The sequence below is a fragment of the Lucilia sericata genome, unplaced genomic scaffold (assembly GCF_015586225.1).
Source record: "Lucilia sericata isolate MDLA Ls3-8-SP2 unplaced genomic scaffold, ASM1558622v1 Contig000023F_arrow, whole genome shotgun sequence".
NCBI lineage: Eukaryota > Metazoa > Arthropoda > Insecta > Diptera > Calliphoridae > Lucilia > Lucilia sericata.
In genome coordinates, this window is record NW_023994061.1 from 110,581 (window position 1) to 182,669 (window position 72,089).

Consider the following 72,089-nt stretch of genomic DNA (forward strand, 5'->3'; position numbering starts at 1 on the left):
ACTAACTAACTACTAACTAACTAACTACTAACTAACTAACTAACTACTAACTAACTAACTAACTAACTAACTAACTAACTAACTAACTAACTAACTAACTAACTACTAACTAACTAACTAACTAACTAACTAACTAACTAACTAACTAACTAACTAACTAACTAACTAACTAACTAACTAACTAACTAACTAACTAACTAACTACTAACTAACTAACTAACTAACTAACTAACTAACTACTAACTAACTAACTAACTAACTACTAACTAACTACTAACTAACTAACTAACTAACTAACTATAACTAATAAGCTTTATGCCTTTCGGCAGTTTATCGCCACTTTTGGCTTCATCTAACTTACAGCTTTCTCAATTCGTCCGAATTAGACATGTAATTCACTGCCTATATGGACGATCATTCATACAACTGAATGTAAGATTCTGAATGTACAGACATTCCACTATTTTATTATAGTTGGCCTAAACTGTATAAGTATTTGAGTTGAATTTTTTTATCAACCAACCCACTCTTTTCAAAATTCCTTCTCTTAAGATTAACTAAATTTCATTAAAATATTTTACTATAAAGCTATAAAAAATCAATTATATTCGTAATGTTTTAATACAATTTTTTTTTTTACATTCCTATACACTCGAGTGACTACGACTAAGTGAATAGTTTTTCAATTTAAGTTTTAGTTGTTATTCAACTGCCATTTAAGAAAAAAAAAACTAAAATTGTATAATTTTATTTGAATGCATTTTTGAAATTGCTAAACCTATTAGTATCTTTATCAGCTTAGAGTATTTTGGAAACAGAAAAATGTCTAAAATCTTCCATTACAGCAACATAATAAAAAACTAAGAAATGAATGGAAATCTCTTAGCAAACAGCTTAACTTTCAAATCCCCTTTAAAGTCATAAAATCGTAAAAAGGAAAAAAAAATCATAGAAAAATACTTTAAACATGGTCAATGGGATAAAAAAAAAACAGCAGCATAGTACTATAAGTAGAGTTACTTACCTATGTACGTACTAACTTTTTGGAATGCACTTGAGAAAACGCAGTAAAAAAAAAAAAAACTTTATAAAAATGCAAAAATTGCTGATAACAATAGTTACACCTGAGTGTTTTACCTAAAAACTTACACAACCTTTTGTGTTGTAGAATAGTGTGGGTTCTTAGTTCTTTTGGTTATTTTGCTGCTCCATAAAACTGGCATAAAACAAAAAATGAAACTGATAAGAAATATTTTTTTAAAGTTTTGAAAAAGAAACATGACATAGTTCTGTAAAAATTATAAAATTAAAATTGAAGAAATAAAGTAAGATTTTATAAAATAATATACATGTAGATAAGATCGCATAGAAATGTGCTTCTCTAAATTAGGCGTATACTTAATATTTGCAATATAAATAAATCATTAACACGTATACGTACAGGTATCGTTAATAAAGGCAGTGCATTTTCGCAATGTAAAACTTTCCACTTGAAATGAAGTTTTTATACCTACCATCAAAAAAGATGGAGGGTATATTGATTTTGTTATTCCATTTGTAACACATCGAAATATTGGTCATAGACCCACAAAAGTCGTTATTAAATTCTAAGACGATCTAGCCATGTCCGTCCGTCTGTCTGTCTGTTGAAAGCATGATCGAGTCCGAACGGAATGAGCTAGAGATTTGAAATTTTTCACAAATATTCACTATAGATAAGGATTGTTTGATATTGAAAATGGGTAATATCGGTCTTCATTTTCGGATAGCCCCCATACAAGTAGACCCCAAAAAAACAGCTTCAACGGGCATATCTCTTTCATACAATTTGGCACATATGTATTATAATACGAGAATATCGATGAAATTCGATATAAATAAGTCTCTTATGAGCCAAAATCATTGCTGACACATAAGTTTAATGCGACCTATGTCTTTATCAAATTTTATGTGGTGGTTCCATAACTGACCCTACGTCCCCTTCGAAAAATGACTTTAACGGTCATTACTGGCTTAAAAATACAAGTAAAACAATGAAATTTGACATAAGTAAGTCTACTACGATCAAAATCCTCCCTGGCAAATTTTTGATGGTGGCTATATTAGATTCGGCATAGCCGAATATAGCAATCTTACTTGTTTCGATTTTATATACATATTTACCACTTTGCCTCAGAGTGCAAATCTAAATTACTAACGGTTTGCAAGATATGAGCCTGAGAAAATAATGACACCGGCGGACCACACCTTTGGGGTTCCATGAAAATGTGCATGACTTTGGGCAAAACTATTAAGAACTGATCCGGAAAAATTTCGTAGAGTAATTCAAATATACAGGAAACATAGTTATATAGAATTTTATCCCGATGTATTTATTTGTCAATGAAATATGGGAGCTATGACCAATAGTGGACCAATACAGATCTAAGTCGGTAGTACAATTCATATTCATATTATGTGACAAAACTCATCGAATTAGCTTTGGTAGTTTCTGAGAAAACTATTCAAGAATAAGGAAAAACCTCAATTTTTTTGTAGGTAGTCCGAAATTTTTACTCATAACTTTTTAAGTTGTAAAGCGATTTTGCTGATTTTCAATACTAAACTACTTAGGACATCAATGTAAAAAAAAAAGTTCTTTTTGTCGTTGGCCTGTAATTAATACAATTTTGTTGAAACAAAATTGGCTTTAAAACTCATTCATGCACAGAGGAAAAAATAAATATACACGCCTGGTACCAAATTGACATCAAAGTGTTTATAATTTTTCAATAACATCCGTTGTCAAAGTATATACATACCAGGCATGGGGGTAATGATTACACAAAGTAATTTATTACATGGTCAATTACAATTACTTGTAATGTGTAATTGACCAATAACCAATTACAATTACTTGTAATTGTAATTGAAGTTTTGCCAATAATAATTACTTGTAATTGTTATTGAAATTTTCCAATTAAAATTACTTGTAATTGTAATTAAGGTATTACTAATTACAAATTACATGTAACTATAAGGTACAAAATTCACAATTACAAGTAATTTTAATTGGAAAATTTTAATAACAATTACAAGTAATTATTATTGGCAAAACTTCAATTACAACTACAAGTAATTGTAATTGTCAAAACTTCAATTACAATTACAAATAATTGTAATTGGCAAAACTTCAATTACAATTATACTTTGTTATTGAAAAATTATAAACAGTTTGGTGTCAATTTGGTACCAGGCGTGTATATGTCTTTTTTCCTTTGTGTGTTAAACAATGGTGTCATAAACTATTTTCTGTTTTCTATTAGTCGTAATTCAGGTCTGAATTGGGGAACAACTCTCGCGTAATCGCGATTATTTCTTAAACACGTTCAGACATGTGTTTGTTGCCGCGCATTCGACAGTTTTGCATCTCGCTCGCATTGGTGTAGTGTATTACTTCGTGTAACTGTTCAATGTTATGCGTTGTCTACATTAACCTCGTGCTTTTGTATCACCTTTAAGTAAGGTTATGCTTTCTAGAATAGAATATTCGAACGTTTATACCCTGGTGGAGACCATTAAAAGTCTTCAACTTTACTGGTGGAGTACCATTAAGAATCCTCTTAATTTATTTAAGTGTTTAAAGGTTTCCAGCATCCTATATAAAGATATACTTAGGTCGACTTGGAGGAATTCCTTTAAATCAGCGTGGGATACCTTGGCATTTTGCTTATGAGCTCAGATATTAAATTAAATAATCAAAAAAGAAAAACATTTTTTGTTCCTATTATCTTTAAAAAACATATCCCTCAAAATTTTATAATTATGCACCAAAACCGATAGAAACATATTTTCTGTAGTAAGCCTTAATGCGGGTCTATTACCAATTATGGAATGATAACCAAAAAAGTGTCGTAAATTAAAAAAAAAATTAAAAGTGTAACCCTAATACATTTGTGGTTTATTTTATTAAGTGTACATATATGAAGAAAGTGTCATTTACAGCTTACTTTAAGTAACAATATACATTTAATCTTTGCCTTTTGTTTAGTACTACTCCTGCCATCATGTTCAACTAATTACCTTTATATCATTTACTTTTTTTCTCGTTTTTCTCTTCCCCTTACATGCTATTCCTGTTGATATTTCACTGCTGCTGGTTTATAGGTTTTGTCTATGGCAATCATCACAAAACTGATACCGATGCTGGGGGCGATGTCGATGGCCTAACGTTGATACCCTCTGAACCAACAATGGTACGTTATACAAACGAATCGTTGATAATGTTGTGTCGCAGTCCAACACCGGAAGTTAAACTACACTGGAAGTCGCCAAAAGGTCAAATAATCGAAGAGCATAAAGGACGTATACACATTGAACCGAGTTCAAAACCAGGTGGGTACATTGAACTTACATTGTTTTTTTTTTTTTTTCTCCCCTGACATTATACAAATGAATAGTGTGAATGTATTTATGTGTGTAGGTTTGTCTTTAATATAAGTAGTTTTTCGGCGTGTGGGTGAGATTCTGATAATAAAATGTTAGTATTTGTGTACTTACAGTGTAATAAAATGCCACAGGCGGATATTTTTAATGCGTATTTAATGGCATTGTTAACACGTTGTAAAACAAGCTGTTTTTCTCCACTAAATAATGGTTATTTTTTTGTTTATTCGTTAAAACATTTGTTATAGTGTGGTCAGTGTAGTGAACAATAAAGAAGCTTATTACGTTTAAGCCTTTAGTCCCGTAGAGGATTTTGACATACATACATAGTTGAATTTTAGTATTTTCATACATTAGTTGAATTTTAGTATTTTCAAGGCAATAAGTTTGTAATTTTCCAAAATTGAGATTAAGCTGTCAAAACTAATCATGCTATTAATTCAGAAAGCATATTGCAAGTTCATCTTAATGGTAGATTTATTATATTTTTATACCCTCCACCACCATCAGTGGTGATAGAGGGTATATATAACTTTGTCATTCCGTGTGTAACACCAAGAAATATTCATCTGACACCCAACAAAGTATGTATATTCTGGGTCATTATCAAATTCTCAGTCGATTTAGCTATGTCCGTCTATCCGTCTGTCTGTTTAAAATACGCTCACGATAAAATGAAGCAATCGAATTTAACCAAATTCACCCAAAATTTTCTTCATTTTCCTAAATTGTTTGGTATTGAAAATGAGAAAAATCGGTTCACATCGGGAAAAGTTATGAATCAAAATTTAAAACAACTCGGAAAAAAATAAGCATTTCTTAGACATTCTGATGTAAATTTCCAGCATTTCAGCATATATTCGTTTCTACACAAGAGCTTGATTCCTGCTGAAAATTGCCAGAATCGGTGGTACAAGTATTGCCCATATGCACAGAAATATTACTGTGAAAGTTTTTTTCCAATCGGTTCATAATTGGTCATAGCTCCCATACAAGGTCCCCTCCCGAAAATCACTTAAAACCACAAAACTCATTAGTAAATTAAGATATCTATATAAACTTTGGTACAAGTATTGCCCTTATATACAGAAATATTACTGTTAAAGGTTTTTAGGATAGGTTCATAATTAGTCATAGCTCCCATACAAGGTCCCCTCCCGAAAATCACTTAAACGCGCATAATGAATTACTAAATTAAGATATCCATATAAAATTTGGTATAAGTATTGCCCATATGCACAGGAATATTACTGTGAAAGTTTTTTTCCAATCGGTTCATAATTGGTCATAGCTCCCATACAAGGTCCCCTCCCGAAAATCACTTAAACGCGCATAACTCACTACTAAATTAAGATATCCTAAATTAAGATATCCATATAAAACTTATTTCTACAAATAATTGATTTGTTAAACAAGTATTAATGTAAAAGTAGCTGGTGGAGGGTACTTAAGTTTCGGCTCAGCCGAATATAGCACTCTAACTTGTTTTCTACTAGCATCGTAAACAATATTTTAACCATTTCTTTTCCTTTTATTACAGAAGAATTAAAATTGGTTTTCATGCACATTTCATTGGCCGATAAGGGCAATTGGATCTGTGAGGATACCACAGGTGGTAAAGCAGAAAAAATCTTTGAACTAATAGTTTTTCGTAAGTATTTGTTTCACAGACAACAATAGCAAGCTAATTGATGTATGGTTGAAAAAAAAAATCGAACTAGATGAAGCAAAAATTGTAATTTATTATTTCTATTGTTTTCTTTGCTTTCTTATAGAAAAAATTACCTTTACTGAAAATACCACCATTTTAACAGTGAAAGAGGGACAAAATGCCACAATACTATGCGAAGTTAAGGGCGAACCACAACCAAATATAACATGGCATTTCAATGGTCTACCAATTGCAGTTGATAGTGAGTATTATACCGACAATATTTTAAAGAGTTAAAACCCAGGGAATTTTCAAGAGGACAGAACCGTTATAAAACCGAATCCAAATACATCCATCTCATTAGGTTTTCGAGGTAACTTTTGGCCAAATTCGAGATGTTATAAAAGCGCAAAAACAGATTCGGATTCAGTGCTGTTAAGACTTTTAGAAAAAAATACTTTGCTCTGGATACAATAATTAATCTGTGTTATTTGCTTTCATTTAACTCTACAACACGTTCTAAAGCAAAAAATTCAAAAGTTCATTAATAGTTTTCCTATTTTATCTTCTTAAAGATATTTGAACTTTAATACTTTTACTTGTTTTCAAATATAAAAACATTTTTTAATCAACTTTATGAGATACAAAAGATATTCAATCAAAATTAAACCAATATCATCCGCTTAGAATATTAATCCAATTTAAATTTGTTTTAAACAAAAATATTATATATCACTTTCATGCACCTATGATAGAATACATATACCAGCAGTTCTTGATGACTGAAGCAAATGAGTGTTCTTAATACTACACAATAAGCTATGGAAATAGTTACTTTGACTTACCTATCCTAAGTAGAAATCAATTGAGAATACCCTGGATTATGTAGAAACATTAGGGGGAAAAAAGTCTCTCATTTATCCCCTTTAAAACTGCTGCCATAAATATGTTGGGTGGTTCCTACAACACATCCACAACAACTTGTTTTTATACATACATAGATTTATGCAAGAATACAACTAAATTACCTTTATTGTATTGACGATATTTTTTACCCATTCATTCTATGACAAGTTTTTTTCTAATATTTTTTACTATTTCTCTTTTTTTTCTATCTCTTCCCATTTTTTTCTCTATTTCCAGTCAATTCAACAAAATTTCAAATTTTAGGTGATGGATTACTCATCAACACAGTTACACAAAACGATACTGGCGAATATACGTGTCGTGCTTATCAAGTCAATCCCATTGCATCCGATATGCAAGAGCGTACAGTTCTGATGAAAATTGAACGTGAGTGTGATTTATAACAAATATTTTTGCATATATAAACATTTATACAGTATGACCTCGATATATGTACCTGTGTCGGTTTTCTTTTTTTATTAGTCGTTACAATTTGAATGGTTAAAATTTAAATTTTCGTTTGCTTCTCTAAAACTTCGGTTAGACAGGTACAATATTATTTAATACATAAAAATCTGTTCAGAAATTTTTTAGGGGATTATTTTTATGATTTCCGTACTTAATCATTAGATTAGATTAGAGAGAGCCCTAAGCACCTTGTTTTGGATCTTTTTGTGCAGCCCATGAATTCACCATAACAGGTTTAATTCACGTATGAAAATAACAGGTTTGATTGGTGAGAGGTTGAATATATCCTTCGGGATAGTGTTGCAGCACCTAATATTCTTTCTCGACGATTCCTTAGTGTTGGACATTTGTGTTTCCTCCTGACAGCCACAAAATCTTCATAGCTTCGATATGGCGTTTCCTACAATGAATTGATGATATCTGAGACAGTGTCCCATCAGTAGTCCCGTTAGTATTCTGAGATCACTTTCGTTAAGCGATAACTACTTTTGGGATTTTCCTCTTGATATTGTTATTAAGCGCTTTGTCTCTCTAAGCCCTGTTGTTGCTTCCCAGTGGCGAGCAAATTCCGATTCGACCCACGATACGCATCATTGTCTGACGTAACCTTGAGGGATACCAAAGAATGGTTCAGGGCCGATAAGTGTGCGAAGAGCACCTCTATTTGCTAAGCAGTCCGCCGGTTTGTTGTCAGAATGACCTTCATGGCCAGGTACCCAACACATTGTTAATTTGTTGTGTTTAACCAGTTCGTTCAATGATGACACACAGTACATCACAACGCCCGACCTAACTTCATACGAAAGTAAGGCCTTGAGTTCTGATTAGCTGTCCGACATTATGTAAATTCTCAGAACCCTTAACCAAAGAATAATAAGAAGTTGGACTATGACATTGTTTTACAACAATAACATTTCCTTCTCTTCACAGACGAGTTCTGTGTAAATTCAACACACTTGTGAGAACTCAATTCTCTCACAATACTTCAAAACTTTTTCGCGAAAATACCGGGATAATAGGACTTGAACGACGTTTTTTCACAAATACATAACTATTTTTTATTTTTTTACACAATTTTATCGCATTTAACAATCCGAAATATTTTTATTTTTCACAAACTAAAAAAATATTTTTTTAATTTTTTTGACAATTAATTTTTGTGTGTTGAAATTAAAATTGACAAAACAAAGTTGTATATTTTGGTATTGAAAATGAAAAAATTATTTAAAATAAACTTATTTTTTGCAAAAAAAAAAAGAGATTTTAAGTCCGAAAAATATATTTATTAAATATTTACTGATTAGATGTGGGCAAAATAAATTAAAAAATCTGCGAATGTAGAAATTTAAATGTTATTTATTTTTCCTAAAATTTGTATGTACGATTTTATGCAAGTATGTATGTTTGGAAAGTGTGGTGAAAGTGGTTGGAGCTCCAATACTAATACAAAAATTCTACCAATACATACTTAGAGTTAGGTACCGAATGACAACTCCTTTACGTACCAACTGACAAGCCCCAATTTCTTTATATTCTTTGCCCTTAACTTTCTCCTCACGCACTCTCTAGCATAGATGAAGATGGCATAGATTTCCGCCTAAAATATTGAGGAATATTTTCCTATGGAGATTGCCTTCTGGAAGTAAGGACCACAAATGTCTGCTCCAGTATGTTGACCCATTTGTTAGTTTCAGGTATCATAACCTCGAAGGAACGGTCAAAAACCAATGTTGGTGACCCACAATCATGGACGCAGATATATGGGTCGTTGATGAATAATTTGATGGCGATTTCCGGTAGGCGAATTGCCGATTTACAGGCCTCATCTTTAATAAGAATATGGTAGTATGTGAAGAATAGAACCAATGGCATATGTAGGACATATTCTTATGACCCCCGTAATAGAGACGCAGACGAGACGAGAATGTTCGTCCAGAGAGGCCCGAGTGGTGGCCTGCTCCACTTTTTTCCACCAAACTAAGGCAGCATAAGTCAGAAAAGTGAACTTAAACTTATTGGTCTATAGGATTTGCCGCCAACCTATTGCAAATTTGATATATGATTTGAGGCAGCTCCTTCACAAATTTTGCTTGGAAATGGTTAAAAAATAACCATGATTAGTCTGGTACTTTTAAGTAAATTTGCAATGCTGCGGGCTGATCCGGGTCTAAGTGTTACGTACTATACGTTTATGCATGGTGCACTCTTTAAATACATATTTATAGCTATGGTTGTATTCTAGAGAATACGAACACAACAATTTTATTTTTGTTTTGTTGGTTGTCTTTTAGTTCGATTATTTCTTTTGCTATGTAGTTTATACAATTTTTATAGCTGGTTGCTTATTCCTGTTTGATGCTAGATTTATTTTTGAACTGTATGTATAGACCTTTTCCCTCAATACTATAGGGTTTTCCAACAAGGGTGAATCGATGTGGCAATAACTCTGCTGCAGATATAAGGTAGATTTTGTGAAGTGATGCCATCAATTACATAGGTTAACGAAATGAAGGGTTGCGAAAACTCTTAAAAACCATCTGACTCGATTTCTTGTTGTCTTAGATGAGAAAAAATTTATTTAGTTATAGATATATGAACGTTTAAGGGTTAAAATCATTTTTTTCGATGTCATTATGAATATCTTTATTATATATTTTTCTTAAATTTCATTTAAATTGGTTGGAAATTAAATAATATTTCACTACGATTGCAATAAAGTTTCCCAAAAATTGCATAATTTGATTTTGACATTCTATGGGTTATAGGTTCATAGTTTATGGGTTAACATTAGTTAATTTTACAAATATTTTAGATATATTGTCATCATGTGAAAATTTTCAATATGTATATTTTATTAATTTAATGCCTTTATTGGTCATACATACACCCATCAAATTCAAATTTAGAAATATTTTGTTCCAAAAATGCTTGAAACAAAATCGGATATGGGCTTTTATTAAATATTTAATTATAGATCAGAAACGGCGAATCATTCTGGAATATGTTTACAACACTCGTGTGGCAAATGGGGTTACGTTCGAACGAAACATATAACTTCAAATATAGTTCGCGAAATTATAAAATAAAGCAGTTTTTTAGCTCTTCTGAAAACCTAACAAAAAACATATGTAAAACTGTTTTTGTCGGAACAACGACATTATGTTGAATAACGAAAAATCATTACCCAAACAACAATATCAAAGACACAATTATTGGAAAACCCTTTATATATAAAAATGTAGTTGTTGTAACACATAGATGATATTTGGTTTGAAAAAGTTATGGAATATTTTTTATGACTGTTTTCGCTTAGATTTCTACAAATCAATGGCAGAGTTTGGTATTTTAAGTCAGTCTCGACATCTGTAACTGTTGCCCACATTGTTACGCATGCTAAAACTCTAAATGTTACATATTCATTTAAAGTTTCAAAACATATATCGCTCCTGTACTACATATAAGACATGTATAATTCAAAAATCTGGATTCCTACACAGAGTACTGTAAAATCTGTCATACATATGTATATATGTAGTTTTTTAAATTTTCAAAAATGTCCATTATCGATGTTATAGTAATTTTTTTGGTGTAAGTGTCAAAAAATTAAAGTTCTTATTTTCACGTTTATTAGATAAGAGATGAGAAAAACATTCAACGGTTCTTTTTCTCGAAACCTTAGATTTTGAGTAATACCAATCATGTATTAAATGAGTGATACATTTTTAATTATGATAGATTTGAAAATAATGAATTTATACATTTCTAGCAACAAATCCTTAACTCTATAGACTACAATTACATGTTTTGAAATGTTGTCACAAAACGATATTCTGATGTTATATTTTAATTGAAAACTTTTCACCTGTTCGATATATTTTGATCTCGTATTCTAAACAATAATCGTTTAGATCTTATCCCAATATGCTTGTCTTTATTCAAAGAGGATCTAGTCCGTCCGTCTGTCTGTTGAAAGCAATATAGCGTCCAAACGGAAAAAGATAGAAAGTTGAAATAATTCACAAATATTCCTTATATGGTTCGTTCCACGTTTTCGAACAGTCTCCAAATTTTACCAAATTCTACAAAATTTTATGAAGATCGGTCCATAATTAACCCTACCCTACTGTATGCGGTTTTATGGTGGTTATATGTGATTCGGCAAGGCCGAATATAACACACTCATGAAATGTTTATATAAAATTTTATCAATATCTTAATATCAAGGTTTTCTAGTTAGAAGAGAACGTTTTGGGAAAATGTCTACATAAATTTAAATTTTATGGTTCACATTAACATTTTACATTTAGCAGGGTATTCTAAAAGCGCTACTGACTGATTTTATATTTATATTGGAATTGAAAGTGTTTTAGTACAAAAAATAAAATAACAAATAAAGCAAAAAATGTTTTCATTTATTTTATGTTATCACAGCATAATAGTTTTAAAATTGAAATTTCATGAGTTCAGTATTTATTTGTTTTATTCAAATATTTATAGTGCTTTTTTTTATAAAAATTTAACGAAAATATAAATTGTAGCAATAGGTAAATTTTATACTATACTATTCTATTAAAAAATATAATTGAATCATGTTAAACCACTTTTTTAGGTTTTAGAGATTGTTTACCAGTTTTTAATTTATTTAAATATTTGTGGTTCTTAAAAAGCTGCGTTTTCATTATTTTTATAGAATTTATATTATGGTATAAATGGTGTGTTCCTTTTATACGTCCTTCACTTTCAGGGTTGTTAGAGGGTATTTATAAGTTTTTGCATTAAAAGTAAGTGAAGGCGTATGACTGTTGTGAACTTATCACACGCATTATAATATTACTTATACGTACCGTAGTGATTATTTAATAAGACATGTCAAAATTATCGATGCTTAGTCTTCGGCTAAAATTATAAAATATTAAGAAATTATTTTTCTTGAAAACGATGTATCCGATTATTATTTTCTATTTAGAGTAAAACAAATCAACAGTCGATTATTTTTGGATATGTGGATCTTTTTGTTTTAATTTGTGTGTTTATTACAGAATTGATTTGAATGTTCTATAAAATTAAATTGTATGTATAAGCTCACTAATTATAAATTGAATTTCATGGGTAATACCTTCATTTATTCGTTTTGCGTAAATCATGATATTTGTTTTAACAGGGCGGTTCACCTGAAATTTTGCATGCACTTTACTTGGAAATTTAAAGCGAAACACTAATGTCTTCAGATACAGATTTCTATGTATGTCTATGTAAAAAACTTTATATTTCCAAACTTCAAATTAACTGCTCATTATGGGAAATTCTCCCACAGACGGCACATAAAACGCATTTTTTCTTCTCATGTCTATAGAAAGCCAAATTATTATTCTTCCTCTTTCATAACAATTTTTTCTTTCATTGTTCCACATAACCTTTTTTATCTTTTCCCAATTATACAGACAAACCCATGTGGACTCATCACGATGATAAAAAGGACTATTATACCTACTTGAATGGTACGACTGCATTAAGATGTGAAGCAGTAGCAGAGCCACCAGGCAATTTTACTTGGTATCGCAATAAAAAGCAAATACACAACGATAAACATTTTACAATTGAAAACGATAATTACATCTCCATACTGCTGATTAAGGCTGGCGACGAAAGTGTTTTCAGTATCTACAAATGTAAAGTCAAAAATCATTTGGGCAGCATTGAACGTCATTTCGTATTGAAGCGTGGCGTCAAACCACCCACACCACATCCCATCCAATTGAGGGGTTTAAACTCACACACTTTCGATATTGAATTGGCCGTAACACGTCCCAATAACATTAAGCCTCAGATGGAGGTGAACGGCTATCGTATTGAGTACATGAGTGAAATGGAATTCAAAAAGGATTCTGGCAAATGGTTGAATGCCAAACGTAAAGATTTCAATTATGAAAGTGGTAAGTAGTCACTAAGTAGCAATGTAAAATGTTGGCCAAAACATGAGTGATTGATTGTGATTTATTTGTTTTTCTCCCCTGTGTGTTTTTAGGAGCAACATTTCTGCTTAACAATTTGGAGGCAAACACAACCTATTTGGTGCGAGCAGCATCACGTAATGTGGCTGGTTTAAGTGATTGGACAAAAGTTGAAAAATTCCGCACTCAATTTATACCACAAACATCAGCATCTTCAAATGTGGCTGCCTTTACTCATATTTTATGTTTTGCTTTAGTAGCCTTAATTTTAAGTCAAGATCTAACATTTGGTCTTCCCAGTACTTTCATTAACTTACCACCGTTGTCAAGTACTTTGAATGTAGAACATTTGTGAGTTCATGAAAGTGTTGAGGCTTTTGGAAATTTTTTGTATCCCTCCTTTAAAAAGTAAAAGAAAAACAAAATACATATTTTAACTTTCGGTATTGTATAGTTTTGTTATAAGTTTTATTTCTCTTCTTGCTCCTTTCCTCATTACTACTTTAAATAGAGTTTTAGTTACAAATACTATTATTTTCAAATTATGCTTCTTGTTTTGTTTGTTTTGTGTCTACGAAAATGCTTATATATAGTCGAGAGTCCAATTAATATTTCTGCAAGTGCATACAATGTAAGTGGCCAGAAAGGAAACCAGCAACAACCCGACCAACTACAATTATTTTATTTTAGTTAATAAAAGTCAAATGAAAATGTAACGGGCAAATAATGAAAAAGAATAAATTAATGGTAAAAACATAATTTGCTAACATAAATTTTAGATTAAATTCATTCTGGTTTAGAAATCATTATTTGTTTCTTTTTGAAGTTTCAAGAGTTTAATTCGGATTACAGTAGTAATTGAATTTTGACTGTGGGGTCGACTTGGAGTTGAATAATATCGCTCTATTATTTCACCAGGTCTCAGACAAGTCCATAAAGTAGTCAATAGAATAGTTGTTAGGCAAGTCCAAAAACTATTTAATAACCTACTTAATATATTAGCCCAAATATTAGCCAATAATCTATTCAGTTGACTAGTCTGTAGATATTTGTCTAAATATTAGTAAATTACAGGCTAAATAATAGAATTACATAAAGTAATTCATTACATGATCAATTACAATTACTTACATTCAGCAATAACTAATTACAATTATTTATAATTGTAATTGAAGTGGCAATTACTTGAAGTTTTGCCAACCAACAACTATTTCCAATCAGGCTTGGGGGTAATGATTATATTTTCAATAATAATTACATTTGAAGCAATTATAACTAAAACTTTACCAATTACAATTACTTTTAATGGTAACTGAAGTTTGGATAATTACAATTATTTGTAATTGTAATTTAAGTTTTGCAAATTACAATTACTTGTAATTGTAATTGAAGTTTTCAAAATTTCAATTATTTATAATTATAATTAAAATTTACCAATTACCATTACGTGTAATTGTAATTTAGATATTACCAATTAATGTTACATGTAATTATAAAGGAAAAAATTCATGAATTACAATTATAAGTAATTGTAATTTGCAAAATTTCAGTTACAATCACAAGTAATAGTAATTGGTTAAGCTACAATTAAAATTATTTCCAAAGGAAGTTGTAATTGATAATCATTAATAGAAAATATAATCGTTAATAGTATAGTCCATAGAATAGTGAATAGACTAGTCTATTGAACAGTCAAACTAATAGTCCACGCAGTGGTCAATAGACTAGTAAATAGATTACTCAAGTGGCAAAACTTCAATTACAATTACAAGTAATAGTAATTGCTTAAGCTACCGTTACAATTATTTCCCAAGGAAATTGTAATTGTTACCCTCTAAGCCTGGTAAATAGACTAGTCTATTGAACAGTCAACTGCTAGCCCACACAGTAGTCAGTAAACTAGTCCGTAGACTACTCAACAGGCTATTCTGTAAACTAGCAACTAGACATGTCAATACAGTAGCCCATAGTCTAGTCAATAGACTAATCCGTTGATTAATCAATAGACTATTCCAGGAATTAGTCTATTGAGGACTAGTTAAAAGATACATACATATATAGGAAATTTCGTGTCAAGTGACTCAACTATTAAAATCGATGTCTTTCCATTCAAAACTGCCGGACTTAGAAGAGATCAAAGTTAGACATTTTGGTTATAAGGGGTTTTATTCAAATTAGTGTAACTTTTCACCTATTGGTCCTAGCAAAAATCGTCCAGCAGATGAGCTGAAAATTTGTGTCTAGCCTACTATCCAATAGTAATAACCTTGGTTCAAATTTCATTCAAATCAATTTTTCGAGTTAGGTTGACACGAAATTGCCCACATATAATCCTACAAATAATTTAGTTTTTTTCATCCTTAAAAGTACACTTTTGGTAAAAGTTAATACTAGGGTTCTATAAATCGACTTTCGAATAATCGAACAATCAACTTTTTGTCGAAAAAAGTCGAAAAGTCGATAACTCGACTATCGTCTATGAAAAAAGTCGAAAAGTCGACTTTGTAAATAAAAGTCGAAAAGTCGTAAAAAGTCGAAAAGTCGGATAAAGTCAAAAAGTCGGAAAATGTTGAAAAGTCGACTATTTATAAAATACTAAAAGTCGAAAAGGAGACTTTTAATTAAATGAAAAAAGTCGAAAAATCGTTTCAACTATAGAACCCTAGTTAATACTATTACGAATTATTGATTTTCCATGCCTGTGTTTATGTGAAAATCGAACGAAATGTGACAAAAGCCTTATATAATGTCTCTTTCTGAAATAACTGTGATGATACTTTTACATTTCTATGAAGGGACATTATGTGGAGATGTGTTCGAATATAACATTTCTAAGTTCGAATATAACATTTCGAAAAAGTCGTCGTTTCTAGTCTCGCCACTATGCATATGAAATATCAATTGTAGCGAATGTGTATTTCGAAAGTTTTAAATTTTTTAATATTTGTTTTTGATTTAATTTTTTTATGTTACTCTAATTTTAACTTACATATTTATTAGCAATTTCTTTAAAAAACATCGCTGCTTTTAGAAAAGGTTTCAAAATTCTTTAATTTTTCCATATTCTTAACCCAAGTGTACTTTTTTCTTTGAAATTAATTAAAATATGAATTTTTAATAAAAGTGCTTTAAAATTATTATAGAAATAAAAAAAATAAAATATTTATAGAAAATTAAATAAAGTGTTAAATGTATGTAAAATTAAAAATATTTAAAAAAATATTAATAGAAATATTCACACAGTCCAAAAAAAAAAATAAAACTTTTAAAAATGTATGTGTATGGAAAATTATAAAATATTTAGAAAGAAAATAAACCAAATAAAATTTAGAAATATTTAAAACTAAAAAGCCAAATTTACAATAAAAATGCCTATATATTTTTTTTTAACTTGTAAAACAAAAGATTAAGGATTGAACAAAAAACCACCTAAAAATATTTTTGCAAAAATTTATGAGTTTGGAATAAAAATTTTAAAATTGGTCCTTTATAGTCAGTGCTATCCAAATAACAAAAATTTAATGTGCCAATTTATTAAAAATTATTAAATTTAAACTATATTTTTCATCCTGATACATATAATTTAACATTCCAGAACTTAATAAAATTTTATTATTATTATGTTTAAACATTTAATAGTTACAAAATGTCAACAACTTTTTATACAACTTTTGAGGTTATACAAAATTATATAAAATATTTAGTCATCATTTTTATTAAAACTAAAATACATTTAATAAAATCAATTTTTCTAACAATTTCCACAAATAAAATCAAAATATGAATAAAAATTATATTGAAAATTTAAATGAACATAACTAGAAAATATAAAGTAAATAATTTAAAAATGATATAAGATAACAAAAAAAAAAAAAAACAAATGCCATTAAATAATTTTATTGTATGAATTTAACATGTCTGTGTCAAAAATTTATAAAATTAACTATATTAAATAAATGTTATAAATAAATAATAACACATACATGCATACGAATTTATTCGTAAATATGTAAAATTAAACCAAAAAGAAAAAAAAAATATTATTATGAAAAAAAGCTTTGAAATTTATAACAGTAAAACCAAAAAATTTATAATTGAAAAAATAAATACTTTGTATAAAGAAAATCATTAGTGAGAGTTTTATTTAAATTGTGAGCAAATTGTTTGTATATTAAAATAATAATATTAATTATACCCTACATCACTATAGTATAGGGTATTGGTCCTACACCCACCTTAAAGTATATCGATCGACTCAGAATCACTTTCTGAGTCGATTAAGCCATTGGCCATTTTTTTAAGCACAAAAATGGTAGAACTCGGTCCATTATTTAATCTAGCTCCCATACTAGCATGTCTTCCGATTTGGGGTTTTTAAGTCATAACTACGGCAAATATACTACTATCTCTCCACATGGCACAACTAAATTTTATATAGGCATAAATGACCGTACCGATTTTTATAATGATTTTTAGTCGTTTGACTCTAGCCCCCATAAATTTCTTAAACGTCCAAATATAGACTTATAACCATTAGTATCGCGCTGAAATTCAGCATAACTAACTTTTATATAAAAATACATCCCTCCTACCAATTTGTTGGGGATCGGCCTATTTTGACCCTAACCCCAATATAAATCCTCTTTTAGAAATTTTGTTTTTCATCAAAAAATTTCTTAAATACATCGGAATTAAGGTAAAATTCAACATAAAAGTTTCTTTATGAAAAACAATTTTCCAAATATTCTCATGGTGTAGGGTATCATATAGTCGGCCACGCCCGACAATATATATGTATATAGGAGACACAATGCAAAAACAAGAGAACATTTTTCCATTACCAATGAATTTTTATATGAAGAACTTAAAATCATTGTGTTGAATCTGGTGTCTACTTTCTTTCAAATGATTTCAGTGTTTTTAATGCAGAGATATCCGCATTCAAAAGCTGAAATTTACAAAAAATATGCTCAATGGATTTGCTTGGTTTTAAAAACGATATGAACATATAGCTCTGTAAGGTCTCTTTCAGAAAATTACTTCATAACTGGCTCAAAACTAATAATACATCACTGTCTAAAAAAAAAATATTCTTTCAGTTTCAAGAAAAACAAACTAACCACTCTGTATGATTTATCTGACTTCAAATCTCATTAGAGTTAAGTCTCGTTCAAACTTTGAGATTCTTTGATAATTGCGTCCCTATAACACTCTGTACATAAGTAATCAGACATGTTTACGGACATATTTTATTGAATTGATAATTAGCTGGGAAATAAACTTCCAACAATGATGTTTCATTGCCTTTAATGAATAGATATTTCTGTTCTTTTTTACACAAATCAATATAAATTTTATTTTGTGGATTAAAAACTTCCCAAGCAGACAAGTAAATTATTTCAGCAATTTTCAAAATTTAAATAAACCATGTATCTAACATACATACTATTTTATGCACATATTAGTTTTTATCAATACACTGAAATAAATACTAATTTCACTAACATACACGTAACATATTTTAATTACATGCACAAAAATATTCTTTCAGTTTCAAGAAAAACAAACTAACCACTCTGTATGATTTATCTGACTTCAAATCTCAAGAGTGGTCTTATTAAAAGGGATCATTTTGACACTACTTGACAGTAAATCAAGCTATTACCTTATCGCAAATATGGGAATGATTTGAAATGCTTCACAAGTAATTTTAAGATCGGTTAACTGAGACTCATGCCTCCTCCCGGGGCAGATTACCTCATCTTGTTGTGATTGCAATCCGGGGGGAAAGAGATGCTGCCAGTACCTATAGTCTGCCGGGATTATAAACTGATTGATTTGGCCTAGGGTTGAACCAGACAGTCATACCGCATACCCAGAAAAAAAGTGACTCAACTCAAAATTTTATTTTTGCATTTTTATATTATTTAAGCCTTAAACTAAGTACAAGATAAATGTTTATTGTTGTTAACTGTTGAAGAAAAAATTTGTTCCCTTTTCTGAAAAGAATTTTTTGAGTTTAGTCACTTTTGTATTGGGTGTACAATATAATGTGGTACCACGGGAACCGGTAGCCGAAAAAGTAAGAGAAGAGCCACTGCGGAGCTATGCTTTTGAAATGAGTTGGTGTCAAATGTACTATATATGTTACAGAGATGTGCGGGCCTCATCCTTGTCTTTCGTTCTACATATTACATCTCTAGGTGCTGATGTCGAATCAACAGAGACCATCCCATCTGCGTGGTTGTAAACGGATATGATGTTTCTGCATCTCGGAAGTAACGCAACGGCGCAGCAATGGTTAAGCATTAGATAGCTCGATTATTTAAGCAAATTGCTTGTACAAGGACCTGCTACCAACGTATTTGTAAGGCACTCAAACAGGCTGTGGTGAGTCGTCTAACAGCTCACTTTGTGGTTGTAAAAGAACCACCATGAAGTAAGGCCATCATGGAAGGTGTTCACGCATGAGAGTCTTGCCTTTATTCTTTCACGAATAAATTTTTTTCTCGATTTAGAGCGTAATTTTGAATTTACAGCTACAGTAAATGGTTATTTTAAGAAAATTAAGTTATTTTTTTTAGAATTTGAATGTCACTAAATGCTAAAAAGGATAATATCCTTCGATATCGTCGAAACACTTTATCCATTTTTCAACAAAAGTGATCAATATACGTCGAAATAAAGTGTGTGGTGATGTTATATCCATAAAAAGTCCTGCCGTTTAGTTTTGTGCGTGAAAGGGTTAAGTATGTCCGTGAATGTTCTTGGATATCATGGTTATTAGATGATTATCAGATGATTAAGCGAAATGCATAATAGGGAAGTAGATGCATTTGTTTGGCATTCTTGGCATGTTGAACAGAAACAAGTGAGAGTGTTATATTCGGCTGTGCCGAATCTCATATACCGACCATCAAACCGTATGCCGTAAAAGGAATGCTCCCCTATAAACATTATGGACCGAGCTCTTTTCAACTAACAAAATATTAATTTTTAAAAACAAAATATTTTTGTTCAATTTTTAAACCGTGAGCGTATGAGTAATTTTGTGAAGAGGACCTAAATATGCGTCAATTATGAACCGATACTCATAAAATTTTGTATATTGATTTCGTTTTCTATAGAACCTTTTTATGCAAAATTTCATCGTAATAACTCGTATTTTAATAACCAAAGCTTTTTGCTGAAGGGAACTTTTCATTAAATGAAGAATTATGTTCTTAAGTATAAACTTTTTATGTCGATTTTCATCGCTGTACCAGCAATTTTCTGAATTTTCTTCATTAATTTTTCTAAAGAGGATCTTATATGAGGGGTATGGTCAATTATTGATCTATCCTCATAACTTTTTGTACATCGATTTTGGTTCATATAAAACTTGTTTACATTGAATATCATCGCTGTAATTAGCGCTAATGTAATTCGGTAGCAAATTTCATAACTCATATTTTTAAGCCAGTATTTCGATGTGTTACAAACGGAATGACAAAATCAATATACCCCACATCTTATTTGATGGTGGGTAAAAAATGATGAATTGGTGACAAATTGAATCTGTATTTTCAGATTCTCAAACTTTGAGATTCTTTGATAAATGCTTCCCTATAACACTCTGTACGTAAGTACATATTTGTACATATTTTATTGAATTGATAATTAGCTGGGAAATAAACTTCCAACAATGATGTTTCATTGCCTTTAATGAATAGATATTTCTGTTCTTTTTTACACAAATCAATATAAATTTTATTTTGCGGATTAAAAACTTCCGAAGCAGACAAGTAAATTATTTCAGCAATTTTCAAAATTTAAATAAACCATGTATCTAACATACATACTATTTTATGCACATATTAGTTTTTATCAATACACTGAAATAAATAATAATATCACTAACATACACGTAACATATTTTAATTACATGCACTAACATGCATGCACTAGTCATGTACTTAAAATTTTAATTTTTGTTGTATATGGTCCTACTAGTATTTATATTAGAGCCCATAATTAGAATCAATTACATAATTTATTATTTAAATGCAATCGAAAATCAGTAGATTAATTAAATCAAAAATGTTTTTAATTTTTTTTATAAAGAACCAGCCTAATATTTCACTATGCTTTATTTTTAGGAGAAAGTACAGGAAACGAAAAATTATAAAACTTCAGAGTTGCCATTACATTTATAATGTAAATTGACATTTCCTTCATATTGAATATATTTTAAAAGTGCCTTAAAATATGCTATGAAATATAACACTGTTACACAACATAGTGAAATGTTACATTTAACATAATATAAAGATCGTTTTTTCGATCTTCATCTAGTTCATCTTTGTATGTCTGTGAAAAAATTATCGACATACAACATAAAAAGTCAAGAAAAACTTATTAGAGTTTTTGTTTTCCAAATTCTAGTTTATAACATTTTGCTCCTTGAACAGCTTTGGCTTTTCAATAGCAACAATTTCGTAACACACTTACCAATCTCGCTGGCATCACTGCTACTTTAGAAATTAAAACATGTGTTGATATTGTATGGAAACCACATATATTTGGCTAATGTTTAGTTTACTATAAAATGTTTATTTTATTGCATTTATAGACATTACACACTTTTCATTTTACCACAAAATCCGCATCATCAACAAAATGTATAATAGATACACATAAATAGTTCATATGACTTCTATTTTTTTCCGGAATATATTATTTTAGATAGTCGATGCATAAATAGAAATTACATAAATAACAAAAATATACAAACATTTGTATGGCTTAACTTAAAATGTGAAAAGGGACTAACAAATAGTTAATGATATTTAGAAAATTTTTAAGTCGAACATTTAATATGAACTTGATAGATTTGTCTCGAAATTGACTATTCGACAACTCAAGAAAATAATACGCTATTGGCAGAGCTTTTTATTTTAAAAAATAAATAATTAATTATACCCACCATCAAAAAAGATGGGGGTATATTGTTCTTATCCTTCCGTTTGTAACATATCGAAATATTGATCATAGACCCATAAAAGTATATATGTATATTCTGGGACCTTATAAAATTCTAAGTTGATCTAGCCATGCCCGTACGTCTGTCTGTTATAGGCCTAAACGAGAGAAGATGGAGAGCTGAAATTTTGCATAAATATTCTTCATTGATAGGCACTGTTTGGTATTGAAAATGGGCCATATCGGTCCATGTCTTTGCATAGCCCCCATACAAGTGGCCCTCCGAAAAACAATGTAAACAGTAATAGCTGATTTAAATTCATCAGTATGGCACTGAAATTCCACATAAACAATTTTAATATGAACCATAACTTCCCTACCAAATTTTATGAGGATGGGGGACCCTATCCCCCATATAAGGCCCCTCTCTGAAAACGACTATAACGCTCATAACTTGCTTCAAAATGATAGCAAAGCAACGAAATATGATAAAAGCAAGTTTTCTGGAAACTGAAATCTCTCTGCCGAGAGATTTATGGAGATCGACCCATAATTGACGCTAGCCTCATATATGGTTCCTCTCAGAAAATTATGTCAGTATATCAATGTACTTCAGAAAATGACTATAACGCTTATAACTTGCTTCAAAATTATAGTAATGCAACGAAATTCGACGAAAAGAAATTTTAGGTGAACATAAATCTCTCTGCCACACAAACAAACAAACAAACAAACACACAAACAAACAAACAAACAAACAAACAAACAAACAAACAAACAAACAAACAACAAACAAACAAACAAACAAACAAACAAACAAACAAACAAACAAACAAACAAACAAACAAACAAACAAACAAACAAACAAACAAACAAACAAACAAACAAACAAACAAACAAACAAACAAACAAACAAACAAACAACAAACAAACAAACAAACAACAAACAAACAAACAAACAAACAAACAAACAAACAAACAAACAAACAAACAAACAAACAGACAAACAAACAAACAAACAAACAAACAAACAAACAAACTAAATAACTAACTAACATAGTAGTTAGATAAGATCCCTTCATAAAATTAATATAACGCTCATAACTTGTTTCAAAATAGTAAATAAACAAGTTTTATAGGAACATAAATCTAACTGTAAAAGTATTTTTGGCTCGGTCCATAATTGACCCTATCTCTTATAAATGGTCCTTCTCATAGAATGACATTAGTCATTAACTAGTTTTATAGGATCTAAAATCTTTCTGTCAATTATTATGAGCATCGGTCCATATCTAAGATCGGTCTAAAATTTATCATAAATAAATTTACAGTAAATCAATATCAATCATTTAAAAATAATAAAATAAGAACTACCATCATCCTGACTATACTGCTATTTATATACGATAAATCTGTTAAATCTAATAAATGAATAAATTGTGGTAGCATGACACATGATTTGATGGTGGGTATATAAGATTCGGCACGGCCGAATATACATAGCACTCTTAAATATTTTTGATTTCTTCCAATATGAAATATGTATATTCAATTGATTATCTACTGCACCGATTGAGAAAATGTATCTTCATATTCTACGGATCGTGTAAAGTATTTAATGATAAGTCCATAACTTTTCGAATGTCACTCAGAGAGTGTCATGTACAATTCAACACAAATAACTGTCACATTATGAGAGTTTTTAGAGGATCGTAATAGAGTAGGCTCTAGTTTCCACAAAAAGCGAATTTAATTTTGGCGGTGGGTTATCATGAATTTAGTACTAACTAACTGTATATTCATGCGCTTAATTTCCCTTTAAATAAAAATTGTCTTTAGGGCTTTTTCATATGAAATAACGATATAGTACATACATGTAGTATATGCACATATGTATAAAATGCAATCACTAGAAATCCATATAGTATAAAACAGTATATATAATACTGTTACTTACATTTGAAGTAAAAACAATGAAAAATATTGCTGAGTTTCAAATCAACAAATATTTTAGATTTAAACATGTAAAGTGTTTTCAACAAAAATAACACAATAAACAGTTGGTGGACCATATGTCACTAAATAGGAATTGTAGATAAAAGGAAGTAACGAATTGATTTTATGGTTTTTAATACAAAATATGCAAACGATATAAATTTCTAAAAAAATATGTATTTTACAAACGAAATAACAAACAGTTATTAATTAACATCAAATTTAATAAACTCAAATGAATGTCCTAAAACACGATCCTTTTGCGAGTCGGAGTTTTCAGCATTTACTACAAAAAATGTCAATATCTCTCTAAATAAATGTTGTTCTTTAGCCTCTTGTATGGCTTCTTCAGTGGCAAAAAAGCAGGACAACGTATGGCCACTGGTAATTAAAGAAACATTATCGTTTTCTAGAACAATAGTTAAAGCTATGGAATTCCGTTCAATATCGTTTATGATCTCGTATACTACATCCGAAAGATTATTTCTTATTAATGGCAAATCAGAAGCTAAACCTGAATCAGTTTCACTAATTGGTCGGTTGTAGGAGATATCTATTCTACTTTTTATAACATCCTTTTGCTGTTCAGATGAGTCTTGCATGGTAGAGCTAGAATAATTAGTGTTGTTCTGTTCAATACCCTCTGTTGATGTTCCTTTATTCTCAAAAGATTCTCTCAATTTTTTTTGTTTCTCTAGTTGTTGCATTCTTTCTTGTTGTTTTTTCTCCCATCTTTTACGTCTCAATTCCGGATCAGTTCGAAAATCTTGCAATTTCATTAAATAGTTTCCCAAAATGCTGCCTGGTGGTTTTATTTCATCCATAAGTTGTTTGCAAGTTTTAAAGGGTTCATTCAATTCATTGTTTTCTTCATGTATGGAATCTTCTTCATTTATTTGGTTTTGCTTAGAATTATTTTCTTGTTCGATAGTTGTTTTCGAAGAATGTCTTTGATCGTATCCAGCATTTTCCCTTGGGTAATATTTTATATATTTAGTACCACTGGCAGTTTCCATTTGACTCGTACCTAATAGATTTTCACTTTGCTGAATATGTTGTGTATGGTTAAGGACCGAAGGACTAACTCTATACGTCATACTTTCTTCTTTTTTATTCAAAGTAGTTTGCTGCATGTTATTATAGTGATTTTTAAGATCTGTTAAAACCAAATTAAGTTCCTTTAGTCTATCCAAAATATTATTTAACCTTATTAGATCTTCCTTTGGCAACATTCTCTCCCGAATTCTTTGCAGTTCTCTATGCAGCATATAAACTTGTTGCTCTAAATTTTTCACTCTTACACTCTGTATACGGGCATAGGTTTCTTTGGGTTCCAGCATTTTGTAATTCGTTGTAAGTTGAGTGGTATTTAAATTGGTAGCAGTTTTTTGTTTGATAGTTTCAACTTCTTTAACATGTTGCATTGAGTTATAGTGTCTTTTACTAATTCATCAGTACTGTTTTTATTTGCGTTCAAAAGGAGTGGAGTAATACAAAGATAAGATTTTTGTTTTTTCTGCTTTTAAAAATATACTAGTGTCAATTAAAATTTATTGAAAAATAAAATGGAAAAAATCAATAGTCAATAAATGGAAATTAGAATAAACAAATAACGAGTTCGGTTATGTCGAATCCTACACACTCTCCATCAAAGTAAGTGCCATAAATTTAAAATAAATTTCTTAAGATAGAAGTTTGTTATTAATATACAGAACGAATATTCGCAATTACTTTATTTGCCATAAAAAGAAATATGTCAATCTTTCATTTACAAATCTTTGTCCCAATTTAATATAAATCGAAGTTAATTTCCATCTACGATTAAGAATTGTATGAAAGTTCCATACAGTCTCTGACTATGGCCTTAAGCTGAACTCAATTGACCTGGCGAAGCCAGAAATCTGACATTTTATAAGAAATACGAAAACTTAAGAGTACATTAAACCCTGTTTCATGTGTAAGAAAATACCTACAGATGATCGACGGAGTAAAGTTCTTAAGTGTATGTTTGACAGAAAAGTAAATTAGAATCTCCACCTACATGATGAAATCAATCGTTTGTGGACGCTTTGTTTAAGATCCATAGACATGAAATGAAGCTTAAGTATCACTATGACACACTGCGTTTATTAAAGCGTTCTAACTTACCCTGTAAAAACTTACATTGAAAAGTAAGAGATTAGAAGGCTAAAACTAACTTAAACAATAGGATTTTATGTCATCATTTTAACATGATATATTTTACTAATTTCGTGGACTTCTTTGTACACATTAAGTAGAAGGCTATACACAAATACAGACAGGAAATACAAATAACATATTTGCATTCAGCCTTCTGGCTGTAAGGCAGCCTTTACCGAATACTCTTCTATCGGCAACGAAAGAGCGAAGCGATGGGAACTCGAGGAAGTTAAACTGACGAAAGAACAACCGTTCGGCGCACTGGAAACTGAATTAAGAAAGTGGGCGAGATATGTATACGATAGGGCAGTGTCACACGTTCAATATATATCGTGATATTTGCTGTATTGTGATATGTATTGAACGTGTAGCATGTAATATTGATGGATCGTATTCCATATCACAGAAAACCCCAATTTTGTGAAATCCAAAATTATTATCAATATTTATAATGGATCACGTGATAAATATTGAAGGTGTAGCATGTTTTGTGATATCAATCACGATACTTTTATAAAATTTGGAAAAATAAATAAAATAAAACAAATAACAATGAAATATTGTTTTAAAAGTTGTTAAAAAATATAACAGAAAATTACTTTTTTCTCATGATACAACCATTTGTGTTAATTCCGGATTTTCGAGGCATTCGTTTAATCATCTGCTGACCCGTATACCATAAAATATTGCAAATACTGACGTAAAAAATATTGAACGTGTAGCATACCCGAGGTATTCATCAATCCATTAAAATGGGTCGTGATCCAAATTGATCAATATATATTGAACGTGTGCCAGTGCCCTAACGATTTTCAATTCAATATGATTTTCAATTCAATATGTACTTAGTATTATGGTACGTATTCTGAGTGAACGCATAGATTGAATCTATTAGATTCAAAGTAATATACAGCAGGCAGATTGGACAATTAACTAAGTGAAGACTTTATTTGAGTGTAAAATATAAATTGGTTCATCTAAGATATATTTTCCTCCATATTTAAAATTAGTAATTATTAAACAAATATTTGTTTAACATTTAATAATCAATAGTCAGACATGGTCGACCATATGATACCCTACACTAGTGATTGTTAGAAATGTCGATTATTAAGAAAATTTTCATTATCATTTTGACTTATGAGAAATTAGGTTGTGTCAACTTTTGTGGACGCACTATTCGGGGTTACGATTAAACCGACTTCATCAATTTTCAGCAAATTTCGTTATTGGATCAAGAGAAGGGTATGTGCCAAATTTCATCAAATCGATTCATAAAGTGATGATGAACTGATTCCTAGTTGTCGTAATAAATGATCTGGAATTGAAATCTTCAAACATCGAAATTAGTAAATGTTTTTTATCGTATAAATTACCAACATTCCACTGATCAAATTGACGTTTGACTTTAATAGAAATTTACTATAGAAAGTACCCCTATTAAAGACTATTTGAAAAGCCATATGACAATTCGACCGTATTCGTCCCAATTTTTTACTTTATTCGTTAATTTGATTTGCTATTACCGTCTGTCTGTCTGTTTAAAACACGACTTCGGCTAGCTCTCATATAAGGTCCCCTTCAGAAAATGACTTTAACGCTCATAACTGTCCAAAACAAGCATCTATAGCAATGAAATTCGACATGAACATATTTTATAGGAACCTTAATATCATCGTAAAATTTTATAAGGATCGGTCCATAATTAACCCTATCCCCCATATAAGGAACCTAAATCGCTTTGCAAAATTTTGTAAGGATCGGTTGATAATTGACCCTACCCCGATATAAGGCCCCCTTCACAAAATGGCTTTAAAGCTCATTACTAGCCTAAACCAAAATCGTTCTAGAAAATTTGACGAGGATCGGTCCATAATTGTCCAAACCTCCCCCCCCAAATAAGGTCCCTCTCAGAAAATTATTTCAACGCTATTACTACCTTAAAAATACATGTACAGCAATAAAATTCGATAAAAATTTCTCTACCAAATTTTAGGAGGATCAGTCCATAATTTATCCTAATAACGAAAGCATCGATTCTTAAATATCAAAATTTATTCATAAGGAAGCATTTCTTTTCGACAATGTTTTGATGGTGGGTATACAAGATTCGGCACAGCCGAATATAACACTCTTACTTGTTTTTATTGCTGAAGGTGTAGTCAAAACGATTGAATACAGTGGAAACAAGTAAGGAAGTATAGTCGGGCGTGACCGACCATATGGAACTTATTATGAAAATTTCCAGAAGTTTGGTATAGCTGCAAACCCCCCTTAAGGAGCAAAAAAAAAAACTAAAATTATTGTTCACATATAAAAAATGTTTTAAAATTGCTTGTTTTAATTTGGTGATTGGAAATAACACAATTTTTACAAACATTTTCCAAAAACAAAATACATATCTCAAAAATCTAATATTTTCACAAATATCTTAATCACTTGCATTAATAAATTCAAACGAATGACCCAAAATTGTATCTCTTTGCTCCACAGTATTCACAGAATTCAAAACGAAAAATGTTAAAAAATTATCAAATAATTTTTTCTTCTTAGCCGCTTGAAATGCCGCTTCATTAGTGTAAAGGCAGCCTAAACACTGTCCCGTCAGTGTAATAGAGACATTAATGTAGTATAAATTATTTGATTCTAAAAATACTGCTAAAGCAATATTTTCACTCTTTATATTGCCAACAATTCTCCAGATTGCTTTGCACAAGTTGCTTGTTATTGTAGGACATTCTGTAGTTGAAACTGAAAGATTATCGATTTGAAATCTTTCTTCAGCATAAGATAATGGATTTGATAATACTTCCGTACCAGCTGAGTGTCTAATTTTAGTGCTGTATGATTTTCTTATAGAATGATTTCCTCCGCGTTGTGATACTTTCTTATTATTGTTTTGTTTGTCTTGTTTTAATGATGGAATCGAATTAAATTGTATTGATTCTTCAATTAATCGTTTATAAGGCTTTGGACTTGTACTTTGTATGGAATTATCTGGAGAGGTACTCCAATCAGCATCATATTTATCACCTTCAAATCTTGAAAATCCCTTGGTATTATAGTGCTGTGTTGGTCGTTCAAAATTTTCGGGAGTTGTCGAGGAATATATTTGATCGGTATAGAAATTTCTATATAACTGACAGGGTTGGCAACAGGCAAAATTTGTTGGAGTATATTCAAAACCTCCAATACTCTCAGAATTGGGTCGTTCGTGTATTTTGGGTCGCTTTTCGATATGATATTCAGGGTCATGCTCAATTCTTTCGGTTTCAGAGGGTAAAAAATGCGATCTGTGACATATAACACAATTGCAATTTTCCAAATATTCAGGTGGATAAAAATATTCATCATTGCAATCGTAGAATGGAATGTCCATTGCTGGTTGATTATTTCGCTGAGAACAATGTGCCATCTCCTCAAGTATACTTTCCTTACTTCTCTTTCTTTCAATATTTTGCAATTTTAAACAATTTAATTTTAAATCTGTTAAGAGAGCGTTAACTTCATTAAACTGTCTAGAAAGAACACTAAATTTAGCCAGATCATCAAGTGGCATTAGCTCTTTCTGAAGATCTTTAAGATCATGATGCAAGTGCTCTACTTGTATTTCTAGTTCCTCAATCCTTTTACAAGTTTCTTTATCGTCAGCTAATATGCAAAATAAATCGGATGCTAATTCAGCAACGTTTGAATTTATATCAAGCAAATCACACTGACTATTTGTTTTATTAGTTTTTCCACAAATTGCAATCAGATCTTTCAATTCACATTTTGTAGAAGATGATGACAAGATAGGTTTTTCGGAAATTGGTACCATTTCGTCAAGCACAGTTGTAATAAAGGATGATGTTATCAATGTTTTCGCAGATGTACTCTTTAGTTCAGATTCCAACTTATGATTCGTTGAATAATTTGTATCCAAAATCGTTTTTCCTTCGATAGCAGTTGGCTGATTTATTTCAAGATTCTTATTCAAATCAATCTTATTTGTAGCTGGTTGTAATTCTCTTGAAATTTCCTTCTCCTTTTCTGACTCTTTGATATTTTCATTATCAATTTTTGTAGTTGTATTAGAAGATTCTATCTGATCTGAGACTCCTTCCCTATTTACCTCTGTGTCTTCATTAACTATAATATTATTTTCAACGTCATCTGTTTGCCGCCTTTAAGAAAATTCGGAACTTATTACTAGAATTTTGTTAAATTATATTTCAAACTCACCCATTATCATTAGCAGAATTATATTCATTTGTGGTTTTCTTGCTACTTTTTCGATTAACCAAACTCCAACCTCCTTTTAAACGATAAATGTTCGTAATAGATTGTTTTGACTTTAATTCGCAATTTTCAGTTTCTATAGATGATGTGCTTTTCTCAGATTGTTCGTCTATTTTTTCCAATGCCGGTGCCCTTAGAACAAAGTTTGAGTCTATAAATAAAAGAGATAGAATGTATCTAAAAACAAGTTAGAGTGCTATATTCGGCTGAGCCAAATCTGAAATACCCTCCACCAGCTACTTTTATATTAATACTTTTCTAATTGATCAATTATTTGTAGAAATAAGTTTTCTCATGTCTTAAATAGAAGAATCCCAAGATTTAAACCACTTAAAACAAACGCCAATTTCTTTTATATTTTTATAGCGCTTAGTAGTTTGTATGTATGCATGTGTGTGAAAGATTCAAGGACTTTCAAAATACATATATATAATTTTGTTCTACACAAAATGATAATGCAACTAGTTAAATACGGTTAAAGCACTTTTAGGGGCAGGACCTAGTATGGGAGATATGACCAAATATAGACCGATCGTAAAAAATTCTTTAAGCAAAATTTCTGTACGTAAAAGGTATATTTCAGTCAAATTTGGTATCTATATCGTAATTTAGTAATAACTAATGTGTGTTTAAGTGATTTTCTGAAGGGAACCTTGTATGGGACCGACCGCACCCATGTTATGAATCGATCGTGAAAAAATCTTGAAATATAATTTTTGTATACAAAACTAATATTTGTGCCAAATTTTGTATCTATAGCTTTATTTGGTAATGAGTAATGTGCGTTTAAGAAATTTCCGTAAAAAAAAACTTGTATGGGAGATATGACCAATTATGTGTATAAAGATATATTGTGCATTTAAGTTATTTTCGGGAGGGGACCTAGTATGAGAGCTATGACCAAATATGGACCGACCGTAAAACAATTTTATAGTGTAATTTATGTATATGAGAGCAATATTTTTGCTAAATGTATGGATATCAATATTTGGTAATGAGTTATGTGCGTTTATGTGATATTCGGGACGTAACCTTGTATGGGAGCTATGACCAAGAATGGACCGATCGTGAAAAATTTTGAAATAACATTTATGTGTACAAAAATAGTATTTATGTACAAAAATAGTATTTATTTACATCACTATTTGGTAATGAGTTATGTGCGTTTAAGTGTTTTTCTGAAAGGGACCTTGTGTAGCAGCTATGATCAATTATGGACCGATAGGAAAACAATTTCACAGTAATATTTCTTTGTATATGAGCAATACTTCTGCCAATGGATATGGATATCCTAATTTAGTAATAAGTTATGTGCGTTTAAGTGATTTTCGGGAGGGTACCTTGTATGGGAGCTATGACCAGTTATGGACCGACCGTAATTTATCAGTAATATTTCTGTGCATATAAGCAATACTTGTACCAAATTTTATATGGATATCTTAATTAAGTAATGAGTTATGCACGTTTAAGTGATTTTCGGGAGGGGACCTTGTATGGGAGCTATGACAAATTATGGACCGATCGGAGAAAAATTTCACAGTAATATTTCTGCATATGGGTAATACTTGTACCAAATTTTATGTGGATATCTTAATTTAGTAATGAGTTATGAGCGTTTAAGTGATTTTTGGGAGGGGACCTTGTATGTCTAATTATGGACCGATCCAAAAAAGGTTTTCTCTGAATGAATTGTATCGACATAAGATTTTATTTTGTAAAATTTTGTGAAGATATCGACATTGTGACGGATGTTATTAACAAAAAACCATTTTCCGGGAATATGTACTTTTGTATGGGAGGTATATGAAATTGTGGACCGATTCTTTTAATTTTTAGCATGGGTCAGGCTCTTGTGCAGAAACGAATGTGTGGTGATTTTTATGAAATTATCTAGCATAGTTTTCGAGAAAATTACATCAGAATGTGTGAAAAATGCTTATTTTTTTCGAGGTTGTTTTAAATTTTGAGTCATAACTTTTCCCGGTGTGAACCGATTTTTCTCATTTTCAATACCAAACTGTACCGGATAATAATGAATATTTTTGGAGAATTTGGTTAAATTATATTGCTTCGTTTTAACGTGAGGGTGTTTTACACAGACAGACAGACAGACAGACGGACGGACGGACGGACGGACAGACGGACATAGCTAAATCGACTCAGAATTTGATAAGGACCCAGAATATATATACTTTGTTGGGTCTCAGATGAATATTTCTTGGTGTTACACACGGAATGACAAAGTTATATATACCCTCTATCACCACTGATGGTGGTGGAGGGTATAATAATTAAATGGTTGGTATTAACTTATACGTATTAACTTTTAATAACATAACTTTTTCATACACGCAGACTGATTTCTAGAAATTTGATTTCAAGCTTGTCATTAAGAAGACTTCAGCGATTCGCATGTCCGATATAGACTCAAAGAAAACCAAATACACCATTTAATATTGCATAGATTAAAGAAGCCTTACAATATTGGACTGTCCAAAGTAGCCCCCCGGGGCAAGTTTCCTTGATGAAAGACCCTCATCTTAGTGTTTTGCAATTCCGGGGTAAAGAGGTGCTACCAGTACCTCTAGTCTGCCGGGACTATAAACTGGTAATGTCATTTCACTCCTCTGCTAGTCCTTGGAATGATTTGACATGGGATCTGACCAGAGAACCCCATAATATGGCACTACGGGTGGCCAGTTTCCGCAGGACTTGTCCTAGCTGGTCTGTTGGTTGAGGTTCCTTTGGATCAACATAGTGGCTGTGATTTAAATCCAAATTCGCGGGTAGAGTAAGTTGCGGTTAAAAGACGTACGGTGAAATCTATATTTCGGGAAAAGTTCGGTGCTGTTGCCGAATGACAACAGATACCCCACAGAGGAGTGGCTGTGGGACTAAGCGTTGGAAATGAGTTGGTGTTAATTGTATACGATACAGGATGTAGGGGTGTACGAAAGTCATCCGACCCTATACCTAGAGTGAGTCTGTCGTATGTTGTTCTCTTATGAGTGTGCTGGATAAATGAGAAGTGTGCAGGGTTGAATGGTGATGGATGAAAAGTATCTTATACAAGTAATACCATTGAATTTTCCTTCCTTGTCCAGATATGTTCAGAGTAAACTCTGTTCATACCAAATTTACCACAGTGAGTCACTGTGAGTAAGAACCAAATCTCGGCACCTGCGTGTAAGAAGCATAATGGGGCGGCGATGAGCCGTCGCTCACCCAGTGGTTGAAAAAGACCACCACGAAATAGGCCAACACGGCAGTTGTTCACGTACAGCACGACATTACTTTGTCCAAGATAGCATTCCTAGTCTCTACTCTACTCTGATGATCATGATTGGTAAGTATGATGACTGTAAATTAGGGTATAGTCATTATAACAGAAGACGTGATTTTCTGCATTTATAAGTAAGAATAAGTAGTTGGAAACTCTAAAGTATCTAAAGTCCTATTTGTAGGGACCGACTGTATGGGACTAGAAAAATAAATGTATCACTTCATCAATTTTCTTGTTTAAAAATTGGGACTTGGGAAAAAGTATAAAACAAACATTCGACTCAATTTTCCATTACTATATCCATATCGGATATCTCCATCGTATATCCTACAGTACTTTTTTATTTATGACGAAATCTCAAGCTTAATGATGGTACTTTGACGTGTAGCTTATTTATAAAACGAGAGATAAACTTCGATCATAGAATCTTCTGAAGAAAAGAGAGATTGAAAGACTCTTAGCCAATATTTCTACCTCTACCGGCACTTGATTGACTGCCAAGAAATGGTTTCTCTTAACGGCTAGAGCAGGGCATTTTCAGATTAGATAGAAGACCTTTTCTTCATCCCATAGATGGCGTTTAAATTTTTAGTTAATTACACCAAAATCGTTTTTAAATTTTAAAGGCAGATTAGGGCCCGATTAAGCTTGTTATAAATAAAATTTTAAAACTATCATTTTTTATGGACCTTTTAAAGGTTTTTGCATATATTTTAAATTTTATTCTTATACTACTACAACTTTTTATTGTCAAACAATTTCTTAAATACCAAATTAAATTTCATCCATCACTGTTAGTTTCTGATTATTTGCAATGTATCACGTTTAAGTTCCACAACATTTATGGGTTTGGCACACAAACTCTGATGATCCACGGGAGGCAAAGCAAACTTTGTCGTTGACTGTAAAGAAACCATTGACTATATTAGGGCAAAGGTTAAACGTTACTACATTTTAAAACTAACATATTGTTATAGAAATTATTCTCATTTTTTACTTACACATGTAGCGAGAGGAAATTTAGATGTTAAACAGGAGTCTTTGAGTTTACGCAATTCAGTGTCTAGTTCATTACGATCCCTTGTTTTGCGTATAATAATTGCCTGGTAGACAGTTTCATTTTCTGATAAATATACCACAAGATTAGGATAGAGGTTTGTTGATCTCCAAACAGTGGCGGCCACATGCACAATGGTATAGATGACATTAGAAGGTCCATTGCTGTATTGTACTAAAAGCCAGGGTGTCTGTTCAATATCGTTGTTGTCATTTGGATCGTTGAAAGCCTAAAAAGTAAATAAATTTAATATTAAATATATGATTTTATTTTACTTAAAAAAATAAAAAACTTACCTTATCAAAACATCTTGATTTAAGGACATCTAACTCTTTCTGCATTAAATCATCGGAATCATTGACATGTAATACAGTGGCCATTCTTTGTATTTTGCCATCACGTATTAGAACCTCTTTTATGTTTGAATTTTCAAAATCATCTGTTGGCCAAACAACTTCCTTTTGATGGACAATGGCGTGTACTATTGTGCCGGCGCCTTTGTTATACTGCACTAGAAAACGTTTCGATAGACTCAAATTTTTCATGGCATCTTCATTACTCTTGGACAAATTTTTAAATTGTTGTTCGACAAAGAAACGATCATCGGAGGCCAACTTTACTCTGCCCTCTATAATGGCATGGTTCCAGTTAAAACGAACTTTACGATTGATATACATGTAGGTCGAATCACTGTCTATTATATCTATCGAATGTATAACACCATAGATAATTCGTCCATTGATTTTGCCACCATTTGATTGACCTTCGTCCATTTCTATGAGAAACCAGGACATGCGGCAGATTTCTTGAGAATTTGATTTCGCCTTAGAGGACATATTTATTTTCTTTTTTTCACTCGCGATTTGATCACTTTCACTGTTAATTTAAAACTGTTTAGTTGAAGCACTCAATTCGCAACTTATATACTCCGAAATTTAGGGTTCCTCTTGCGCGATGGATTAATATTTTACCTACCTGCTGACTAATACTATACACTTAAAATGCTTAAAGTACGAATTTAGAGATTTTATGAGGGTTATATTATGACCCTTCTTGGAATGCAAATTTACTTTTAGTTGTTGACAATTGGTTTTTACTTGAGCAACAAGTCAATTGGTTTTCTGTAACATCTGTTGGCGAATTTGTTTAGTATTGGAAATTTTTATAAAATACCAACGGAGTAGTATAATGATAAGTTAATATTGGGTATTTCCCAAATTGTGGCTAAAGATTTAAGCATTCGATATTGTGTTTCTTAAACGTAAGTATTGTTAAAATCACTCAGAATTTCAAATGAAAGATGGTCATTGCCTTTATCTAAAGTAATTTTATAATATACAAAAAATCTCCAATATGTATATGTGTTAGTTAAGGTCCATAATATATTCCTTATATAGTTAGGTAGTTTTTTGTGACTGAGCATTTAGCGAATCTGCAAATTGTGTTTTTTGTTTGTGTTTGGAAAAAAATTATGTATTGTTGGTGTACCTGGAATTCCAGAAATAATCTCTTTTGATCCAAAATAATACAGAATTCTAGTATACATATGCGTGTGGCTACTTCATGGAAAGTTAAAGATTTTTAGAAAAAATCTGATATTTCTAGATGACTGATCCGGCCAAGGCAAATTTTTCCATGGTCGTAGCTAACCATTTACGTATAAGTTTTGAAAATAGACACCATATGAAACGGCGCTATGGGGACTCATATTAGTATATCTTCGAAATGTAAAATTACACTGGTCTGCAAAAAAGTTTTTTTTTTGCGCTCTTTTAAATTTTAATGACTGATTAAGATAGATTTATTGCACCTAAATCCATGTCTGGTAACAAATTTCATCACGTCTACTTTTTTCGCAAAAGTGTTTTAAATTAAATTTTTTGTTAAAATTTAAAGTAAAATTTTAAGATGTGGACAAAATTGGCAAAAACAACAACAACTAAAACAAGGATTATTTGGCATAAAAAATATTTATTAATTTTATAAGTGTGTATACTGTGTATTAGTATGTGTGAGAAGGAATTTTTATTAAAGTAAAGAAGTAAGAAAGTATAGTCGGGCGTGACCGACCATATGATACCCTACACCAGTTATGAATATTAAATGTGATTTATTTTTCACTAGCTATATCCAGTGTGCTTTGCTACCCTAAAGATTCTAACTACAATAGTTTTCCAGATATATAATATGTTACATATGAGAGATGTCAAGCAAATTATTGCAAGTATCACCAATTTCTATCTATCTATGAAAAATTTGACGAATATAAGAGTTTCCAAGGTAAACGAAATTTTGTATTTAATTCATACACACAGAAAACAGATCGATTGGAAATCGGTTACCATGATAAATATTTAGTTAAATTAATTAAAATTGTATCGCTGTTATTGAAAAACTGTATAATTAACCGATTTTCTATACTCAGTATTAAAAAACCATAATAATAATTGAATTGTGGTTTTAACAATTTCCAAATCAATAATTTGAACTGAATTGTATCGGTTATTAAATTCTTTTGTTAATTCAGTAAATGCAGCCGAATTTTATTTAGGATTAAAACTTTAGAACGTCAAATATTAGTCGCTGTAACCGAAAATCAGTAGAAAGTAAAAAATATTGATCATTGCAACCAATTATCAATTGGGAAAATTATTTAAAAAACTATTTGGTTCCTTTAACCAAATTCGGTGTTCACAACCGATTATTTGATAATTATAGTTGACGTTAACAAAAATAAATAAAATAAAACGAATTTATAATTTTAAAAAAAATCTAATTACATTTGAAGATAACTTAATGCTGATAAAAAAAGGTAATGTTTAGTCCATTATATATCTTAAAATCTATTGTGGTTATTTTCAATAATTTTTAATCATTTTACAGCAGCGGAAAAGCGTGGAAAGGTAGCTTTGGAAATGTTGGACAGTATGAAGAGCAAAATCCCAAGTACATACCATCAAAATCTCAAAACAAGATGGAAAATGTTGCTGGTTTATATTTATAAGTTTGTATTTACATACATACATACATACATATTCATATTTTATTGTAAATGTTTTAAACAAAATAAAATTTATTTTAAAATACACATAATCCACAAATTGGTTTTCAATAGATAATATTTCAGTTGCGTATACCGATAATTTCAATCCAGATTACCGAATAATAATTTAAAATAGTTGTGTACTCCATATATTCAGTAATAGTAAACGAATTTTACAGTAATTACAATCGAATTATGGCATAGTTGTGAGAACCGACTGAATTCGATTGGAAACAAATTCGGTTGTCACAATGAATCTGTTTTCTCTGTGTATATGTTATGACAAGCCACCCATTGAAAGTCCGCCCGTTATGCTCTAAATGTTCACGTGAATGTCAAAGTTCTTCATGTAAAATTTAAAGATATACGATATAAGAATTTTTCTATTTGATTTATGTGGGGGCTTCAAGCTCCAGAAATGAAAGCCCGCTAGTTTTTCCTTCAAAATTTTCAGATGAAAATTAAAGTAATTTGTGCAAAATTTTAAGAATCAAGTTCTATTAGTTTCTCAGATAAACGAAATTTTATATTTAATTCATATGGGATTTGCCAAGTTCCCCATTGAAAGTCCGCCCGTTATACTCTAAATGTTCAGATGAATGTCAAGATTCTCTAAGTAAAATTTGAAGATTCTAGTTCTAATAATTTCTCAGATATACGATTTTTTCTATTTAATTCATATGGGGGCTTTAGGCCCCCATATGAAAGTCCGCTTTTTTCCTCCAAAATGTTCAGATGAATATTCAATTTCTTCGTGCAAAATTTGAAGAATTTAGTTTCATTAGTTTCCCAGATAAACGAATTTACAGGTATATTTAACATAATTATGAGCTCAAAAGCCCTTTTCGGGTGGTTCTGTTGTATGGGGGCTAGGTGAAATAACGGATCGATTTTAACCATTTTCAATAGGCTTCGTCCTTAGGTCAAAAAAGCGTGTGTGCCAAATTTCATCCAATTACCTTGCGCACAAAGTTTACATGGACAGCCAGCCGGCCAGACGGACGGACATAGCTAAATCGACTCAGAAAACGATTCAAAGCCGATTGGTATACTTTAAGGTAGGTTTAGGACGAATATTGAATATGTTACAAACATCAGTACAAACCCAATATACCCTCCCCACTAAAGTGGTGTAGGGTATAACAAGTTAGAGTGTTATATTCGGCCATGCCAGATCTCAAGTACCCTCCACCAGCAAGCTACTTTTTATTAAAACACATTTAACTATCTAGATTTTAGATAACTCGGCATAAGTTTTGTTTCCGTAGTGAGGGTACTATCATTTAGTAATTTCTTTATGCATATATGGAACTTATTTTGATGTTGTCAAAAAAAATTTATTTTAAGTGATTTTCGGATAAAGGCCTTTTAAACGATGTTGTTGGCCTTATATGGAAGCTACGATCTATAACGGATCACTTGGAAAACATTTTAGCAGAATAGTTTAACTATACACAGAATACGCTCATGTCGAATTTTATCCGGATATAATCATTTAATATTGAGTTATATGGTATTAAGTGATTTTCAGAAGTAATCCTTATATGGGACCTATGACTATTTATGGGCCGATCCGGAAAAAAATACGTATATTGATTTACATATACACAAAACATATTCAAGTTGAATTTTATCCCGATAACTTTTATTGTCAATGAAATTGAGCATTTAAGTTATTTTCGGAAATGATCCTTATTGGTAGTTGTGACCAATTATGAACCGATCCGGGAATAATTTCGCATAATGATTTATATATATACAAAACATATTCACGTCCAATTTTACCCCGATAGCTCTATTAGTTAATAAATTATGTGCGTTTAAGTGATTTTCGGAAGTTGACCTTATATGGGAGCTATGACCAATTACAGGCTTATCCGGAAACAAATTCGTAAAGTGATTGAGAGATACACAAGAGACATTCGTGTCGAATTTTATCTCGATAGCTTTATTTATCAATGAAATAGCCTCGTTTAAATGTTTTCGAAAGTGGACTTTATATGGGAGCTATGACCAATTAAGGACCTGTCCGGAAAAGGATTTATATAGTAGTTGATACATAACAAAACATATTCGTTCGAATTTTATCTCGATAGCTTTATATATTAATGAAATATGCGCGTTTAAGTGATTTCGGAAGTGGACCTTATATGGGAGCTATGGCCAATTATGAACTGATTCGAAAACAATTTCGTAGAGTAATTTATATCTACATAAAACATATTCATGTCGAGCATTATCTCGATAGCTTTATTTATCAGTGAAAAATGCGCGCTTGAGTGATTTTCGGAAGTGAGCATTATATGGGAACTATGACCAATTGTGGTCCTATACAAATCTACGTTGGTAGTACGATTTTTGTAAATATTATATTTATATGTGCAAATTTTGAGTTGATACCGATATTTTTGATGAAATTATTAACAAAAATCCATTTCCGGAAATATCTACCTTAGTACGGGGGCTATGGGAAAATTTGGATCCATTATTTTGATTTTCAACATAATTGATCCCTTCATCGAATTATCTTTTGTGGTTTCTGAGAAAACGAATTAAGAATTACGAAAAAACCGTATGTTTTTCTAGGTAGTCTGAAATTTTTACTCATAACTTTTAACATTGTGAACCGATTTTGCTGATTTTCAATACCAAACTGCTCAGGACAACAATGAATATTTTTTGTGAATTTGGTTTATTTCGTTTCCTTAGTGTTTTAGGCAGACAGACGGACATAGCTAAATCGACCCAGAATTTAATTAGGACCCGGAATATATATACTTTGTTGGGTTTTAGATGAATATTTCTTGGTGTTACACACGGAATGACAAACTTATATATACTTTCTATCACCACTGAAGGTGGTGGATGGTATAACAAGTAAAATTTACCATAAGGATGTCGCGATGTGCATATCATATTGTAGAATTTTTGATATTTATAAACCCACAAATATTCTTGCAAAAAAACAAAAAAAAAAGATAAATTTTTTAAAATTAGCTAAATAATTTTGTCATCATATAACCGTTTTTTGGTCGATCATTCATGGACTAAATATTAAATATATTTTCGCTAGAAGTGTATCCAACCCTCATTGACAGTATTGAACAAATATCTCATAAGCTTCATAAATATTATCCAAATGTTACAAAAAAAGTTGAAAATTTCACAATTTTTTCAAAGTTTTTCAAGTTTAACCGCTTATAACAGATGGTTCTACCTATGGTCTTAATAAAATATTGTAATATTGTAAATATTGTAAGTACAATACTATTAAAAGTTTATTAAAAAGTATTATTTGAAATAATGTTTGAGATTTGGGTCCCATAAGGGTTAAGCAAAATAGTGAATTACTCGAAATTGTGACGTGATAGGAAGAAATCGAAAGCTTGCATAGATTCGGTGTGGCAATATCTTAAGTTCTGCAATATGGTTTTTTAAAGAGGATTGTGTGCTATTAAACGCGTGTCATTTTTTGTATCCCATCCGATTCAGAGATTGTTGTATTTTTTGAAAACACTCGACTAGGTCTTATAAACATGCTTGCATGTACTATTTGTCTTTTACTATATAATTAACAGGTTAGAGGAATTTAAAAATTTAAATTCTTTTTAAATATTGGTCGTAATTTATTTCTGATCAATATTATTTATGGGCCAAAACAAGGACTATTTTCCATTTAAAAATTTCAATACTTTTGGATTTTTGCTATTTTTTGGTTGGAAATGTGCCTTCACTCTTTCATACCCACCATCAAAAAAGATGTCACTCCCTTTGTAACACAAAAGTATATATATTCTGGATCCTTATTAAATTCTGAGGCGATCCAGCCATGTCCGTCTATCTGTTCGTCCGTCCGTCCATCTGTCTTTTGAAAGCGCGAGGGTTCGAACGGAAATAGCTAGTGTGTAAAAATTTTCCACAAATATTCCTTGCAGGTAAGGTTTGTTTGGTGTTGCAAATGGGCAATATTGGTCCACAATTTTGCATAGCCTCCATACAAGTAGCCCCCCGAAAAAAAGCTTTAACAGTCATAACTATTTTAAAAATACGATTAAAATTGGCACAAAAAACTTTTATATGCGTCAAAATCTCCCTACAAAATTTTATGAGGATCGGCCCATAATTGATCCTACTCCATTATCGGCTTAAAAATACGAGTATGGCGATGAAATTCGTCAGAAATAAGTTTTATATAAGCTAAAAGCTCTCTACCAAATTTTATGGGAATCGGTCTATAATTGACCATCCCCCCCATATATGGTCCCCTTCAGAAAATGATTTTAACGCTAATTACTGACTTTAAAATACAAATATAACGATGAAATTCGATATGATTTAGTTTTATATAAGCCAAAATCTTCCTATGAAATTTTATGGGAATCGGTGCATAATTGACCCTAGCCCCATATAAGGTCCCCTTCAGATAATGACTTTAACGCTCATTACTGGCTTAAAATACGAGTACAGCTATGCAATTCGACATGAATAAGTTTTATATGCATCAAAATTTCTCTACCAAATTTTATGGGGATCGGTCCATAATTGATCCTACGCCCTTTATAAGTTCCCCTTCAGAAAATTACACTAATACTCATTACCGACTTAAAAATGCGAGTATAGCGATAAAATTTGACATAAATAAGTTTTATAAAAGCCAAAATCTCTTTACCAAATTTTACGGGAATCGGTCCATAATTGACCCTATCCCCCACATAAGGTCCCCTTCATTACTAACTTAAAAATACGAGTATAGCATAGAAATTCGATGTAAGCAACTTTTATAGAAACGTAATCTTTCTACCGAATTTAATGCGGATGGGTCGGTAACCTATCCTACCCCCAATTAAGGACCCCTTAAAAATATGAGTAAAGCGATGAAATTTGAAAAAAAATAAGTTTCATACAAGCTAAAATGTCTTTATAAAATTTTTTGAGGTTCGGTCCACAATTGAACCTACCCCTCATATATAAAGCGTCCATGAGTACTTCATCATTGTACTCGCTATATAAAGCTTTTTATTATAATTCTTCATTACGCATTTTATGAGGATTGGTCTATAACTGACCATAGCTAATAAAATAAATACATACATAATCAATGCATACATAATTGTCCCTACTCCATATAAGTTCCCCTTCAGATAATCACCCCTATTCTGTATTTCGATTACGTTTACGCATTCAGTTGCGCAACGATCGAAAAAAGGTATTCCAACAAAAAACTGAATCGTAAGAAAAAGAAGAAGCAATTCCAATTCGCTTCAATGCTTTACGAATGTGAGTATTCTGCGTTACGATCGTACCTAGGTTGTTGTTGTTTATGTGGCGGAGAGTCGGACCAAAATGCAGAATACCAAAGTTGCCAAACGGAGAAAATTTCGATTCGAATTGAAATGCAGAATAGGAGCCAATAACTTATGACTGAATTAAAAATACAAGAACAGCAATGAAATTCGAAACGAATTTTACGACTTAAGCCTTATCTCCCCGATGTTTACAGAGAAGCATTCCTTTTACGGCATACGATTTGATGGTGGATATATAAGATAGTTTTAACGGACATAGCTTAATCGACTCAGAATTTCACAAGGCATATATATTCTGAGTATATATACCTTGTTAGGTCTCAGATGAATATTTCTTAGTGTTACACACGAAATTACAAACTTATATTACCAGTGATGGTTGTGGAGGGTATAAAAATTAACATTTTCAGGAATATAAGACGTATGATAATGGTGTATATAGACAAGAAATGTTGCTACATATTGATTGCATATATATAATAATATATATTATATTATATAATTTGGTAAAAAAATAGTATAAAAATATTAGAAAATTCCACAGGTAACTCACAACTGCTCTGAGTACTGACTCGTTCCTATGACATTACATTGAAAAACTGAATAGTATTTTATAAGTTATTGGTAGGTTCAATTATGGACCGATCCATATAAAATTTGATAGACAGATTTTGGCTCGTATGGAACTTATGTATGTCAAATTTCATCGCTATGCTCGTATTTTTAGGCCAGTAATGAGCGTTACAGTTATTTTCTGAAGGGGAACTTATAAGGGGGTAGGGACAATTATTGACCGCTCCATATAAAATTCGGTAGAGAGATTTTGACTCGCATGAAACTTATGTGAGTCGAATTTCATCGCTTTATTCTTATTTTTAAGCCAGAACCAAGGGGATCTTATATGGGGGGTAGAGTCAATTATGGACCGATCCTCATAAAATTCTGTAAGGAGATTTTGGCTCATATGAAACTTATTTCACCGCTATATTACAGTGATTTTCCGAAGGAGACCTTATTTGGGGGGTAGGGTCAATTATGGAGCGATCCTCATAAAATTTGCTAGGGAGATTTTGGTTCATATGGAATTTATTTCGAATTTCTTCGCTATACTCGTACTTTTAAAACAGATATTCCCGTTAAAGCTGTTTTTCGGAGGTCCACTTGTATGGGGGCTATCCGAAAACTTGGACCGATATTGCTAATTTTCAATACCAAACAAACATTGTCTATAGAGAATAGTTGTGGAAAATGTCAACCCTCTGGCTCATTCCGTTCGAACTCTATCGTGCTTTCAACAGACAGACGGACGGACATGGCTAGATCGTCTTAGAATTTAATAAGGACCCAGAATATATATCGAGGGACTATATTCAATAGTCTCTATCTAAAATAATACAAGTTTTCAGGAGAGCAAAAAAACTGTTTATTTCGCTAGTTCGTGAAGATTTTTTAATTTTTTCTTTTACAATATATTTTTACGACCATATTCTAAACCATTATATAAAAAGAATTTTAATTTTTGCATTATTTACAAAATTATTCACAAATTTATATCAGATAGAGCTTATTTTTCTACGAAAATGTTCATTCAACCAACAGATAGAGAGTTTTTCATGGAAACATAAAATTTTTATTTGAATTAAAATCAATAAATATTATATTTTATACAATTTAATGGAGGAAAACAAACCAAATTGTTGAAAAAGCAACAGATTATAATGTTTTGGTCCAAAATCAATGTTATATGGTTAAACACGACAATAAAATTTATTTAATTAGTATCATAATGAGCGATATCTCAAAAACTATTAGACCGATTTTAAATATTTTGACGGATTTGTGTTCAGCATGTCCAAATTATTAAGAAGACTTGTTTTGCAACAGAAAATTATCCAAAGGGATCGAGTTTGAAGCAATTTTTGGATAAGATAGAGAGTTTTGCATTCAGAATTTTTCTTTTTTTAAGATAGAGAAATTTAAAAAATGCTATAAAATTGCCAAAAAATATTTTTTTTCTTTGAAATTTATATCACTGATGCGCGATAGTTTGCTGAATATTTTGCCATCAAAATCTCATTTTCATAAAAATGAGAGATAGCGACTATTGAATATAGTCCCTCGATATACTTTTGTAGGTCTATGACCAATATTTTGTTGTGTTACGATCGGAATGACAAAATCAATCAAAAAAGATGGGGGTTTATCTTTTTTTATGGTGGGTAAAAAAAGGTCCAATTGAAAACCTCTTTTAAATTGGATGAGCTTCCGAAAAAAACTACGTTTTTCCAAATTTAGAAGTTACAGATTTTTAATTTTGTCCACCTAGATTTTGATTTGGAACCACAATGCGTTTGTCCTCTATCGAGCTTTCAGTAGACAGATAGAGGGACATTGCTAGATAAAAACTTTTTGAAGTGTTATTGAGATATCTTCAATTCTAATGAGTGACTTTCGACCCACCCTATTCTACAGCTTTTCATACCTTAAAATCGAAAAAAATGCAATAACTGTTTAAAGAATGAGCTAAGAAGTGCGAAAATTTGACTGCTAAAGAGACAGCGGAAAACATTCACTATAGGGAATATTAGTAAATAGTACTTTAAATACTTACTTTGTTGGCAGGGTTACGAGCGATTGGTATGTTGTTCTTTATGAGAGCACACCAATTACCTATTGAAACTTAAAAGTGTTACGCAACGTTTCTAGCATGATGACGTTTATGAAAGGATATTTTTTAGACAAATTTCTTTTGAAAAAATATCTTGTTAAAGTCATATCATTTAGGACTTTGATTCTAATTTGTAATTTATCAATAAATTTACAATACATATTTATAATTTTTATTTACCACTATTGTTATCTAAAATAATTGTGCCTTCATTTAGCGAACTCTCCTTCTACTTTAAATTTGCAAATGTTTGCCACAAAAAGATTACGCTACAAAGTGCTTGTGTGTCTTTACGCAGCAAATGGAAAGTATTATATTGCAAGGTTAAAAATCTACTTATACCTGATTTATATTATATTGTAAACGTTTTTTATTTCTCCAATACAAATTTTTCCACAATATTTATTTTTTCAACTTAAAATCAAATCCATTGAAACACCAGCCATAATCCAATAAATGTACGAGTATTTTAAAAGAAAGCGATTTGTGTGTGTGTAAGACAAGCAGTAAGTACCCTGTTCAATGTTTCTTAAGTGTCCCATTGAAATATTTCAACTTAAATGTGTGGTATGTACATATATATCGGCAAAGCCCCTCAGATAAACACAACTCAAGCACATGGTATCTAGAGCAGCACCAACCGTTAGAAAACCACATACATAGATCGTGTATCTACACACGCATACACAAACAAATTGATTGGACTAGTTGAGTTGTATTAAAACTTAATCCCAGAAGGATGTAATATATTTAGTAAATCTAATAACTAGGATTTTCCCACAATTATGGTTATGGGCAATTTTATGAGCTACACTTAGTTAGAGCAGTCTATACAGGTAGGTAGTCACAAGATACACGAGAACTTTAGTAAGATCTATGAAATATGTAGCACAAGTCTTTGTGTTACCTGTTACGTGCTATGAAGGGTAAGAAATTGCTGATTAGCACCTGTTTAGTAACTAAAATGAGACATTAATACAAGTTTAAGTATAAAACTACAAAGTAAATCACGGACAATAGACATTCACTCTACTACCAGCGAACAAGTAAAACCTAAAGGAGTTTGTAGTAAAATGACCGAAGTAATGCAACATCCTGTGGTAAGTACAACACTTTTTATTTTAATTTTATAACACAAAATAAGTTATTAATTTATGATTTATTTTCTCTGCAGAATATACGCAAAAGACGCATTATGGAAGCTTTAAAAGAGGATATCATCTTGGAAGATTCAAAAGATGATTCTTTTGAGAAAACTCTTATGCTTTTGGATTTATTCCCAATCAAAAAGGAAACACCTTCAACAGAAGAGATTAAAAAGAAACTAGTCTCAACAGATAAAGATGATACGAAAATACTTGATATGAAACTAAAAGTTTTGGAAAATTGGGAAACCAGCAAACACGATTGCATAGAAAGAATGGTCAAAGACGTGGAAGAACTACAGCAGATGGAAGATGAAATCGAGAAATTGGAGGAGTTATTATTGTCACATGATATTGAAATAAACGAAGAGGATTTCGAAACATTTTATCAAAAGAAAATGGACGAAGAACCCATGTTAGAACCCCTCGATCCACTTAAACCAATGGATTTACCTAACGATTTGCAACCACAAACTCCTAAGCGCCAAGAACAACAAAACAAAAGAATTAAAATATCAGCCACCTCTACACCTATTAGCAGAAAACCTACAAAAACTGAAATTGTTGACAAATTTGAGGCCAATGAATATGGTATGGTAGTGATAGGACCGAACGGCACTATGATTTCGAAAACAGCTTTACAGGCCATCAACTGGTCCTTGTCAGGCGCTGCTCTTACCCGCAAAATCCTAATGGAAGTCTTTGGTCGTGAAACTTTAGCTTTTCATACTTTGACTGGCAAACCTTCACCCGCCTTTATGGATTGCGATAAGCCCATGAAAAATCAACTAGATCCTTTGAAAGTGGCCGATATAATACATTTGGTAATGGAACACACTCAGCTAACTGCAAAGGAGGTGAGAAATGCCATCACCACCAAGTGTGCGGATGAGAACAAAATGTTTAGACAACGTGAGAAAAAACGACAAAATGCCGCTTTAAAGTTACAGCAACAGGAAGATAATTGAAATATTTTCACTTATCCAAAAACATCATTTGTAAATAATTTCTCCAATATTGTTTGTGTTATAAACTATCGTCTCTCATTCTAATTGTATTTACCAGTGTAGTATTTTAAGAAAATAATCTAAGATTAATAAAGTTTAGGAACCAAGTAATTTTGCAATTTTAAATATTGTATTATATTATTTTTATTTTCTAAGCTTAAACTAAACTTTAAACTAATTCAAGGGATATTGGGATTTTTGAAAATTAAGTAAACTCTTAACAAGTGAGGATGTTATATTCGGCAGTGCCGAATCTCATATACCCATCATCAAACCGTATGCTTTAAAAGGAATGCTCCCTATAAACATCAGGGTGATATTTGAAAATTAAGTTAACTCTTAACAAGTGAGGATGTTATATTCGGCAGTGCCGAATCGCATATACCCATCATCAAACCGTATGCTTTAAAAGGAATGCTCCCTATAAACATCAGGGTGATATTACTCATCAAATTAACTGAAAAGGACCTTATATGAGAGATAGGGTTAATTATTTCATAAAATTTTTTTAGACCAATTTTTCCCGACCCTTGCCGCATGAAATTCGGTAGGATAGTGATATTTTTTAAAATTTTGACGGACCAAATTTAATTTAAGTAATCTTTAAATACAAATACGAAAAATCAACATGCAGAAAAAACCGACACTGGTAAAGCAGAAAAAACCGGTTGAAAAACCGAGTCGATCACCTTAGTCAGCAATGATCGTTAAAGTAATTTTCTTATGGACCGATCCGATCTTCAATACATTTGGTAGAGAGATTTTAACTCGTATAAACCATATGAGTGTGGAATTTTATCGCTTTACTCGTATTTCTAAGCCATTAATAATCGTTTAAGTAATTTTTAAAGGAGACCTTATATGGGGAGTAGGTCCAATTATGGACCAATCCACATAAAGTTTGATAGAGAGATTTTTGGGCTTCATTGAAACTAATGTGTGTTGCATTTCATCACTCGTATATTTAAGCCAGTAATGAGCGTTAAAGTAATTTTCTGAAGGGGACCTTATATGGGGAGTAGGGTCCATTATAGACCGATCAATATAAAATTTAGTAGAGAGGTTTTGGATCACAAGAGACTTACTTATGTCAAATTTCATTGTTATACTAGTATTTTTAAGCCAGTAAGGAGTGTTAAACTAATTTTTTAAAGGGGACCCTTTGTGGGGGGTAGGGTCAACTATGGACTGATCCACATAAAACTTGATATGGCTTCAGTGAAACTTATGTGTGTCGAATTTCATCACTATACTCGTATTTTTAATCCAGTCATGAGCGTTAAAGTCATTTTCTGAAGGGACCTTATATGGGGGTTAGGGTCAATTATGGACCGATCATCATTAACTTTTGTAGGGAGATTTTGGATCATATGAGACTTATTTATGTCGAATTTCATCGCAATACTCGCACTTTTGAAACAGACATGCCCGTTAAACCTATTTTTCGGGGGTACACTTGTATGGGGGCTATCCGAAAACATGGACCGATATTACCTATTTTCAATACCAAGCAAACTTTATCTATGGAGAATATTTGTGGAAAATTTCAATCCTCTAGCTCATTTCGTTCGGACTCTATTGTGCTTTCAACAGACAGTCATACAGACGGACGGACAGACATGGCTAAATCGTCGTAGAATTTAATAAGGACCCAGAATACTTTTGCGGATCTATGAACAATATTTCGATGTGTTACAAACGGAATGATAAAATCAATATACCCCACATCTTTTTTATGGTGGGTATAAAAAAACGATGGTATACATTTGAGTGTCTCAGCATAGGACAGATCAATGAGGTTCTGATTAAATCTTGGTATCAGAAAAAATTTTATGTAAAGTTAGTGACGTTTACAAGTGGAGAAAGGATGTACATATGGGCTTGAATAAATTATATATAGAAAGTTCTTTAGACGCAAAAAAGTAATATATTCAATAGGAGATATCATTTGAAAGGGCGTATAACGGTGTACAAAACCGTGCAAAATTGTACTGCAATTTCGAACCTTTGGTAAAGACGATGTAGTCATGTCCGTACGTCCGCCCATCTATCGGCCATCACGGCCTAATCTAAAGAGTTGATGTTTAGCCTAAATATTCTTTATTGATAGACACTGTTGATATTGAAAATGGAATATATGGGTCCAAGTCTTAAAATAGCCACCATATAAGTGATCCCCCATGGAATACAAATTAAATACATAGTCACAAATACATTAATTAGGTATAAATTGTGATGAAATTTGACACAAATTAGTTAATTTTTATTTTACCCTTCCATTTATGTATGTAAGTGGCTCTTTAGAAAATAAGTTTAAAATTTAAACATGTTTAGAAATAGCGGGGTTCATAATTGACCCAATCTCTCATTAAAGTTCTTATTACAAAAATTACCCATGATAATAATCAATTTATGTATAACCCCAATATGTAAAGAAAATAGTTTACGTACCCAATAGAGACTTTCTCTTACGATGATGATCGGCATTAATAAAGACTTTTTGTGTTTCTAAATTTTGAGTTTTTAAACTCGCCCTTTTAGGTTTCAATGTCACTATATATTTAGTGGGTTTTGTTGTGCTTAATAAAATATTTCTGAAAAAAAAAAAAAAAAATTTTTAAAGCATTAAGTTTAAGAAGAATAAATAATTCCTAGCATGTGCGATGTAGTGTGTAGTGTGTCAATGCAAAAGTGTATTGGCACACCAAGATTTTCAGGAGTAATTTGACTATAAATATGTTTCTCCTTAAAATAAAAATATATTTGGTGTTGAATGGTCAATAAATAGATCAATCTACAAAATAAAATAAACAACCTACAGATCATATGTACATATGTAAATATGTATCTTAGAAGAATGTATGCATGTATCTTCAAAAGAAACACAATTAACTATTCATAGAACACTCAGAAAATAGTGGTGTGTCAAAAATAGTTTGGTACACTGTATCTACACACGTACTCACTTTAATCCATGCAGGTGCTTCAAATTTTTAGGTATTTCATTTGGCATAATTATCCGCGATTTAGAATTCATTATATAAATAACATTTCACTTTGCATTGATTTTACTCTCATTACTTCTTTTAATGTTTGCACAAATTAAAATTTTGTAAATTTTTATTGGTTTTTATAATATTTTGAAACATTAAATTATTAAAAATTAACAAGTCTGTCATTATTTAAAAAAGTGTTATAAATTGATATTTTTTGTAAAATAATTGGGAAAGAATCCCAAAATAGGTGTTGTATACTTATTTCGATGCTGAAAGTACTGAATTTATAAAATTTAAAATAATACATGATGTATTATTTAAAATTCAGTGTGAATGATTATTTCAGTAAAGGTATTTTCAGACTACAATACTGAGTATTAACACACTTCAAATTAAAAATATTATGAAAATAATTCGCATTTTCAAAAAATCAATCCGAAAAATACATTTTATGTTTACACTATAATATTTGTAATATTTTTTATCCAATTTTCAATTATTTATGCACTTTTCGTTCTTATTTTTAATGTATTTTACACTTTTTGTTTGTTTTTTATTGTATTTATAAAATACATACCGAATACGTTTGAAAATAAAAAGTTTTTGAATTGTTTTAAAAAATTTATGAATACCGACCGTATGCCAAAAAAATCAGTAATATTTTTGAAAATAAAATTACAAATTATATTTAGACTAGTAAATTGTATTATGATACAAACATTTTTGACAAGTATTAATACTCAGTATTGTAGTCTGAAAATACCTTAAGTAAGAGACTTTAATATGAAGGAGTGTATGTCCATAATCAGCACTCCCTGTAATCTAAATACATTCAAAAACTTAATCAGTATGTGGAGAGATGACCACCAATAGATTTCATGTTCAACATTTTCGCAAATATTTGAACAATATTACAGCAACTTCATCATCTATATTTACTTAATTGTAATATTGTCCCGTCTTTATTATCTTAAATATTTATTGCTTTATTTAACCAAACTATTTAAATTCTATATGATTATAATTCTAAAACTAAAAGAATTTCCTGCTGATGTTTGCACCTTTTCAACATCAATTTCATCTGTCAACTTCAAACAATTTCAATTTTGAAAAACATTAAATTGCTGGTTTCAGCAAATTGTACAATTGCAAACATTTGACTTTGAATTCACATTTAGGAAACTTTGTCATTTCAATTAGAGAAAAAGCAAAATAGTCATATGATGAAGAAAACTAAAATCCATTCTTGCAACAAAATCTCAACTGAAAAGCTAAAAGGTGTTTACTGCACTCAACTCACGAAGAACACTTAACAATAAAAGAAAATCACTAATAGGCGAGGGGGGAGACACTGAATGAATATGCTAGCAACAATTCTGTATTGTAGTCTTAATGCCAACAACAGTAACAACGACATTATCAACAAAACAATTGCATCTCAAATACAAACAAGCCAAGAATGGATACAATTCATAGATGTACAACATGGCACTGGATAAACACAGATACGAATAACAACTACACAAACACACTGCAATTTAACCAAAGATATACCGCCACCTTGCCATTTTTTACATATGTAGAGAACCTGAACATGTTGCTTAATACTAACAACATATTGTTGTTGTCACATTGTTGCTATTATTGTTATTTCTTGTTTCGCTGTTGATACAGGATTTCAGGTAGTTGCATATAAGCAACTGCTACATGTATTGTGGTAAGTATCTTTTGGGTGAATGTCTGTTCTACTCGCATTGCATCTAAAAGTATCTTTTCAATGGTATTGTAACTTTTATTTTTCACAACTTGTCGTTAAGAAATTGAATATTGCATGTGAAAGAAAGTGTGTTTGTATTCTTAAAATGCATGTTGTTCACTTTTTCACTTAAATTCCATTTGTGTTTTATTTTATTCGAGCATGTTCTCACTTGTCCTTATGTTTGTAACAACATCTGTTGTTGAACTCGGGGAAATCCCGAGAATTTAAATTTGCAGAGAATTACATATTAACGAAAGTTGTCCTACTTAATATAAATAGTTTGGCATTAAGATAAAATCCAAAATTTCCATAAATAATTGATCCAAGTCAAGTCCCTACATAGTACCATTTTCCAAAAATAAAGTTTTAATATCGGTATTGCTATAAATTGCAATTATATCAGGTCTTCTTCGATATTTGTGATTAACAAAAAATGTCTGTCTATCCCATCTAGGTCTTGTGAAGTATATCGGAGCAGGGATTTCATATGCATACATATGTTGATTGAAAACTTTTTTTTGTATTTAGTCTAAACTTTACTAGGAAATGTGCCTGCCAAACATCAGATTTATAGATCCTTTATTTTTGACCATTTCGGATCTTAGCTTATTTAAGGACGATGGACTAATTTTTGGACATCCTCTTTAACATTTAAAGTTCTTTTTAATACCGAACATTTCTTAAAATTTCTTTTTTCTGGGGTCTATGGAAAGTTCTAGTTCAGTTCTAATTCAGTTCTAGTTCAGTTCTTAACTAGTTCGGTTCTAGTTCAGTTCTAGTTCAGTTCTAGTTCAGTTCTAGTTCAGTTCTAGTTCAGTTCTAGTTCAGTTCTAGTTCAGTTCTAGTTCAGTTCTAGTTCAGTTCTAGTTCAGTTCTAGTTCAGTTCTAGTTCAGTTCTAGTTCAGTTCTAGTTCAGTTCTAGTTCAGTTCTAGTTCAGTTCTAGTTCAGTTCTAGTTCAGTTCTAGTTCAGTTCTAGTTCAGTTCTAGTTCAGTTCTAGTTCAGTTCAGTTCTTATTCAGTTCCAGTTCAGTTCAGTTTTAGATCAGTTCTAGCACAGTTCTAGGTATTTCTAGTTCAGTTCTAGTTCAGTAGGGCATTCGGGATTCACCACATCAGATAATATCAAGTATAACGTTTTGTTTTTATTTATATATAAAACATTTCTTTAATACATACCAATATCGTAGAATAATACATTCTGTCAAGTGGTTTGTAAAAAGCTACTGATATTTTATTGCATTAGATGAACAAAAAGAGAAAAATAGTAAAGTTCTTTAAGCATTTATTTGATGAAAAGTAAATATTGTTCCCTCTTACTGCAATTTAGAATAAATACATTTTTATGTGGAATTTCTTATACAGCATAAAAGTCATGTGAGTATAAAGTAAATTTAATCGAATATTCTTTTTGAAAAAAAGAAGCGCTAAGATTTACAATTTTTATTTTGAAAAATATTACACATTTTTGTATTGCAATATGGTCAAAAAATATTAGTTTATTTCAATTTATTTTAAATCATACAATCACTTAAAGAATCCAATATCATTTGGAAATGAACTTAAAAATATAAATTTTCTGAGGGACCTTTATTATGATAGCCAGATTAAAAATGGCTTGATTGCCATATAAAATAAAATAATTTTTGGTACACCTAAAATTAACTGTTTCAAAATTTCTTATTATTATGCATAAATAAAATACATATGTATGTATGTACGTAGTGATGGCAGGAGGAGGATTGGTGAAATATTTTTTAATACTAAACAAGATGCTCGAATACAAACAGACACATTGACGGACGGATATGGCTATATTGTCTTTGAGTCCTGAAATGACATATATTTTTCTACTGTTTGTTATGTGATAAAATACATATCCAATTAAACACATTTAAAGTTCATGTATATTTAATTAATAATATCAGCAAGAAAATTAATACAGCTTAGTACAATGTATTGTTTTGATCATACTCCTACAATACTAAAGTGACAAATACACGTTCTACCATCAGCACCAATACCACCACTTTCAACAGCAACAAAAGCATTAACTATAACTATAACACCAAAGAAAATTGAATTTCGATTGATTGCTTTCATAGTTGACGACATCGACATCAATAAATCAAGTTGGTGACTTGTATGTTGTAGCATTATATTTGCTGCAATAACCGAAAAAGAAATGAAATAAAATTGAAAAGAAAAATATAAAAATATAAAAATGTTGCTGAATCGCACACAATCATCACAGATATATCCACTTATACACATCCATATGAATACAATACATTCAAGTTTATATTATTTTGTTTGCACAATTCATGATCTGAAGTGTATTGCTAAAGTGCATATATGGTGTTGAGTATTTCCCGATTTAAGTAACAAAAATATCAAATATTGCTGTTTTTTCCAAAATAACTCACATCCATACACACATACTACGTACATACATGTAGCATATAGTGCAGTATATTCATTCTTTCTTCCTTTTTTGTGTTTTTTATTATTCATACACAAAGAATTTTTATCATATGTATGTATGTATATTGGGGAACTTAAATGAAGAAAGATTTTATTTTCATTTTGATTCACTTTGGAAATAAAAGATTTCATTATGTTTTAATCAATTCTTAAATTGTTTGGTAGCATGTGTGTATTAAAATTTTCATCTATTAGCTCCAATCGCGTCTTAAATTTTAATCTGGACGTTTTTGGAACTAAAACTAATTTAATAAATTTTTATCATTTTTTACGCCAGGCATTTTTGATTCTTATTTGTGACACTTTTAATCCACAAAATGACTATAAGTTTATCATATAACTTTTTTTTCGAAATTGTAGTCAGAATCTGCAAATTTTGTAGGTGTTACTTTTTTTCTAAAAAGATGGTCTAAGACATTTAGCAATGGCCGTCTGTCTATCCGCCTGTCTGTTTGTTGACATAGTCCGAACAAGAAGAGCACAAATATTCTATATTAGTGGTTTCGGTCTGGTTTGGAGTACTTTGATTGAACAAGTGGACTCTTTACGTACAGATTTATATACCCCTCAAATTTTAAAATATTCGGTTCGGCGATTCAAGTGTAATTGGCAAAAATTAAATACTACGGCGCCATCTGATAGAAATGTTTAAAACTTAGCAGGAATTTTTCATGATTTATTGAATGTATATTTAAAGTTTTGTCCCATTAGTTTTGGATTTATCGATTAAGAACAAACATATGAGGATCGGTGATCAATTGATTTTGCTACCACGATTTATTCCTTATTGAAATTGGACCGATCCGTATAAAATTTTACAATGATATTAAAGCTCCTATAAAATATATTTACTTCGAATTACATCGCTATAGATGCTTCTTTAAGGCAGTTATGAGCATTAAAGTCATTTTCTGAAGGGAACCTTATATGGGGGGTAGGGTCAATTATGGAGGGATCCTTATAAAATTTTACAAAGCGATTTAAGTTCCCATAGAATATGTTTATGTCGAATTTCATTGCTATAACTACTTCTTTTAGTCAGTTATGAGCGTTAAAGTCATTTTCTGAAGGGGATCTTATATGGGGGCTAGGTGAAATCGTGGACCGATATTACCCATTTTCAATACCATACAAACTGCATCAATATAAAAGCCCTCTAGCTTCTTCCAGATCGTCTTAGAATTTAATAAGGATCCAGAATATATATACAATGACAAAAAAATATACCTCCCAACTTTTTTTGATGGTGGGTACAAAAAGATGGGGGTATATTAATTTTGTCATTCCATTTGTAACACATCGAAATATTTGTCATATATGTATATATATTCTGGGTCCTTATTAAATTCTAAGACTAACCATACAGGAAGAGCTAGACACGAATGTCGAGAGTTTAACGTGAACACCTTCCTTGATGGCCTTATTTCACGGTGGTCTTTTTCATCCACTGGGTAGACTAGAGACTGGTAGACTAGAGATCTACCACGCGCCCCTGAATCCTTCAATGAAGAACTCAGGTAGCAATTTTTGTACATGGCTGAGCCGGTCCATGTACAAGCACTTTGTTGAAGAACTCAAGCTATCTAATCTCTTGCCATAGTAGCCCCGTTGCGGAATGACAGGCAGCATGGGATCAATCCCAATACAAATCCCGACAAGGAAAAAGCAATCACTGGTCTAAAGTCAATAGAAGGGGGTGATAAGTTCCAACATCAGGTGAAATCAATCTTCCGGTAAGCCGGAAGGTGACAACCCTTATCCAGCCAATAAATCAGGATCCCTCTGTATGTCAGATAATGTGACAAAGGATGTAGAAATTTCCAAAGTCAATTCGAACCACATAATTGCCCCGACGAGTTGAGGGAACGGACCTCAACCATATGTCGCGTAGCATGCAACAATATGAATCCTGTTGAGATGGCAACAGCACCGCGAACTTCCCTGAAGTAAAAGGTCTACTAAATCAGTACTAGTCGCCTGTGGAGGAAGGAGACTTTCCCGATCGTTCACCAATTACATCAGTTGCATTCTCAGACCATAAAGAACCATCTACGGAATGACAGGCAACTACCAAGTGTCAACCTGAAAATTCCCCAACCTATACTCCCTACTACGCGAAGAGTAAGAGATACTCAACGGGTTCAGGAATCCAGCATAAGTTGCTTTGTCACATCACCCAGTGACGTCTGTTGAGATGGCAACAGCACCGGAGGGAGAATCCAGACATATTTAGCATTTGGATATATCAGTCCTTAAACCAACATTCTCTCCCCGCGATTTGGGTTTCAACCACAGCCACTACGTGGATCCCGAAGAAACCTCAACCAATTGACCGGTCAGGACTAGGTCCTGTGGGCAACCGGCCACCCGTAGTGCCAGATTATATGGTGCTCTGGTTAGACCCATGCCAAATCATTCCAAGGCGAAGCCGAGGATACATTTGACATCACCAGTTTATAGTCCCGGCAGACTAGAGATACTGGTAGCATCTCTTTACCCCGGGATTGCAATACACCATGATGGACATTTCATCATGGAAACATGCCCCGGGGGGAACAGGAAGAGCTAGACAGTTGAAACTTTGCATGAATAATTTCTATTGATAAGGTTTGTTTGGTATTGAAAATCGGCAATATCGGTCCACGTTTTCGGATAGACCCCGAAAAACAGCTTTAACAGACATAAGCGTTTTAAAAATACGAGTATACCGTATTGTATATATAAAATTCGACATATATAAGTTTGATATGAGCCAAAACCTTTCTACCAAATTTTATGAAGATCGGTCCATAATTGACTCTACCCCTATATAAGGTCCCCTTCAGAAACTGACTATAACGCTCATTATTGGCATAAAATTACGAATTATGCAATGAAATTCGACACACATTTTATGCGAGCAAAAATCTCTCTACCAATTTTTTTGAGGCGCCTCTTAAAGACCTTTTATATGATATGAAATTTCATAAAATTTCTTTGGAAAATTTTCGAAAAACCTTAAAAACGTTTTACTCAAACTTACCAAATATTGACACCAGTAAAAATATTTTGAGAAACTATATCTTAAAATAATCTAAAATGTAATTTTCAATAGGAACATTCGTAAATTACTTCTTCACCATATGTGTACATATGTACATATTAATTACAGATATTAATATACACAAATGACTATTCTTGTCATCTTCAAGCAACAAACTTTTCTATAAGAAATCCTTAAGAAACAATATAAAAATTTTCTCATCGTATTACCTCTATTTAATTATTAAAACCTTTAAACTTTCTCATGTAGTAATTGTCATTATTTATTCATTAAACGCCTCTTATGGTCTTATGTTTCTCTAGAAATTATAGGGAGGCAAAAAATAACACTTCAAATTAAGGTGGCGGATGCTTGGAAAAATAATATAAATATTTTTTTTGTTGTTAACAACCTTGTAGTTACTGTTGTAACAAACGCATTTGCGTGTGTTTACGAGCATGAACAGTTAAAAGGGCAAATTAGTTGTACATTAAAACATAAATTTAGCCCTTGACATTTCTTTTAATTTGCCATAGTATACATAATATACAACAAACTTACTATGTATACATACATATATTAATAGTGGGTAAAATTTAATTAAAGGGGATGTAAAATAATTACTCAAAAAGTATTTAAACTCAATTAAAACTCTGTTACCTGTTTTCAAAATATCCTGCAAATATCTGTAATGTAGAATTTTAAAACCATCGTTTAACCGAAATTCAAACACTGTTCCTTCTTTTGCTAAACATATTCCCTGTAGTTCAGACTGGCTGTTCCGAATTATTTCTCAAGAGGTCAATTGGCGCCTTACATACTACAAACACAATTAAATTTTTCTTAAACAAAGCATGTATTTTGGCAATATGCTACTTAAAAATAATACAGTGATTCTCTTTAAAACTACCATTACCATTTCTTTCTTGAGTATAATTATTGTTGTATCTTTTGCTTCCTTAAAACAACATTCAAATTAAAGTAATTATTTTCTTGTTTAGCAATATTTCTAAAATAAAATAAAGGATTCATTTTAAGCTGTTCACATAATGTTTTTGTGCTTCTACAAATGTCTGAATGATACTTTTAGTATTGGGTCTATGATAAAAATAACGTTTACACTATTTACTAGGAAATGTATAATTTGGGGCGTAGAAACCTAAGGAAAAGTGGTATAAACATATACAACATATACATTAGGGATATAACTATAGCCATTTGTTGCTAATATGAGATTTGGCATAGCGTAGTCGAATAGAGCATTAAAAAATATGAATAAGCACTATATAAACTTTTCGCGGTTGTTAAAAAATTTCACGCACCAAACGAAATAAAGTTTTTCATTACATATTTCAATCATTTAGGAAGAATACATTTTATGGTATACGCACGACGAACTAGTCGACAACAATTCGTTGCGTAAATTCGTCAAATGGAACACAATCAAATTATTCGTACTGCAAATTCGTTTCAAAATTTGTTTGTTCGAAATTGGAAAAAGTAAGAAACAGGAACAAAAAGTATATTTTTGTGAATCTCCACGATTTTGAGATAATTTTAACAGCTTTAAAATTTATTCGAACATTATTTCGAATTTAGAATATGTAAGAAATTGGCCTCGAAAAGAACTAAAATTATATTTTTGTGAATATCCCCAATTTTGAGATTATTTTAACAGCTTCAAAATTTTTTCGAACATTACTTCGAATTTTCGAACTTAATTTTAAATATTCCAACACAGCATTGTAGTGCCATCAAGTGTACTCCAGACTGCCAAATTGCAGTCAATTCGGGCCACGAGAACTGGTTTTAATGGCCTTAAAATTTTTTCGAACTTAAGTTCGAATTTTCGAATATTTTATTTTTATTTTTTGTGACCCAGAGATTATTTTAAGAGCATAAAAAATTTTTCTAACATAACTTCGAATTTTTAAATATAATTTCGAATATTCGAACATAATATTGTATTGTCATTAGCTGTACTCACAACCGCCAAATTTGGCCTACCGGAATTGGTCTTAAAACAATTTTCCTCAATTAATTCGTCGTTCGTCTGCGTAAGAAATAGAAATAAACCTATCGCACAGTTCTTTACGTACGACGAATTTCGTCATACGCAATGATTGTGTACATTTTCATATACCCAAGTGTGTTCTATTTCTGACGACGCATATTCGTTCCGAAAAATTCGTCGTTCTACTATTATTCTTTCGTTAACTTGATTTTATACCCACCATCAAAAAATATTGGGGGGATATTGTTTTTGTCATTCCGTTTATAACACATCGAAATACTGGTCAAAGACCCACAAAAGTGTATATATTCTGGGCCCTTATTAAATTCTAAGACCGTCTAGCCATGTCCGTCCGTCTGTCTGTTGAAAGAATGATAGAGTCCGAACGAAAAGAGCTAAAGCACAAATACTTTTTATTGATGCAGCTTGTTTGGTACACAGAAAAAATTATCAGTAGTTTATTTTCAATTAACATGTTTTTCTCTTTCTTTAATTTTAATTTAAGCAATTTTTTATTTGTCTTAATTATCTCGTTGTTTAAAACCTAAGTTTACAAATTGGATTAAATTTTTAATTGATTCAATTAGTTTTTTAATTGATTGAACAAAAATTTCTGGCCAACTTTGCTATTTTAGTTTCTTTTTAATATTTTATTTTGATTTCTTATGCTAACAATGTTTATAATTCTTAAATAGTCAATAAGATTTCAGGCATATAATATTCAAGTTTCTTGACAATTTATAAAACACTTTATATGTTCAAATTTGATAATAAAGTAATATTTTTTGTAAATGCTCAACGCATTATTAAAGGTCAAGTATTCCTTTAACATTGTGATTTTTAACAATAATTTTATTGTTTTAATCATCAACTTAATTTGTTTTTAATAAATTTTCTACCAAACAAACTAATTCATTTGATTAATAAATTAATAAAAATTACATTTTATTTTTATTAAATATTTAATTTATACAATTAATGAATTAATCAATTTTAAATTTTGTCTCAATTATTGATATTAATTGTTCTGATTAATTCGTTATTTGGAAAAAAAAGTATTTTTTTAATATTTTTACAAATTTGATAATTGATATCATCATTTTGGTGATAGGTGCAAAACTTGCTTGATACAATTATTTTGATAATTGAAACATATTTTTAGTTTTTTCTGTGTATTGATCATATCGTTCTATGTTTTCGCATAGCCCCCATACAAATGGCCCCCCCCCCAAAAAAAAACAGTGTAAACAGTCATAGCTGGCTTAAAAACATTAATATGTCAATGAAATTCCACGAAAAGAAGTTTTATATGATCCAAAATCTCCACACCAAATTTTATGAGAATCGGTCATAATTGACTACCCCCTATACAGAAAACAACAATAACGCTCATAACTTGCTCCAAAATTATAGCAATGCAACGAAATTCGAAGTTTTAGAGGAACATAAATCTCTATACTAAATTTTATGATGAGCGGTCTATAACTGACCCTACACTTATATAAGGTTCCAAATCAAATTTATATCCAAATCAAAATTATAGTAGAGCAACGAAATTCAACGTAAACTAGTTTTAGGGGAACTAAAATATCTTTTCCATATTTAATGGAGATCGACCCGTAATTGATCCTACCCCCAAATAAAGTTCCCCTCAAAAAATTACGTTAAAGCTCATAACTTTCTTGAAAATTCCAGTAAATCAATGAAAGTCAACATTAACAAGTTTTAGAGGTACTAAAATCTCTTTGCTAAATTTTATGAGAATCGGTTCATAATACTTCCGATATAAGGTCCCCTTATAAAAATACTATAACGCTCATAACTTGCTAAAAAATTATATTAAAGCAACGAAAACAAGTTTTCCGAGAACTAAAATCTCTCGCCAAATTTTATGGAGATCGATCCATAATTGACCCTACCCCCCATATAAGTTTCCTCTCAGAAAATTACTTTAAAGTTCATAGTTTGCTCAAAAACTCCAGTATATCAATAAAATTAACATAAACATGTTTTATAGAAACTAAAATCTCTATACAAAATATTAGGAGAATCGGTCCATAATTGGTTCTACAAACCCTCTCCCCCGCCATATAACGTCCCTTTCATAAAATATAACTTGCTTCAACATTAAAATATAGCAACGAAATTCGACATAAAAAACTTCTTCAAAATTATAATAAATCAATGAAATTCCACATAAACATGTTTTATTGAAGATCGGATAATTGAACTTATCCCCTATAAATGGCCTTTCTCATAGACGGCCAAAACAGGTTAAAAATACCAGTATAGCGATAAAATACGTCATGAACTAGTTTAATAACTAGAATCTAACATCTTTCTGTCAAATATTATGAGCATCGGGCCATATTGAATCAAAGCCTTTATACAAGTCTTAGAAAGTACAAGTTTTATTGAAACCAAAATCTTTGTAAAATCTTAGGAGGATTGGTCCAAAATTGACCAAAAGTAAATTTACAGAAATCAAATCATAAAAAAATATATTAAATATAATAAAATAAGTACTGCCATCACCCTGACTATTGGGGCTGTCACAGAATTCCATTCCGATCGAAAGTGGAATTATTACTTAGTGAACAAATTGACTAAAACTTGAAAAACAATAACTTTAAACAAATTTCAGATTTGTTTTTGCTTACACCACTTTAGTGGGGAGGGTATATTGGATTTGTGCTGATGTTTGTAACATACAAAAATATTCGTCCTAGACCCTTACGCTTGTATTTATAAAAAAATCTTATTTTGCTTTTAATGCACTCAATAGTTAAAGCACACTTTAGCCTTAAAAACCATTAATAAAATTGTGATATTCATAAACAAATAATAAACGTATATTAACTATTGTGCTGATTTATGTTTAAGTTGGCAGCACTGTACAATATGGCTGTCATTTTATGTGTTAGTGTTGCGTACAATTAGGATAAAATATTCGTTGATTCGGTTTTCTTAATTTCATATTTTTGTTTATAATAGATTTTTGACAATAAAAACAAACTTTTAAGAAAAATAAATATATATATGGCTTTAATAAATGTCTATTTAGTTCAGATGTATAAATATAACATATAATTTCTAATTATTATTAAAAGTATCCGAATAACGGATATTTAGCGACAAAATATACATCACTATGACACATTTTCTTATTTTTACTTATTTTCCTTGTAATTTTTGATAAATTTTTGCAAATATTGATAAATTTCTTTGATATTTGACTAATTTTAATGCCGGCGAATATATTTTGCATTAGTATAGCACTAATCAATATAATTTACATGGTTAATTACTTTATGGCATTATATTTAACCAACAAACTTTGAAAAAGCCAAATCAAATGATTTTGTCCATCATTTGGTTGACAGACGGGCATTTCCAAATTGCCTAAAAATAGTGCTAGACAATTGGAATATTGTCAAATATTCATGCATTAATCCAATAATGCCTAGATTTGAGTTTTTTTCCTCAAAATATAATCGTTTAAAAATTTTCTGGGATTTTATTTACAAATTTGTAAACGTTAAAATTAGAATTTTTAGATTTTATTTTAAAAGAAACTATAATTACTTTTCGCAATCAACCTAAAATTACCGGAAAAATCTTTATCTGAGAAAATAATTGTTAAAAATCAAGTTATTGTTGGCTTAAAGAAGGGTCGAGCCTACAATAAAATTCTTCTAATTGTCAATGGTTTATTGAAGGTTTTTTAAGCTATTTCACGTTTATAAATACGATTTTCCTGAATTTTGCCTAAAATTGTTTAATAAACCTAAAATAAGTTTTTATAAATACAGCCGTTAAAGTATACCAATCGGCTTAGAATCGTTTTCTGAGTCGATTAAGCTATGTCCGTCCGTCCGTCCGTCTGGCTGGCTGGCTGTCCATGTAAACCTTGTGCGCAAGGTTCAGGTCGCAATTTTCAAGATAATTGGATGAAATTTGGCACGCACGTTTTATTTGACCCAAAGACTTTGAAAATGGTTAAAATCGGTTCATTATTTCACCTAGCCCCTATAGAACAGAACCCCCCGAAAAGGGCTTCTGAGCTTATAATTATGTTAAATATACAGATATATCGATAAAATACGGCACAACTAAGTTTTATAGAAGTCTTGATGACCCTGCCAAATTTCATAAAGATCGGGCCCCATTTGACCCTAGCTCCCATACAAAGTCGTCTTCAGAAAATTACTTGAATGTCCCAAATTAGCTTATAAAATATTATGTAAATATAAATATATTCACAAAATTTTATCGGACTTGGTCCATATTTGCACCTGGCCCCCATATAAAGCCTCTTTCAGAAAATTAGTTTTTCATCCATAAATTGCTTAAATGTATCGGAACAAGGGAATATTGAAGATAAATGCTTTATTATGAAAAATAAATCACATTTAACTGGTGTAGGGTATCATATGGTCGGCCACGCCCGACTATACTTTCTTACTTGTTTTAACGTGAACGCGTTTTAGGTAGAGAGACGGAAATAGCTAAATCGACTCAGAATTTGATAAGGAATATATATACTTTATTGGGTCTCAGATGGTGATGGAGTGTATAAAAATGCTAAAATAAATGTGTAAAAAGCTCACTTTAGTTGTTAAGAGTAGATAGTATAGTAACGTTGTACTATAGTTCATACGAACTAAAATTTTTGTTTGTTGTTTTCTTTTTGCATTAAGCGGTTTTGAATAGTTTTGACCACTTTCAACCACAAATTATTTTATATAAAATGTTCAATAGGGTGGGTCGAAAAAAAAAATTGAGTCAGTCACCCCCTACGATTAAAGATATGTTAATAACATTTTCAAAAACATAAAAAATATTTTTTTGCCACGCCTAGAAATACCGCCCTTTTTGTTTTTTATATATTACGCCGCCATTTTAAGTCCGATCGTAACATATAATATATCAATATTTATGGCTTGACTGTAGCTATATTTCACTCTTAGACAATTTTTTAATTCGACATCATATTCTATGCGCGACTTCTGATATCTCGGATCCTTCTCCAAAATCTAAAAATGTGGCTATACTGGAATAAAGTATATTTAATTATATGAGCTATTAGCTTTTAAAATGCTCAGTTTTATGCATAAACAGCTATTTTACAGGTATTTAAAAATACCTGTATAGTTCTAACTACAAACAATTAATTTGCTAGGGATATGGTCGAAAACTATTTTTTCAAATTAATTTACAATACACAAATTTCATTCTGCCCTTATCTTAACACAAGAATGATAATTTTATTCAGCATTTAATTTTATTAATTAATAACAAAATCACGTAGGTACATAAAAACTAAACATTTTATTTTATAAGAATCTGTGCAAAATTAAAGAGTTATGCTTTATAAAAATATTTCATGTTTTTACCATACAATTACTTGCATGTTTCTTTTTTTTTTAACAATTTTCAAAAATGTTTACACTAATTTTTATACAATGTAATAAATTTATTTAATGATAGAATAACTTTTCTTAAATAGTTATATATTTTTAAAGAAGTTCTTGAAATAAAAACTATTACAAAAATATTAATCGGGAATGGCCGACCATATGATACCAGTTATGAATATATCTAAAATGTGATTTCTTATTTAATAAAGCATTTATACTGAAATTTGTCCTTTTTAAGAAATTTATTGATGAAAAACTGATTTTCTGAAAGAGACTATATATGGGAGCTAGGATTAATTATAGACCGATCCTCTCAAAATTTGGTGGAGGGATTTATGTTCATATAGGAGTTAGATATGCAGAATTTCATCATAATGGAAGTGTTTAAGAGGGAAATAACGACTAGCCGCAATTAAGAGCTCCAATTTAATCCATTTTTAAACAACTTCGTCCTTTGGTAAAATTAAATATTTAAGCCTATTTTCATCAAATTATTTGGAAAATTGCGACTTATAGTTTGATTACAAGGTTTACATGGACTGACAGTCGGACGGACATAGCTAAACCACTATATTGCTGTAGGATATACATACATAGTTAACTTTATGCTATTTTGAAAGGAAGTATGATCTGAAATGGTTTGCAACTGAAAAAATGAAAAGGATTTCTGTTTTATATAGTTCATTTAAAAAATGTTCGACTGTTTTTCCTGGCAAATTAATTGTTTGTTGTGAGAACGGTTGATAAATACTTGAACATTTTTAAATATCTATAAAATAGGTGTTTATGCATAAAAGTGAGCATTTTAAAAGCTAATAGTTCATATAATTCAATGTACTTTATTCCAGTATAGCCACAATTTTAGATTTTGGAGAAGGATCCGAGATATCAGAAGTCACGCATAGAATATCACGTCGAATTAAAAAATTTTCTAAGGGTGAAATATAGCTACAGTCAAGCCATAAATATTGATATATGACATGTTACGATCGGACTTAAAATGGCGGCGTAATATATGAAAAACAAAAAGGGCGGTATTTCTAGGCGTGGCAAAAAAATATTTTTTATATTTTTGGAAATGTTATTAACATATCTTTAATCCTAGGGGGTGACTGACACAACTTTTTTTTTGTCCATAGAGACCGACCCACTCTAATGTTCAAATATATATTTATTCGTAAACTATTTCTGTTTGTGTATATATTTTCTTTGTGAGTGGAGTTATTTTTTGGAGTGGTAAATATTTATTTATAGAAATAATATAATATAATAAAAAAATATACATGCCTGTTTTAATAACATCCGTTGTCAAAGTATATACATACGTACGACAACACTATGTAATGTTGATAACATTGCAACAATTCGTTGTTGAAATCTAAATTTTATACACATCCGTTGTAAGTTCACTATTAACAAACAATTCGTTGCCAATAGTGAGCTTACCACATTTGTTAACATTTAGACAACGGATGTGTATAAAATTTAGATTTCGATAACGAATTGTCGACAACGTTGCGTTGTCAACATTGTCGTTGTATGTTGTCGTACGTATGTTTATACTTTGACAACGGATGATTGAAAAACTATAAACTCTTTGGTGTCAATTTGGTACCAGGCGTGTATATTTCTTTTTCTCTCTGTGTAGGGTTATATTAAATTACAGAGTTCATTAGAATACATTTTTATATTGCCTCTAGATCATAATAAATATATAAGAAAGAGGAGAAGCTCATAGCTATGTACATGGATTGTAAAAATAGTTATTTATGTTAAACTAGCTATACCCAGTGTGCTTTGCTACCTTAAAAGCAATATAAATAAAAATATATTATTCTTTCATATTTACATTTCAGGGAGAAAAAACTATCATTATACACATTTTTCACTTTGTATGAAAGGTATCATGACCATTATTTAAGGTTCGTCATTCATTTTCATAAATGTTTATATGGAAGTATAAATTTTCCATATAAAATTTTAGTCTTCTATCTTTTATAGATTCCCAGATTTAGTATTTAATTTTAGTATTTTAGTACATATTTAATTTAGTATTTAATTTATATGCAAAGCTCGTTATTGCTAGTTCAACTATTTTTCCAAATGCTCATATTGGAATTCTAGCTGCAATACTTTCCTAGATATACGAATTTTTGTTATTAATTCATATTGGGGGTGCCACACCTCCTATTTCTAGTCCTCCCATTTTTCCTTCAAATTGTTTATATGGATTTCAATGTTACCCATACAAACTTTTAGAATTTTAGCTCTAATAATTTCCAAGATATACGAAATTTATTATTTTGTTCAAATGGGATATGCCACGCCCCTATTTCTAATCCGCCAATTTATTACCCAAATATTTACATGAATGAAATATTTCTTTTTGCAAAACATTTTTGTATTTAATTCACGGTGTCACGGCTCCTATTGCTATTCCTCCATACCACCACCAAATAATCATATGGAAGTCAAATTTGAGGACTCTAGTTGTACCATGTTCCAAAATATTCGACTTTTAAAGAAGTGGGCGTAACACCTCTCCCACTTGCAATTTCAAAATTAAAAGTAGCCTATAGTTCCTTCCAGATTTAGGGGAACATACACTGTAGTTTAGTCTCCTATAAGAAAGAAACAAACGAACAGATTTATATATATATATATATATAGATAGATAGATAGAGTTGAATTTAAAAAGGCAGGAACATCACAATCGTGTTAAGTCGAGTTAGAATAATATACATACATAGGACGGAAACATTGAATTACGCATATTTTTGAATAGAAAAGGAAATTAATTTAAAATTCAAATTACATTTGTTTTAGTATAAACAAATATTGTTAACGATAATACATATATGTATGGTTTTAATTTCAATGCATCCTGTTGATAAAAAGCTCTAATATTTGTAAACTGACAAAAGCTTTTAAAAGCATTAAGGATTGTTAGCTTTGCTAACGTATTATACAAATATTCTAATACACCCTGTTGCGAAGCAGCTTTTACTCCTTTAGCTTTAGTTATTACAGCACAAAACTTTAATACTAATTATTCAATTCAACCACCAATGAAACTTTCTTATGTTAAGGATAACAGCCGCAAAGCTTTTAACTGTAAAATAAATTTTATGCTAAAAATGGCATCCGTGTATGTATAATATGCACATATGTGCGTTTAAAATGTTAGTTTTTATACCCACCACCAAAAATATGAAGGTGTGCTATCGAATTTCATCGCTATACTCTTATTTTTAAGCCAGTAATGAGCGTTAAAGTAATTTTCTAAAGGGATCTTTTTTGGAGGTTAGGGTGAATTATGAACCGATCCATATAAAATTTGGTAGTTAGATTTTGGCTCATAAGACTAACTTATGTCAAATTTCATCGCTATACTCGTATTTTGAATCCAGTAATGAGCGTTAAAGCCAATCCACATATAATTTTGTAGAGAAGTTTTGGCTCGTAAAAAATTTACTTATGTCAAATGTCATCGTTGTACTAGTATTTTTAGCCAGTAATGAGCGGTAAAGGAATTTTCTGAAGGCGACCTTATAGGGGGGGGGGGGGATGGTTCAATTATGAACCGATCCACATAAATTTTGGACTGAAAGCGACTTTTAGCTCATAACTTTGTCAAATATACTACTATCTCTCCAAAAATCGGCACATCTAAGTTTGATATAATTATAAATAACACTGTCGATTTTTATAATGATCGGGCATTATTTGACCCTATCCCCCATACAAAATCTCCTTCAGAAAATGAATTGAATGTCCACAATTCACTTATAAACACTAGTATCACGATGAAATTTGCCACAAATAGATTTTATATAAACATAAACGTCGACATTAAATTTTGTAAGGATCGAACTAATTTTTTCCCTAGCCCCCATACAACCCGACCTACCGATTTGGGCCTTTTAGCTCATAACTACGACAAATATACTACTATCTTCCCAAAAATTAGCATAACTAAGTTTGATATAATTATAAAGAACACTGTCATTTTTCGCCATGATCGGAAATAAAAAGTAGCCTATTGCCAGATATACAGGAATACGCTGTGAAAATTTGAAGAAAACATATAAACACACAAACATATAAACATACAAACAAACACACATTCATTTTTATATATGTGTATAGATAATTCCCAATAATACATTTTATAAGGATCGGCTTTCTACCCTACCCCCCATACATCCGGACATTCCGATTACGGCCTTTTATCTTTTAACTACGTCTAATATACTACTATCTATCCAAAAGTCGGCAAAATGTGGTGATGTTTGTAACACTCAAAAATATTTGTCCATATTAAGCTATGTCCGTCTTTGTGACCGTGTAAACCTTGTGTGCACGCAACAGATCAGAATTTTGAATATAATTTGTTAAAATGGGTCACATACTATTCTCTGGATACAATGACGAAGGCTGTTGAAAATGATTGAAATCGATCTTTTATTTCTCCTTGTCAGCATACAACCGTACATGAACAGACATTATTTGGAACCTATATAAGATTAACAGAAATGCTTCATTATTGAAATTAATCACATTTAACATTCGCAATTGGTGTAGGGTATCATATGGTCGGCCTGTTTTTCTTTCAAATTAATACCATAGATTGGGAATGAGAAGATGTTTGCCTTCAAAAACGCAATTCTACCAAATGTTAAGTTGGCGCTTTTGGAATAAGTATATAATAGATTTTGTTATAGAAGCGTTAATATCAATTTCAATAACCGCATGAATCATACTTATACGTTTTGAGACAATTAAACTGACCATAAAAAAGTATCTCCCAATTAAGATATTTTTCCGAACCATCGCACTAATATTTATATATAGTTAAATTCCAAAACATTTTGTATGACAACATATTTTTAAAAATTCATAAGTTTTTATTTTCCAATTTAGTGGTTTTAAATATTTATGGCGCTAAAGTAATTTGTGATGTAAAAACTTCTATGGAAATCAGTTCATAACATTTTTTCTATTTTTGTTTTAATTTTTGTGCGTTTAAATATTAATTGCCAAACATTTGTAATAATTGCTTGTCATGCATAAATGCGGTTTGTTTTCATAATTTTCGTTACAAAATGTGTAGTGGACTCCTGGTGGATAAATTGCATACAGTCACGTAATAAAAATTATTACAACATTATAAAAAAAATTGAAAACATAACAAAGGATTACCACAATTGTTTATGGCAAGGGGTGTGAATTTACCCAGCATTTCGTGGTGATAGTGCCGATCTAATGATCATTTACGGACTAATATCAAATTTCACTGGGAGTAGGAATATTACTACGTATGTATATTGGTTATTTATTATGGATTGAATAACATCATTCTGTGGTTCAGTATAGAAAAAGTATAAAGTGATTTCTTAAGGAGACTGAAGTGACGATTGTCAGCCAAATGGTAAGGTAGGTATTACAGTGTACAGGTGGGATACATTGATTACTTCTGAAACTGTTGGGATTTATAGGAAATATAGAAAGTGAGATGTAAAATGAGTGTAGGAAGAGATTTTCAGAATAACCAATAAAACTATATAAAATATTATTTTTATTTTTTTTGCACTAAGTTAAAATAAGCACTGGCTAATTAATAGGAATTTGTAATTTACGTAAAAATATTTGTTAGTTAAATGAATTATTACTAACTTTCATTGAAATATTTCAGGTTAACGTCAACATTTCGCATTTAAGTCCGATGAAGTTGATGTAAAAGTTAATTCTGTAAGGGACTTTGCCATATTTTATTTAGAAATGTTTTCAACATTGCATACAATTTAGAACTAAAATAAGTAATGTAGAATAAACACGTAAGTGCTAAAAAAAAGAAATAATAATTTACTTCAATAACATGCCACTTTAAGAGATTCTTCTAAGTTTGGAAAATTTTCAAAACTAGAGTAATTTTATTCAATTTAAATAACTTTTCTTTTGCAAACATTTCTTTTTCAAAATATTTAATATTCAAATGTATGTGAATATGTTAATCTGTATACCCTACACTATTATAGTTGTCTGTATGATATTTAAGTTGATGGATG

General features: G+C 30.9%; 2 protein-coding genes across 2 annotated transcripts; one reads left to right on the plus strand and one right to left on the minus strand.

Annotated features, from left to right (window-relative positions):
* The first annotated feature begins 4,146 nt into the window (after nt 1–4,146).
* On the plus strand, nt 4,147–15,911 carry LOC119609440 (igLON family member 5). The gene is made up of 6 exons (XM_037964212.1): nt 4,147–4,374; nt 5,966–6,076; nt 6,201–6,338; nt 7,220–7,369; nt 12,892–13,383; nt 13,476–15,911. Exons 1-6 carry the CDS (start codon nt 4,233–4,235, stop codon nt 13,754–13,756), a joined length of 1,314 nt encoding a protein of 437 aa, XP_037820140.1. The 5' UTR covers nt 4,147–4,232; the 3' UTR covers nt 13,757–15,911.
* An 8,603-nt stretch (nt 15,912–24,514) lies between these two features.
* LOC119609446 lies at nt 24,515–51,503 on the minus strand. Its single transcript, XM_037964227.1, has 6 exons — nt 51,295–51,503; nt 50,780–50,922; nt 30,763–30,970; nt 28,978–30,704; nt 26,506–26,515; nt 24,515–25,800 (listed from the first exon to the last, which is right to left on the minus strand). The coding sequence occupies exons 1-6, from the start codon at nt 51,363–51,365 to the stop codon at nt 24,564–24,566; spliced, it is 3,396 nt and encodes a 1,131-aa protein (XP_037820155.1). The 5' UTR covers nt 51,366–51,503; the 3' UTR covers nt 24,515–24,563.
* Nucleotides 51,504–72,089: the final 20,586 nt, after the last annotated feature.

Coding starts and splice junctions, on each gene's coding strand:
- LOC119609440 (XM_037964212.1), top strand. CDS start 4,233: ATGGTACGTTATACAAACGAATCGTTGATAATGTTGTGTCGCAGTCCA. Junction 7,370..12,891: donor AGTTCTGATGAAAATTGAAC/GTGAGTGTGATT, acceptor CCAATTATACAG/ACAAACCCATGTGGACTCAT. Junction 13,384..13,475: donor AGATTTCAATTATGAAAGTG/GTAAGTAGTCAC, acceptor GTGTGTTTTTAG/GAGCAACATTTCTGCTTAAC.
- LOC119609446 (XM_037964227.1), bottom strand. CDS start 51,365: ATGAATTCTAAATCGCGGATAATTATGCCAAATGAAATACCTAAAAAT. Junction 50,923..51,294: donor AAGCACCTGCATGGATTAAA/GTGAGTACGTGT, acceptor TTTTTTTTTCAG/AAATATTTTATTAAGCACAA. Junction 30,971..50,779: donor TAAGAGAAAGTCTCTATTGG/GTACGTAAACTA, acceptor TTTTATTTATAG/ACTCAAACTTTGTTCTAAGG.